This window comes from Arachis hypogaea, chromosome 11 (assembly GCF_003086295.3).
Source record: "Arachis hypogaea cultivar Tifrunner chromosome 11, arahy.Tifrunner.gnm2.J5K5, whole genome shotgun sequence".
Taxonomy (NCBI): domain Eukaryota; kingdom Viridiplantae; phylum Streptophyta; class Magnoliopsida; order Fabales; family Fabaceae; genus Arachis; species Arachis hypogaea.
This window is the reverse complement of record NC_092046.1, coordinates 44,426,129-44,498,217: the sequence shown is the minus strand read 5'-3', so window position 1 is coordinate 44,498,217 and position 72,089 is coordinate 44,426,129. Positions and strand designations below refer to the sequence as shown.

At 34.9% G+C, this 72,089-nt stretch overlaps 4 protein-coding genes and 1 long non-coding RNA gene across 11 annotated transcripts; 3 read left to right on the top strand and 2 right to left on the bottom strand.

Moving 5' to 3' along the window:
• Nucleotides 1-31,720: 31,720 nt before the first annotated feature.
• Nucleotides 31,721-35,824, top strand: LOC112720779 (phosphatidylglycerophosphate phosphatase PTPMT2). Its single transcript, XM_025771865.3, has 6 exons — nucleotides 31,721-32,604; nucleotides 33,513-33,635; nucleotides 33,960-34,053; nucleotides 34,479-34,561; nucleotides 34,636-34,725; nucleotides 35,246-35,824. The coding sequence occupies exons 1-6, from the start codon at nucleotides 32,404-32,406 to the stop codon at nucleotides 35,651-35,653; spliced, it is 999 nt and encodes a 332-aa protein (XP_025627650.1). The 5' UTR covers nucleotides 31,721-32,403; the 3' UTR covers nucleotides 35,654-35,824.
• A 3,208-nt stretch (nucleotides 35,825-39,032) lies between these two features.
• On the top strand, nucleotides 39,033-39,425 carry LOC114924665 (uncharacterized). The gene has a single exon (XM_029289920.1). The coding sequence runs from the start codon at nucleotides 39,033-39,035 to the stop codon at nucleotides 39,423-39,425; it is 393 nt and encodes a 130-aa protein (XP_029145753.1).
• A 4,123-nt stretch (nucleotides 39,426-43,548) lies between these two features.
• LOC112720777 (deSI-like protein At4g17486) lies at nucleotides 43,549-48,119 on the bottom strand. Of its 6 annotated transcripts, none has more exons than XM_072206795.1 (6): nucleotides 47,907-48,116; nucleotides 47,698-47,819; nucleotides 47,239-47,509; nucleotides 45,519-45,806; nucleotides 44,450-44,530; nucleotides 43,549-43,922 (listed from the first exon to the last, which is right to left on the bottom strand). In XM_072206795.1, exons 3-6 carry the CDS (start codon nucleotides 47,390-47,392, stop codon nucleotides 43,759-43,761), a joined length of 687 nt encoding a protein of 228 aa, XP_072062896.1. In that variant the 5' UTR covers nucleotides 47,393-47,509; nucleotides 47,698-47,819; nucleotides 47,907-48,116; the 3' UTR covers nucleotides 43,549-43,758. The 6 variants fall into 6 exon arrangements, with proteins under 6 accessions (XP_072062896.1, XP_025627642.1, XP_072062895.1 ...); XM_025771857.3 differs by having other exon boundaries at nucleotides 44,450-44,536; nucleotides 47,907-48,114; XM_072206794.1 differs by having other exon boundaries at nucleotides 44,450-44,536; nucleotides 47,698-48,119.
• Nucleotides 48,120-48,530: 411 nt separating this feature from the next.
• Nucleotides 48,531-49,107, top strand: LOC140176353 (uncharacterized). Its single transcript, XR_011867530.1, has 2 exons — nucleotides 48,531-48,688; nucleotides 48,941-49,107. It is a non-coding gene; the product is annotated as an uncharacterized lncRNA (long non-coding RNA).
• Nucleotides 49,108-68,314: 19,207 nt separating this feature from the next.
• LOC112720776 (nudix hydrolase 8) lies at nucleotides 68,315-71,717 on the bottom strand. 2 transcript variants are annotated; one of them, XM_025771853.3, is made up of 9 exons: nucleotides 71,272-71,717; nucleotides 70,740-71,023; nucleotides 70,241-70,306; nucleotides 69,859-69,996; nucleotides 69,694-69,771; nucleotides 69,529-69,579; nucleotides 69,391-69,425; nucleotides 69,102-69,210; nucleotides 68,315-68,846 (listed from the first exon to the last, which is right to left on the bottom strand). In XM_025771853.3, the coding sequence occupies exons 1-9, from the start codon at nucleotides 71,399-71,401 to the stop codon at nucleotides 68,637-68,639; spliced, it is 1,101 nt and encodes a 366-aa protein (XP_025627638.1). In that variant the 5' UTR covers nucleotides 71,402-71,717; the 3' UTR covers nucleotides 68,315-68,636. The 2 variants fall into 2 exon arrangements, with proteins under 2 accessions (XP_025627638.1, XP_025627639.1); XM_025771854.3 differs by having other exon boundaries at nucleotides 68,315-68,783; nucleotides 71,272-71,680.
• Nucleotides 71,718-72,089: the final 372 nt, after the last annotated feature.

Genomic DNA, 72,089 nt, shown 5'->3' with positions numbered 1-72,089 from the left:
TAAAGGATTCAGATTTGGAATTTAAAGATATGATTTAAATTTCAATTGAGAATCAAATTTAAAATCAGTAACAAATTTCATACTATATATGTATGTCAAGAGTAGAGGAAAGGGACAAATGAGAATAAAACACAAGGGTTTTATTCCTTTACTTCTACACATATAAACATATGTGAGCCTAATTCTTGGAGAAGAATTTTATGGCGTGCAAAGAGTTGCAAGAGGTTTCTCAATTTAGATCAGATGTCCATTGGTCAAAGAGTTGACAGCAAAGATTGGTCTGGGTGTGGATACGCATAGCGCCTTCGTACCATCGAAGGAGAAAAAGATTTTTTACTAGCGTACTCAGGTATTTAGATCTGACCAAAAACTATATATTGTTTATTGGAATAAAGTTTAAGCACAAAAATAGATCTTTAAGGATTACTTTATTTTCTTCCGCTGCGTGTGTTATGAACATATAGTAATCCTTCAATAAATTTTTAACAGCATAATTCGAATTATACCATGAATTACTGTGTGTGTAATTCGAACCAAGCTGGTTCGAATTAATGTGTGCGTGTGTTTGTATATAATTCGAACCAAGCTGATTCGAATTATGTAGAAATGGATTTCGAACCAAGCTAGTTCGAACTACATATAAACGTGCATTGGTGGATTTATGAAGCAATTTTTATTTTGGCTTATTCACGTAAATTATTTTTTCCCTTGGCTTATTTCTATTTTTTTCCCTACATATAATGACTATAAGAATAAGAGCGAGCATGGATTCAACTAGAGTAGTATTGGTCTAATTAGTGGATTTGGGTATCTTGGCTAAGTGTTTGGGCATTTGAGCTAAGGATAAGTCCAGTATACAAGCTTTTTTTTATGTTCATATCATAAGACTTAGTTTTTTTTGTAATATTTTTTTATTTTATTTTATTATCATAAACTATATTTATATTTAATATACTAATTTAATACATCTAATTTAAACTAAATACACATTTAAAATTAAAGGATATAAAATATATATTTTTAGATTAAAAAAATTAATAGTTAAAATAAAATTAAAGTGATAAATATTTTTTGTGTATGTTTATTTTTTATCATTTTATAACATGTGAGATAGAATATCATAGATTATAGATATATATATAAACAAGAAAAAATCTTTGAGCTCTTTCTATTGTTATGTAGAGTACGTGTTGAGTATTTTTATTATGCTTATTTGTTTCTATTTTTTTGGTTTGTAATAAACTCCACTCTTTCTTTCAATAAAATTAAAGAGATGTTAATTTGTGAGATTTGACTTTTTTTTTATTTTATTATTGTATTGTACTTACATAAAATTATGAGACTTTGATTGGTATTATATTTTTAGTTTGTATATCTTTAAGATTTATATTAAAAAATATTTTATATTTGTGTATATTTATTTATATTTTATATATTATTTTATTATAATTCGGTAATACTGTAGATGAAGTATAGTTGAACCAATTAAATTATTAAACTGATAAACTATTAGTAAATAAAATGGATTGATGATTGATTCTGTTTTTAGAATTATGCTAAGTACATGACATGGTAAATTAGCTAGAAAATTACGCTCAAGACAATTACTTTTTTTTTCAGCTTAGACTTGCAATGTGCTAGTTTCAACAAAAAAAAATAAAAGGGTATATGAGTCTCAAAATGACTAACTAGAAAGTGACATAAAATAATGACTATATAATTAGTGGCTTTTATAAATAAAGAAGACATCAATCATATTAAATATATACATGCAATGACATTAAAATCAAAGATTAAGATAAGTTAAAATTACAAAAATAAAAAGAGACTAAAATCACAAAAAATGAAAATATGAAAATAGTATGTGAATATATCATTTCTAACTCATAAACTCACATATATAATTTCTAAGTCAATCAAGAACTTACAAGCAACTAAATTATGCCAAACAAGTCAAACTTAATTATCAATATTTAAATATTTTTAACGTATGGGTAACACTCATTAAATTTAAAATTTTGTTAATAAAAACTTCAACCGTACAAGTGCTTTTTTAATTAAGGAAAAAAGATAAATTGATCTCTAATTTTTTTGATTGTGGATATTTAAGTCTCTAAAAATTTAAAAATATATTTAAGTCTTTAATCTCTTCAAAATCTGGACATATCAATTCTTGAGTTTAATTTGTTCAATTTTAAAAATTCTCACCGTGTGCATTCGTATTAACCAGGTCAGTATAACAGTAAATATGTTTAATTTTTTTGTTGAGTCTGATAGACCCACCCAAATAAATATAAAAGATTAATATGTCTAGATTTTGAAAAAGTCAGAAACTTAAATATATTTTTAAATCTTCAAGAACTTAAATATCTACAGATCAAAAAGTTAATGACCTATTTATTATTTTTTCTTTAATTAATACTTCGGCTAAGTTTTATTTTCCCTCGTATCTTCTTTTTCGTTTTTCTTTTACTTTTATTCTATATCTATTTTTTTATTTCTCTTCTTCTTCTACTATTAGAGGAATTATTTTTCTCTTTCTTCTTTTCTTTTTCAACTTCCATTTTTTCCGATTTTTTATCTCAATTTTATCTTTTTTTATGATCTTTTATTTCTACAAAACTTATATATTGTTTCATTATAATTTTTGTATTATTTTTCAAAATTTATGTGTTAATTTAATACATTTTATACTATTTTGATAGAATATGCATTAAATTATTAGAAAGATAAAAATAATTTTTTTAAAATTTAATTACAAAAATACTTATTTATCAATTATTTTTGTAAAAATTTTAAATAATAAGTGAATTTTAAAAACAACAAAATATTTTTCATAAATATATGTAAAATTTTGAATTTTCAGAAGTTCTATTATAAATTATTTTTGATAATTAAATCAAGTTTTGATAAATTGAGTTTAAATTAATTAGTACTCGAAGATTTTTATAATAATTGAGTAATTTTCATGGTTAAAATTTAAAATTTTAGTAGTTAAAAAATAATGAGAATTTTATATAATTTAATTTGAATAATTGAAACTTTAATTGATCTTATGAACTACAAGAAAATTAATTATATTATTTATAATTTTAAATTAGAATACTTATTTAAAAATAAATAAATAATATTCTTAAAATAATTTTAATAGATTAAATATAGTTTTCAATTACTACCCTACCCTCTAATTTTATCAAAATACCTAAGTTAAACCTCATTTCTTTACCCTTTTAATTTAAACCATGACCCTAATTTTATTTTAACACAAACATTCCCTCGTCATCTCTCACCTAGCTGCCACTTTACCCACATCAAGAGAAAGGAAAACGAGAATAAGAAGAAGAAAGATGAGATGGGAAAGAGGGAAAGAACGGTGCTGGCAGGGCTGGGAATCGCCATCGCCGTCGCTGTTGAATGGTGGAGAGAGAGAGAGATTGAATCTGAGGTGTGAGAGGGAGGTGTTAAGAGAGAAGACACAATTTGAGGTGTTGAACGGCAGAGAGAGAGAAGACACCGAAGAAGGTGGAGTTGTGTTCCATCGTCGCCTTTGTGTCTAGCGCCGCCGTCAGAACTTTGATCGTCATCACCGTCACCGTTGTTGTCACGGCTGCAAGCATGAAGGTTGAACTGAAACAGACAAATCGCGAGTGAAGGTGACAACAGAGGCCTCTGCTAGCGCTGCTACTGTTATCGTTGTTGGAGCTCGCTGCTGAGCTGCTGGAGACCTCGTCACCGAGAAATGGCGCTGCCGTCGCCGGAAGCTACCACTAGAACCTCTGCCAGTTTGCTCTAGGTTTTCCTTGTTTGCGTTGGTTCTATTCCTACTGGTGAGGGTCATCGGAGCTACTACTGCTCTATTCCCTCATTCCTCTCTAATTACAGTAAGTATTCTTATTCTGAAACTCTCGCCGGTAGTGTTCTGCTATAAGTTTGTTGAGGATTTTGCAATGTTAACATCTCAGGGTTGAGCCACTGTAGCTGCGGACTAGGATTGTTGCTGCTGCTGCCATATAGTTATGGCAAAGCTGCTGTGAATGTTGTGGCTGTTGCTGTCACCGTTGTTGCTGTGTTGTTGAGTTACTTTGAGGTAAGGGCTTTTTCTTAAATTTATTTTATTTCAAGGAATTATTATAAATTGATATCAATGTGAAAAATATATTTTTAGTGATTATATAAGTCTTATGAATAAATTAGACTATTTTAGAGAAATAAAATTGGTTAAATGAGGATGGATATTAAAATAATAAAATATATTAGAAACAATGGTTGATGCCTCTTGGTGGGTGGATTAGGATTTGTGAATATCTTGCATCTTAATTAAGAATATGAGTTGTACTTATTTGATTGCTTGGACTATTGGATGAGCTTTATAATTGATTTTCAGTGAAAATGAATATTGTGTTACAAATAGATGAATTTGGCTTTATCGCTATAATTTAGTGCTATGAAAACTTGAAAAATAAGTTGAATCCTAATTAATCATATTGTGTTTGGTTTGAAATTGAACGATTAAATATGGTTAATTCATAAGAATTGGACGAGCTATTAGTGATTTGTTTTGATTTCAATAAAAGGAATTGAGCGATTGATTATTATGTTGAGTTTATGATTTTGTGCATGAGAATGAAGGATTTAAATTGATATTTGGATTGATCGATGTTGGAAAATTTTAAAATATATGATTTGAGGTTGGTTGAATTTGAGGAAACTTTTAATAGTGGTTATGTCCATATTTTCGGGGAGGTTATATCAAAATTTTTCTAAGATTTCAAGTGAGAGTAATTAGCACAAAATTTAATAAGTTTTTAAACTTTCTATCTCTAAAAGTCATGATGATTATGTGCGGTTGATTAACATGGATAATAATTATGATTAATGAGTGATTTGTTATATATGTACATAGTCTATGCTTGAGAAAAGAGTAGCCAAGAAATGGTAAATTTTTCTTGGGTCGATTGAGGTATTATGACCCTTAAGGTTTAAGATTTCTACTCTTCAGATTAATTTAAAAGAATGAGACTTCGATTAAATCTAGAAATGTACTAAGGACCTAAAGTGAAATTTGAGTTTTAGGATGAACCTAAGCATTATTTGGGTCAGTTTGAGAAAACTTAGAACTGAATGGTATGTTTTATTATCTGATAGCAGAATATGATGTCTGATTGAGTTTTTGAAGAGTATGTGAACCCAATTGTGAATATAAGAACAAATGAGTAAGGAATGTGATTCCTGGCATAGTGTAGACCTAATATATTATTATCAAAAGTAAAGGTTAAAGTATAATTTAAAAAAAATGTTCGATATATGATTAAAGAAAGTATGTTATCTGAATTGTGATATGATTGTTTGATTAGCAAGGACGTGGGTCTTGTCCCGCTTGAGCGATTTTGAGCTGTTAAGCCTTTTCGACAAGCCTGTACCCCCAACCTTTGTATGGAGTCTAAGAACCATTCTAAGGGTTTGAAATGTGTCGGAGATAGATTTAATAACTCTAATTGAAATAATTCTCGTATAAAACTTGTTAAATGAAATAAGAGCGTTGTAGGAATGCTGGTTTCGTCCCACCCACAGTGAGGATGGTTGCTTTGTCCCATTCACGGATTGACAATGATGTTAAATGTCCTAGTAATAGAGGGAGTTATGATAAATTATAACTTACAAAATTGGTTAAGATTGTGATTATGATTGAATATGATTATAATTGTGATATAACAATTGAATTGACAAGGACGTAGGTTTTGTCCCACTTATGTGATTGTCATTGAGATATGACTACTGATTGGCAAGAACGTAAGTTTTGTCTCGCTTGCGTTACTGATGAGACACGTGCACCTGGCAAGGATGGTGGTTTTGTCTCACTTGCTCAATGTTGCAGTAGACAAGTGAGGTTGAGGATTTCCTCTCTTGTTGCATCGGAGAATTGGATAGAAGGTTGATGATTCCCTTTGATTCAATTTCCAACTATGGTGTGGATGAGTTAGGTTGAGGATTCCCTTTCTTGTTGTATCATAGTCTCTCTGATCATAAGGGTGGTCAGGCACTTTTCCGAATAGCGATGCCTCTAGTGAGAAGGTGGAAGGGCACTCTCCCTCGATTATACATACATACATACATACATACATACATACATACATATGCCATGTTCCTCCTGGAGATGCACGATAGAGAGATGATGTCCGAGTTAGCCACCGGATGTGTCGGGTATGTCAACGTAACCGACAAGTGAGCTCATGACCAATAGGACAGGCATGTATCATATTGTATTTGTTTGTATATTGCTTGAAATTGGTTATCTGTTTGTCTGTACTTATATAATTGAAATATATGTGATTGTTTACTTGTTTGTGATTAAGGTTGTTAGTTTAGAATCAAAATGAGTGATAGTAGTCTTTAATAAAAGAGATTGACAAGATGGTAAATTTGAAAAGAAATAGAAAGTGAGTATCCTATAATCGGAAGTATGAAAAGTAAACAGCGAATAAATTAAATTGATTGATTATGAGAAAATGATAGTTTAGAAAAGAAAATTGTATTGAGGAAGAGTTATGAGAGAGAAGCAGTTGAATCCTAAATGTTGGAAAGACGAAGGAAATTTGCAAGAGAAAAATTCATAAGACAAGCATTGATCAACTGCCGTAAGGGAAATTATGCTTTATATCCTTTTATGACAATTCTGAAACTCCTCTACTAAGATCGTGTGGTTTGGTTCTCACCTCCTACATTCCAATATTTTTCAGAAAACGGACGAGGAAGTTTCAAAAGAGTTTACTGGGCATTGAACGTGCATTACTTTATTTTTTTATTTGGATCCTCTAAATTTTGAATTTCACTTAAGAAGGTAAAGTGTGATCTTTCACCATTTATTTTATAGGTGGGACTAAGAGAAAATATGAGAGAGAAACCATTCAAGGGTGAGAGATCACACTTTACCCTCTAAAGTGAATATTCAAAATTTAGAGGATCTAAATTCTTATTTTTAGAGTGAATTTGTATTTAGTTATTTTAGAGTTCATTCTTTTATGAGGGGTAGGAAATTGTATTATTCGTTATATGTAATACAAATATGTATATAAATGTATACTTGATGTATTTTATTCATGACAATGAAGGTAGCTATTTGAGTTGTAGTAATTATTGAGTACCTTGTTATAACTGGAATATGAAATGTATGTTGGTATGTATAAAAAAATACACCTTCAGTTTTAAGCTTAATTCTTAAAGGTTCTTATATATGTAAGTAATACAGGATATACACGTAATACTTTTGTCATTAGTAATATCATGTCTTAAGCATGATATCTTGACAGTAAGAATGTTACAATATACATCTTAATTTTTTTTCTATCATATCATCTCCCAATTCAAGATATGATTGAATTGACCATTCGATTAACCAAGTACCTAAATATTTTTGTTGTTGTCTAACCCAGTTACTTAAATATCAAAAGTGCTATTTGTCATGATTCTAAAAATCGAAATAGACTGGTCAGTTCGATTGGGTTAACCGAGAATTAGTTATCTAATCGGTTCAATTGTGATAAAAAATTGCGTAGCAAAAAATCGGTTGAACTAACAATTCATCGATGAATTGCATGAATTGATTCGATTTTTAAGGTGTGTTCGATTTTTCTTTTTTTTTTTTCAATTTTTCATCTCCCATTTCACAAATAAGTCCATTGAATTTTTATATTGTGTTGGCCATAAATTTTTTATTGGACATAACAGAATAGATTTTTAAGGGTAGTATAACATAGACCCAGTTAAAAGGTGGTTAGTGTAAGAACCGTAACTAATCAACCGATTAATTAAGTAATTAATATTGTCCAAATTAGATTCCAAAAAGTTAGAGAGAGAATTTGAGGATTTAAAGGTGATTTTTAGACTCAGTGGATTTTTCTGAGTTAGAAAATGTGCTTTCCGCGAAAAACCGTAAAAAACTGCGAACCGGCAGTTGAACCGGTTCAAATCTGCCCGGTACCGCACGAGAAAAAGTGAAAACCGTCAAAAACCTTAGAAAAACATTAGAAATGAAAAATCGGGCGTTAATTTTAAAGGTTTGGCCCGAAGTTAGGCGAAACGGGCTAAAAACGCTAACGGGTTGGACCGGCCCAAATTGGGCCCAAGCCCAACATATAAAAGGGTTCATAAGTGAACCCATTTCAGCATAACACACAAACAAACACACTCATACAGCTGAGAAAGAGAAGAAGAGAGAAACCCCATGAGCACTATTCATTGTCAACTTCCGAAGCTCATATCTTGAGCTAGAGAGCTCCGATCACCGCACCGTTTACGGCTACGCATTCCTTGTGAAGAGCTCTACAAAACCCATATAAGAAATTGGAGAGATAACCACGAAATATTTTCTATTATTCTCTCCAAAATTTTGGTTCTTTGGGTTTATGATTAAGTGAGTTTTTGTAATTTTGGATGTTTAGGTTTGCTCTAATCCTTGCTTAGTCTTGGAATTTTGCTATTAAATCTGTTGAAAAAGATAAGAGCCATTAAACCCTTTTGAATTTATGTTTAATTAGAACCCTAGGTTGATTTGAGGTGATTTTTATGCATATAGTTTGATTATTGTGGCTTTGGGAGCTATTAGAACTTATTTGTGCTTATTGGAGTGGAATTGAAAGCTTGGATTGTGGTTGGGAGCTTGTTTGTGCTAAATTGAAGTTTTGGTGCATATAGAGAATTGGCCAAGGTATGGTTTCGGTTTCCTCTATGTAGTATATAACATTCATGGACACTTAGGCTAGTGACCCATAGGATAGGTTTGGGAATTTATATGTTGTTGATGATTATTTGGGTTGTTGATGTTGTAAATGTTGATTGAAATAATGGGGTTGGAATGTGATGTATGATGAACTTGTATGAATATGTATGTTAGTCATTAATATGGAGTATGAATGAGTTGATGAGGAAGATTGATATTGATGAAATGAGAAATTGTGAATGTGTTGGAGAGAAATTGCTTGTGTGTTGTATATTAATATTCAAGGTTGAGAATATTGAAATGCAAAGGAAAAAGTATTAAAAATGGTGCAATATGTATTAGAGTGTGGATTTTGATGAGAAATGGAGTTTTGAATGGTTTGGTATAGGTTGAAATGTGTATGGTAAGAAATGGTGGTAATTGTGAAGTTTGGTAAAATTAAATTTTTGGTGAACTTTGTTTGATCGTAATTTTTGCCTCGATTTTCAAAATTTGATGAGATTTATTTAAAATTAAAGATCTTTGAAAACCCTTTAAATTGATATAAACTTTGAAAAATTTGGAATTTTGTAGAGGAAGTTATGATCATTCAAAGTTTGTGTTAAAAATCTGAAATTCTGCTAAGTTGCAGAATTTCATGATTTCTGATATGTGCGAGCGCACACCCTTGTGCGGACGCACACCCTGCGAAAATTTTGACTTGTGCGGACGCACACAACTGTGCGCAGGCACACAAATGTGCGCACACACAGGCAGAAAAATGCGTTCTGTTTGCAGCGCTAGCACAGCTTGTGCGCGCACATATCTAAAGATGAATTACGACCTGTGTGTCCGCACACACACCTGTGCGCACGCACACGTTGGGAAGTCCAGTCTGTTGGGGGCGCTGGCACAGGTTGTGTGAGTGAACAGATTCTGTAAGTTTTTCCACCTGTGCGTACGCACACCCCTGTGTGTACACACACATTTTAAAATTTTCCGGAGCGTGCGCACACACACACCCATGTGCGGCCGCACACGCCCTATTTCTTAAAATTTTATTTGTTTTCAACTATTCTACCTTCCCAACAAGGTTGTAAGTTTTCCTAAAATTATTTTAAGACTTTTGGGCTTGGTTTTGAGTATAAGAACATGGGGTATAACCTAAGGGTGTTAGTTGATGATTATTTGGAAAACTTAGAAAACGGAGTCCTAGGTTTCTGGCGGCTGAGGATGGTTTGATGTCATGAGAAGGGTGAATGATATATGAGATGAGAAATTATGAGTTGTTGATGTCCGAAAACTGAATTGTGGATTGACGGTGGTTGAGATGAGTCAAGGACTCTGAATGAGATTGATGGATCCACTTTATACTGAAAATATTTTCTGAAAACCATTGTACCATTATTTTATATTGAGATTATGAGACGCTATGCGCCCGGCAGGGATGGCGGTTGGATCCTACCTATCGAGGTAGCGCCGGCGGCGTAAGGGCGGTGGTTTGTCTCGTTTGCGTTGAGATGTGAGGTCTGTGGCAAGAGTATCCCGCTCACATCCCATCTGATCTATAGAACGTGCAGGCGCCGGTACCTGGACAGTGATCCGAGCACTATATCTCAGGGGTTCCCATATGAGAATTCCGAAGGGCGACGTCTCTATAGAGATGTGTCGGGTTGGCAGTTGAGCCGACAATGTGATATCACAGCCAGAAGGGCAGGCATTCATCATATGCATTTGCTATCTGTTTGCATGCTTTGACTATTTGAAATGGTTTGCCTATTTGTATAACATGCCTATTTGCTATTTGAATTATTGCCAGGTTTTAAACTGTCAGGTTTCTGTATAAGCTGTTTTTAAACTATCAGGTTTCTGTATGATTTTGTATACTTGTATATGGCTAGCCGGCTTAAACTCTGTGAGCCGTGGCTAGTTTCTTATGATATTATATAATTACCTTTTGTTATATCTTATCTGTTTCTTGTGCCTTAAGCTAGTAGCTTCGTTAGTACGTTTTGCACTTTTCAAATCTAAAATTTGAGCTATATCTTTCATCGAGCTTCTAGATTATATTATTCTTTCTATATATTATATGTATGAGCTTTAGAACTGTCGTAATCTCTGGTTAACATTTGCTTTACGACGCGAGGTAAAGTTTAGGCTAATTAGGGTGTTACAGTTAGCTATACCTATGGGTTTATGGCTTTGTATAACACTAGTAGTCTTTCCTGACAAAAAAAACTGCTATTAGTCTTTGGATTTTATTTTCAAGTATGTATGTAATTTTTGAAGAGTATTATACATAGGTGATAGGTTGAGATTTCATTTCAAATAGTATATGAAAATTTACTCATCAATTGTCACTGTTGTTTTAATTAAAAGTTTTTAATAATGATGGAGAAATTGAGATGCTTAATGATGGGGCAAACTATATAATTAAATAAAATATATTTTAAAATTATCCAAATACAATAATTGGAGATTGGTTAGATTGTGTTTAGAAGAGAGACTGATATTGAAAGACAGATACTAAAAGGCAAAGACTGAAAGATAAAGACTAAATTAAGTTTATGTATTATGTTTGGTGTAAAATGTACTGTGCTGAATTATGTCTCAGTATCATGATTGGGTTAGGATAAATATGGAGACTCAGGGGTACATTTGAAATTTAAAAGAATAAATGAGAGTATTTTTTTTAGAGAAATGTTACTAAAATTAAATTCTTTGTCCCTAAAAATTTTAGTCTCCTATGTCTCTACTTCTCTTGAGGTACTGAAAGGACTAAAATTTTGTGTTTCAAAACTAAAATTTCAGTTCTGGTCTTTAGTAATCAAACACAATATTCAGTCTCAGTCTCCCAATCTCAATCCTCTAGTCTCAGTCCCCAATCTCAGTCCCAGCCCAGGAAACAAACACAACCTTACATTTCAGTCCTATACACATTCTATATAAACTACAATATGGTGTAGGATTTCTAAAATTTATTATATATAAACCGCTATGGGATATTACCTTTTATATGAAAAATAGTTACCAACATAAACTGCTAAAGACAGTGGCAGTTTACAAAGAATAAAGTATGATTACATAAAATGTAACAAGTTATAGCGTTTATGTAGAAACACTAATCCTTGAGTTGAATGGTTGATATGGCACAAATCATGAGTTGAATGGTTGATATGGCACAAATCATGAGTTAAATATACCCTCTCAAGGATTAGTGTTTCTACATAAACGCTATAACTTGTTACATTTTATGTAATCATACTTTATTCTTTGTAAACTGATGTAGAAACACTAATTGTCCCCACTGATGCCGATAGTGATGGAGGCCGATGGTGGCTACTTTGCTTTGCTGGTTTATTCTGATAGGGTAGGGTTGGTCAATTTAGGGCTTCGGGCATTTATGAGAGATTGAAGGGGAAGGGAGTGTTCTGGGCTGAGTTAGCTTTTTTTTTGGGGGGGGGGGATCAAACAGCGCTGTTTTGAAGGGGAGTAGTGAACCAAGAGTTGAAAAAATTAGGCCAATTTTGTCGGTTCACTAGTTAATTGTCAGTTCGACCAATTTTATAATCGAATTTTTGTATGACGATTCTAAACATCAACCAGACTAGCCAAAAAACTAATTCTCAGTTAACTCGGTTAAACCAATTGATTTGGTCCAATTTTCAGAACATTAGATTAAACCATAGTTAATGTGATAAAATTGGATAAAAAAAATTAACAAATTAAAAATAATTTTATTAATTAATGATAAAGACGTAATTGAAACTCAAAATTAATTTAGAATAGTTTTGACTCACAAGTTTTAATGATAGAAAATTTATTTTATCCAATATTTTAGTAAATACATTTGTCTCTAGCTGAGAAGTTATGGCATATTATGTTATTATTATCTAGAAATTGTGTGATCTAAGTATTTTAAAAATTTTATTACAAGTTAGGAAATGAGTTTAAGATGATATAAGTGTATGATATTTTAATTTAAGAATAAATTAATCCTAATTAAAATAGCCTATTAAAATTTAATAGTAGAATTCGAATTGTCTTGTATTATTTGTCCTTTATATGAAAGTTTATGTTAGTTTTGTTATAATTTTAAAAAACATATATTTAACTAAGAATTAAATATGTTCAGTCAAATTTAAAATATGTGAAAAAATTCACAAAAAAAATAAGGATTTTTATAAAGCTATACAAATAATGAAAGAATTAAAATTTTCTCATTAAAATTTTTGTCAATACCACTACCATTTTTACTTCTCCAAAAAAAGCTTCTTGAGAAAAAGACTCCCCATAAAATTATCAATTAATTTTTTATTTTTAAAAATGTTTGGCCTCCTTTAGAGAATGGTGTAACTTTGCCCCTGGAAACGCAAAAAAATAAATAAATAAAAGAATCATGATACAAAAGTTATATAACCACATTAGCCATTTATAAACTGCTATATCCACTCAAGGATTAGCGTTTCTACTAAACTACTATAACCTGTCGCATTTTTATGTAATCATGCTTTATTCTTCATAAACCGTTACTCCTTATAACAATTTATATTGGTAGTCATTTTTCACATAAAGCGCGATACGAATAATAGTTTATGTGTAAATTTTGAAAATTCTATTTCATGGCCACAGATTCCTTACTCCTTATTTTATGTGGGAGTATCATTAACCCACCTAAAAATAATTATGAATTGAACTCCATTTTTTTATTTTTAAAAAAATTAATAATTAGAAATTAAACCCTATGTTTATTAATTTTTATATTTTGTCTCTTTTTTATTTTGATCCCAGATTCAAAGTAGTGAGCCATTTGCTCTGATAGGTTTTGCCCTTCTTTCAACCACAATTGCTATTGTCTCTTCCTCTCCCTCTACCGTCTCTCTCGTCCACTCATCTTCGCCGTACAACCCGCTTCCGCCATCGCCGCTTCCCCCGCTTCCGCTGTCGCCGCCGCACAACTCGCTTCTCTCGCCGCCGTGCAATCCGCTTTTCTATTAGGTGTCGTTTTCACCTTATCTCTTGTATATGATATATTTGATTTCTTCTTTCTAAACTCATATTATATTTACTTTATTTTGTTTTATTGCTTTTTCTATGACAATTTTTTTGTGAGTTTGAATGAAGTTTAATTTTAATTTGCGTTTGGTATATGTTAGAGGAAACTTTGTTTTAATTATTTATCAGTGATTTTATTTTTCTTCTATTTTTTTGGTTCATAAGTGTTGTTTCTTCTTATAATGGAATTATAGTTATATATTAAAATAATTCTCAGTTATCACTCCAGGTGTATTGGTGTTATAAAAATATAATAGGCTAAAATGAATATAGAGAAATATAGGAACCAGAGACCTTATTAAGCCATAATTGTAGAATTGTGATGAATGTTAGTTCAGAGAAAGATATGATTGGGAATGAATGCATTAGAGAGAAAGTTGGAGTTCCATTTATTTCAGAAAGATGGTAGAATTAAATGATTAGATTATATGAGAAGATTTGTAGAATCTTTAAGAGGAACAGTAGATCAGGTGAAGGGCATCCAGATAGGTAATCATAGAAAAATAAAAATTATAGATAAAACCATAAAGAAAGCCTAGATTAAATGATTGTCTTTAGATATTGTTCATGCGTAGCTGACTCAATTTTTAGCAAAAGGTTTTGTTCTTGCTATTGTACATGTTGATTTTGAGCAGTGTGAATGTTTGTTACCAAAATGAAGAAATTAGAAACAAAAATGATGGAGCTTAAAGTTTTTCATTATCTAATAAATGATTGATCTTAAAGTTTAGCTGCATTTATTTAATATTATGTCACATGGTATGGAGATATGACTACAATGTAGCTGAATATTTATTTACTTTGTATGACTTTGATAAAAACAACCTAAGCTTGAATTATATGTATAGATTATAATGCTTGTAGGGGATGACCCTCCACAACACATTTGATATCATACATAAGGTAATTTGCAAATAAAATTAATCTTTTGGATGAACTATAATTAATGTTGATATAGTGGTATGTGAAAAGAAAATGTGTAGCCTGTGTACATAGCCCTTGGGTAGTTGAATTTTTCTTGTGTCTGAGTGCCATTGAGCTGGATTTTTAGGCAGATCTCTTTATCAGATGTGCAAAGCGATAAAGGAAATTGATTAGTAATGTTGATCAGCTTTCTCCTGGAGTTGATGGTGTAAAGCTATCTTCTCGAGATAAGGAAGGTTAGTTCACTCCATTTTTAGTGAGTATTTTATGACATTCATAGTTTAAGGAGGGTGACAAAATAGCATCAGTATTGTAGCTTGAGGTTTCTATGATAGCTTTTGATTCTAATCTAGTTCAACTGGTTGTGTTAAGTTACTTGAATTCCCTCTCCCTCTCCTTCTCTCCACCCCTTTCTCTCATTTTCGTTAAATCTGGCCACCTATGGTTCAAGAGGCACCCACCTTACCTTATTGTTTTTAGGTGAAGCATTTTTCATTTTGTTTTTTTTTTTAAATTTTAAGGGAGTTTTAAAATAACGGTTGAGTTGTTTCCACGTGAACTCAAGCTTTAGAATCAACTAACTACTGATGCTTGTATCAGATTAGGCTACCTGCATTATACCCTTTGGGGTGCTGTCCTTCTCTAGACCTTGTGTAATGTAGGATGTTTTGCAGCGGGGTGCCTTTTTTTTTTGGTTGGGAGAAGGGGGTTATCATTCTCAATGTGACCCTTGCCTATACTGTAATTATCCCTCATTAATGCATTTCTGACCCTATCTATTTGCTTTATCCAATGGCAAAAAAAATCTCAAGGTAGTGATGCTGAATATATAAGGAAACAACAGAAGTGCTTAATACTTCTATTGAAGCCGGAGATAGCACAGCTTTGTGAACTTCTTTACCAGTATGTAGCTCATTTTCCATATGTTAAGTTTTACTTGCTGTGTGTTTGTACAGCTTTCCTTTATTGCTGATAAGATCACAGTTTGTTCACCATACTATTTTGCTGTTGGTGTAATGTGATTTCTGAGATATTTTATAGAAACGTTGATAGTTAAAGTAATATTATAATGTAAAAGTATTCTATGAAACAGTTTTATAACGTAAAAATTTTTTATATGTTGAGACATAGTACTAAAACAAACCATACTTTGTTAAATATTCTGAAATCTGTGATTTGATGCTTAGTTATATAGAAAGAAATTCTATTCATTTAACTGGAATATTGAAGTCTAAGGTTGAAGGGCAGGATTCCTGTTATGTTGAAGAAAGCTCTTGAAGGAATATATTATACATGTATGAAAGCAATTCAATAATACAAATCAATTCCACTAAAACAGGTTTAATGCTATTAGATTTATAGCAGCAAAAATATCCATTTTATGGAGACGTGTGTAACCTGATGTTATGCAAAGATAGCTCTTGGCATTTTCAACCTCCCACTAATTAAATATGTTTCCAGCTGCATTCTACATTCTTTTATAATTCCAGGCCCGGACCATGAGCCAGCTAAATTATGTTAAAAAAATATGGCATGTTACTTATTTAGTAAGTAATTACTGACAATGAAATGAAGTAACATAAAGTAGAACATGTTTAGTTGTTCCTTTTGCTTAATTACCCTATCCAGATAAATGGATGATAAGTTTTTTAAAGAAATATAGACGCTTTACTATTTAATTACCTTTGGAAAATTTTATAGTGCTTATGATTTTTGCTTAAAAAGTAGAGATAGAAAATTTTTTAATTCTATTTGTAAAATTTAGATAATACAAAAGACACGTCATTTGAACGCATCTAAATAAAATTATGTTTATATATAATTAGATCATGCATTGTTCCGTTCTATTTAAGATTAGGAATAGACATAATCGGACTCGCTTTTTACTTATCTATCATATTTAGACCCTAATTACCTCTTTGGGCTTCTATTGAATTGAAAAATAAGTTTGATTGTCTATTTTTTGATAGAATATATACAAGATATCCTATTGATAATTCAAATCAAACCAAATAGATGTTCAACTTGGACCTATATGACATGACTGATCAATAAAAATACTCTAACACTCCACCTTTATCATATATTCCATACATAACACTCCTACCTATTTAACTCCTTTTAGCCATTTACACACCATATTTGAAGTTATTACATACTCTAAATATAATAATATAAGTAGCAAGGGACGACTTAATGAATGCTCAAATAGATTGTTTCAAATATATGAAGTCCCTTTCTAAAAGAAATCAACAAAGGTTGGCTAAAATAATAAAGGATGTCTATTTGAAGAGCATGATCATCAAAATAAAGGTTAGATAGCACTCCACTTGCTAGTTACACTTTAATATGAGTTCCTTAATTGCTTTTCGTTATGAACAAAGAAATATGTATTCGTTTTTGTTATTCTAGTTTCTGTTGCTATTCCCCATCACGTGGTTTTATTCTTCTTCTACAACTACACCAGATACCAATTTCCCACATGTCTAACTGCACAGGAAACAACACCTTTGAGTTAAACAGCACCTACCATACCAACCTCAAAACTCTTTTATCTTGGCTTTCTTCTAGTGCCACTAACTCTGCCGAATCCCACATCACCAAGGTTGTTTCTTCTGGTAACATCAACGTCTATGGCCTTTTCCAGTGCAATGCCGATATAAGGCCAGAGAAATTCCAAAAGTGCATCGATCAAGTAGTGTATAATATAACATCAGAGTGTACAACATCAAAGGAAGATGTGATATTTGTTAAATTCTGCTTCCTACGCTATTCTTACAGAGATTTCTTAACCATAGCAGAAGAAAGCCCTAAAAGCTTTTGGCACAACCTCTTATAAATATATAGCAAGAGACAATAGCACAACTGAAGGTTATCAACTATTCGATGAAATGAACAAATGCAATGTTAAATAAAAATGTCAAATACTTCTTTGGAATGTAAGTAAATCAGAAGAGTCATAAATTAACTCATAAATTGATAAAAAAATCCTTTCCAATAGCAAATATTTTCCATAAAAGTTAAGCGGACATATTTAAAATGAGCCAAGTCATCATACCAAATGATATGCTCGAATAACCATTAGCTCAACATACTCTCCTGCAGCTCCAGCATTTGGTTGCAAAGAGAATGAGTCAAACCCGGTGATGGTACACAGCAAGTCACCCAAATTGTTGAACATTTTCTGACACCAAATTTTATTATTTAAACACAGAAAATAAAATTAAAAAAATTCATTCCCTCCCATATTTTCAGGCCAAAGATCATTTATAAGAATCTAAAAAGAACCATTTAAACATCTAACTAGCTACCTGATAACCTTGAGCCTGTTCAGTTGGTGCAAAAGGGTGAATATCAGTGAAGCTGGGCTATGTTACTGGCATCATCTCAGTTGTTGCATTCAACTTCATAGTATAAGATCCAAGTGGAATGTGGTGTTCCCTTTGCAACTGTTGGCCCAATCATGTTAATCTTATATTTTGGACAATACCATGGTCTTTTTGGTATATGCATTTTCATAACACCAATACACCTGGAGTGATAACTGAGAATTATTTTAATATATAACTATAGTTCCATTATAAGAAGAAACAACACTTATGAACCAGAAAAATAGAAGAAAAATGGAATCATTGATAAACAATTGAAATAAATTTTCCTCTAACATATATCAAGCACAAATTGAAATTAAATTTCATTCAAATTCCCAAAAAAATTACCATAGAAAAAGTAATAAAACAAAATAAAGTAAATAGAATTTGAGTTTGGAAAGAAGAAATCAAATATACATATACAAGAGATAGGGTGAAAATGACACCTAATAGAAACGCGGGTTGCGCGGCGACGGGAGAAGCATGTTGCACGACAGCGGGAGAAGAGGGTTGCGCGGCGACAGTGGCAGCGGAAGCGGGGGAAGCGGCGGCAGTGGAAGCGGGTTGCGAGGCGGCTGCGGAAGCAGGTTATGCGGCGAAGATGAGCGGACAAGAGAGACGGCAGAAGGAGAGGAAGAGACAATGACAACAATGGTTGGAAGAAGGGCAAAATTCTATCAGAGCAAATGACTCACTACTTTGAATTTGGGATCAAAATAAAAAAGGAAAAAAAGTGTAAAAATTAATAAACATGGGGGTTAAGTTTTAATTATTATTTTTTTAAAAAAATGGGGTTCAATTCATAATTAATTTTAGGTGGGTTAATAATACTTCTACATGAAATATGGAGTAAAGAATCCGTGGCCTCTATTTCATATAGCGATTTATATAGAGTAAGTATATGACCAAAATATAACCAATCTTTAATTGTTGTATTTGGATAATATACACCTAGATAATTGCTTAAATATACATCTTATATACATTATCTTAGTGTTTCTTATTTAACAGGACTATTTTTCGAACATCATTTGTGAAATATGTAACACCCTACCACACAGAGCCTTATGCTTAAGTCATAAGACAGAGGTGGCGAGGTATTACGACCTCGAGGAATAAATTTAGTACATATAGTATTGTGAAAAATATTGATAACTAGGAGCCTTTGAAGAAAAGGGATAAAAAAAACCGTTAAATTGAAAAGCGCAACACTCCGATCGATAACGTAACGAAACAGATAAAAGATAGACTAACTCGAAACCATAAACAAAAGAGTGCCAAAGATACAAATATCAATACTTAAGATCCGATTTGCGAAGATAACCGATCCAAGCATAAAAGTATACATAATTATATGACATAAGGTAAGAACCCAAGGGAAACACCAAGGACAAACTACCAAAACCTGTTCTCCAACACAATCCTCTAAGAGGAGTCAAACAGTATATATATATACATTTATTTAGTGGAGATAATAACTATCTACATGAAACCAAAATAAAGTCCCGAGAAACAAGGATCTCCGCTAATCCAGAAGTCTCCAGCATGCCTCAGCGAGGAGCCTCATGTCCTGCATCTGAAAACCACAAAATCTGCATGGGTGAGAACCGGAGGTTCTCAGTATGGTAACAGTACCCACATATCTAACATGTAATGTCAGGGAAAAGGCGAAGGCAATCCTAGAACTTCCACCAGATAAATCAAAGCTTATAAAGAGATTAAACCATAAATGGCAACTAACTAAAGATTTTCAGTCTAACTAACATTCCCCTTTCCAAATCCTGCAAACCTCCCAACCACCAATAGTAATATAATATGGCAAACACAATTATATCAGACAAGGAGATATACAAATAGGAAGCAGATATGACATTTAGACAATTAGCAGGTAATATGCAGTCAATTAGGCAAATCCAAACAATTCACATAATATGCATATAATGAATGTCTGTCTTAATGGATGATGAGTCTTATCTGTCAGTTATAAAGCTAACCCGACAAGTCTTGGTAGCTAACCACTGGACTGTCCCTCTGTCGTGCATCCCCAACTCGAGTTATACTCAATCAGAAATCATAATTCATATCCAATACCCTCACTTGTGTATATTCACGAGGGCGAGCTCATCCGAAACTTTCACAGTGTCCGGCCACACTTACGACATAGGGTCAGCAGAGTATCGAGTCTCCACCTGGAGCACATGGTGGCTAGCCACTGCTTTCTTCCATGGAAACTCGTATCTCAGATAGTGGAAGTGCAACATTCACATTTCATTCAATACGCATATATACAATCATACTTAGCCATAATTCAATAATGGCTCAGCCATAATTTGGCAATAACTCAGCCATCCGGCTCATAATTCAATCCATAACCAGTCAATTTATTAACAAATACAGCCCTTCGGCTCATGGCATATAAAGCACTTCCACAATCATCCTCTGTATCTCATACAATGATCTTTGATCATCATTCATCATTAAATCTCCCCTTACTTCATTCACAAGTTACCACATTCCCTAGCTCCTCTCCATTGCTAGGCATATCACAAGGATTTAAGACATTAGGGGTGAGATCGGAGGCTTAGAAGTCCGAAATTTGGCTTTAAAAACTCAAAAATCAACTTTGGAATGAAAACAGGGTCACGCGTACGCGTAGCCCACGCGCACGCGTGGAAGGCAGCAAGATACAATGACGCGTACGCGTCCCCCACGCGTATGCGTGGGTGCATTTTGTGCCCCAGGCACAAAACCGGCACAACTCTTGGAAATTTTGGCCGGGCAACTGTTTTAGCTCATCGACGCGTACGCGTCAGCCTGGCGCACGCGTCGATGGTGAGTATTTGAAAACGACACGTGCACGTCGGCCACGCATACACGTGGGTGTGTGTTCTGCCAAAAATTTTACTAAGTTAAAAAGCTGCAGAATTCACAGTTTCAAACCCCAATCTTCCAACAGGTATAACTTCTCCGTTTCATTTTTCACCCGTTCTTCGAACGGCATAGACATCCCGAATCCAATTTCATTTCTAAATAAGTTTGCCACAAATCCGAAATCAAAGTTATGCTCCATCAAAGTATGCCCAAAAATTACATATTCATACAAAACCATAGAGTGCCATTTTCAAAACAACCAATTCCACCCCTTTTTAAAATCAACCAAAACATACCAAAAATTAACCTCAAGCCTCCTCACTCATACATTGACATTTCTATCAAATCATAACCCACCAATCCATCATTTTAACTAATCTCAACCAAGTAACTCAACTTCAAAGACAATATCATAATATACATATTTTCTCATCCCAATTCCCAACAATACCATTTCCAATCAACCATCAATACACACAATCAATATCACCCTCACCATTAATATGGCTTCACCCACAACTCAACCTCAATCAATCATTTAGCATATATCAAAACATGCATATTTCTCATGCATCACCCCATCAAAACATCAATATTCATTATCACATACACAACCACATAATTTATCTCAACCATTCCAACAACTTCAAACATTCAAATCCTATCTTAGGGCCTCTAGCCTAAGTTTTCACACTACATTACATTTTAGATACAGAAAACTGAGATCATACCTTAGCCGCTTTTCCGCTTAACCCGGAACACTTCCAAATCACCTTTCCACAAGCTCTCAAAGCTTCAACACCTCCAAGAACAGATTTTTAGTACACCAAAGCCCTTTTCCAAGCTTTCCAAAATCTCAATCAAGCTCCAACACACATATAAACACTTCCTTACCACAATTATCACATCCAAATACAACAACTCAATACCCAACATCATAAACCAACAAATTCTACTAGGATTGAGAGTTTTACTACACCCAAGGATCAAAGAGACAAGGTTACTCTTCTCCTTCAAGCTAGTTGGGTCCTATAACATCAAAGAGCCCAAAATCTCAACACTTTTCTCCATTAAATTCAAATTTAAGGCTGAGAAAACTGGACTAAAATCATGGCTTACCGGCAATCGGAGCTCCGGATCAAAAGTTATGGTGGTTTGAAGATCAAATGAGAGTTGGAACTTTGGAAGAGTGTTCTTCCCCTCCCATTTTCATTTTTCAGCATGAGTGAGGTTTAGAGAGGAGAGAGAGTGTTGTTTTTTAGGGTTTTAGATTTTTTTTGTTGGACCAAGGGCCCAATATGGGTTCGGTTGGCCCGGTTTGGCCCGTTCGGTCCAATCTTGGGCCGATTTCTATAAAATTGGTATCGAAATTCTCATTTTGATCTCCTCTATCATATTAAGCCATAAAAATTACATTTTTGGCTTTCTAGAATAAATTCTCATATATGAGTTAATTAGACGTTAATTAACCGGGTTTACATTCTACCCACCTAATTGGGAATTTTGCCCACAAAATTCGAATTCAATTACCTGAGAATAAGTGCGGATAGTCAGTTCGCATCTCCGACTCAAGTTCCCAAGTGTGCTCCTCAACACCGGCTCGACTCCATACCACTTTGACTAACGAAACTTCTTTTCCACACAAACGTTTGATACTTGTATCGCAATTCTGACCGGAGTCACTGGAAGCGTCAAATCTTCTTTTAACTAAACCGATTCCGATTCTAACACATGGCTAGCATCAGAAGTATACTTCCGAAGCTGCGACACGTGAAATACGTCGTGTGAGTTCGAAAGGTGGGGTGGTAGAGCCATCCGATATGCCATCGGTCCAACCCTCTCTAGGATCTGAAACGGACCGATGTATCGAGGATTCAACTTCTTCGCTTTAATTGCCCTACCTACTCCTGTGGTTGGAGTAACTTTAAGGAAAGCATGGTCTCCTTCCTCAAATTCCAAGGGCTTCCGCCTCTAATCGGCATAACTTTTCTGATGACTCTGCGTAGTGAGCATCTTATCTCGGATTTTCTTGACTTGTTCTATAGTCTCAGCTATTATCTCCGGCCCCAACAAGCTTTTCTCCCCAGCTTCATACTAACATAGCGGAGATTGGCATTTTCTCCCATATAGAGCCTCATACGGAGCTATTTCATTGCTTGCATGTTAGCTGTTATTGTATGCAAACTCTACTAACGGCATATACCGATCCCAACTCGCCGGCTGATCCAGAACACAAGCCCTCAATATATCTTCTAGTGTTTGGATCGGCCTCTCGAATTGACCATCGGTTTGAGGATGGTAAGCCGTACTCAAGCTTAATCGGGTTCCGAAAGCCTTCTGAAATGCACCCCAGAACCTTGAAGTGAAACGAGGATCTTGATTAGAAATTATAGTAGTAGGCACACCATGAAGTCTCACAATCTCTTTTATCTACAAACGTGCTAACTCTTCAAGAGTGTAGTTCATCCGAATGGGTAGAAAGTGAGCCGACTTCATCAATCGATCCACAATCACCTAGACAGCATCAAAATTGGCCCTAGTCCTTGGTAATCCAGACACAAAGTCCATCGCAATGCTCTCCCATTTCCATTGCGGAACTTCTAGAGGTTGCAATGTCCAGGAAGGTCTTTGATGTTCAATCTTCACCTTCTGACAAGTTAAGCACTTTGAGACGTATTCCGCCACATTATTCTTCATACCCGGCCACCAAAACATCGCCTTTAAATCATGGTACATCTTAGTACTCCCCTGGTGGATAGAGAATCTGCTTTTGTGTGCTTCCTTTAAGATATCTTGCCGCAAAGTGCCAACGTCCGGCACTATGATCCTATCCTTGAATCTCCATAACCCATCCTGATCCTCCGACACTCTCCACCGCTTTCCTTGCTCAATAGCTGGCAACACCTTCGGTAACACATCATCGTTTTCATGAGCCTTTAGGAGTTCGGATTTAAAGTCACTTAAGATCTGTAATCGACTCAAACACAAGGTTCCAGACACTTCTTGGACACCAATCTTTAGACTCTCGAATGCCTTGAGCAACTCCTCTTCTCGAAGCATCATCCAAGCCGCATATAATGACTTCTGACTTAACGCATCTGCCACTACATTAGTTTTCCCCGGATGGTAATTCAACTCAAAGTCGTAATCCTTCAGTAACTCCATCCACCTCCTCTGCCGCATATTAAGCTCTTTCTGATCAAAGAGGTATTTCAAGCTCTTGTGATCAAAGAAAACTCAGAACTTAACCCCATAGAGGTAATGCCTCCACACCTTTAACGCAAACACAACCGCAGCAAGCTCCAAATCATGTGTAGGATAGTTAACTTCATGAGGTCTCAACTGCCGTGAGGCAAAGGCCACCACATTACGATGCTGCATCAACACGCACCCTAGCCCCTTTAGTGAGGCATCGCAGTACACCTCAAATGGTTCGTTCGGCTCAGGTAACACCAACACAGGCGCGGTGGTCAACTTTCGCTTCAACGCTTGAAATCTCTCCTCACACTCAGGAGTCCAAACAAACGGCGCGTCCTTGCGGGTTAACCTTGTCAACGGCAAGGCTATTTACGAAAAGCCCTTGATGAATATCTGGTAGTAGCCAGCTAAGCCCAGAAAACTCCTTATCTCAGTTACTGAGGTTGGTTGCCTCCACTCCATCACTGCTTCCACCTTAGAAGGATCTACAGCTATCCCCTGTTTACTCACCACGTGACCCAGAAACTTCACCTCACTCTTCCAGAATTTACATTTAGACAGTTTCGCATAGAGTTTGTTTTTCCTTCAGTATCTGCAACACAGTCCTCAAGTGTTCTGCATGCTCCTCTTCAGTCTTGGAATAAATCAGTATGTCGTCAATGAAGACAACAACAAATTTATCCAGAAACGGACGGAAGACTCTGTTCATATAGTCCATAAACACTGCAGGAGCGTTTGTCAATCCAAAAGACATTACAGTGTACTCGTAATGACCATAACGAGTCCTGAAAGCGGTCTTAGGGATGTCCTCACCTCTCACCCTTATTTGGTGATAACCGGATCGCAAATCGATCTTGGAGAAAACCCCGGCTCCTTGTAACTGATCCATGAGATCGTCAATTCTCGGCAATGGGTACTTATTCTTTATTGTGACCTTATTCAGCTGCCTGTAATCTACACAAAGTCGCATACTCCCAGCTTTCTTCTTTACCAGTAACACTGGCGCTCCCCACGGAGAAACACTTGGTCGGATAAAGTTCTTACCCAATAGATCCTCTAGCTGAGACTTTAGCTCGGCTATCTCTAGTGGTGACATCCTATAAGGTGCACTCGAGATTGGTCCGGCACTAGGCACCCATTCAATAGCAAACTCAACCTCTCAGTTAGGTAAAAATTCATCAATATCGTCAGAAAACACCTCCGGAAACTCACACACAACCGAAATTTGCTCCAATCTTTGATTATCACCCGAAATACCCGCGGTTAACAACAAAATACCCTGACATTTGGTCCTAGAATAATTCACCATCATAGAGTTCAAGTAATAATTATTCAACATGACCGGCCCTTCCGTATCTTCTGGCATAAAGTACACGGATTTTGTAGAACAGTCGAGCAGAACATGGTTCTTAGATAACCAGTCCAAATCCAAGATAAGATCAAGACCGGTCATCGCCAAGCAGATTAAATCATGGACAAAATCATGCTGCTTGACCCTAAATGAAACTTGCGGGCATCCTAACCTAGTTATCATGGCTTCATGGGTAGCATTATACACCTTTAGGTCATAACCTAAGACTATAATCTTCAATCCTAACTCACTAGCTTTTTCAAATGCAATGAATGAATGCGTTGCCCCCGAGTCAAATAAAGCATTTAAAACTTGACCATCCATTTCATAGTTACCTTGAATAAGTGTCTCAGACCCCTCGACACCCACAGCTGAGGTGGTGAACACCCGACCAAGCTGCTGTGCTCTCCCTGTACCTTGCTTCTGCTTCTCTACACAGTTTGAGGCTCTATGCCCCGCCTTACCACAAGAATAACACAAGCCCCATCCGGCCTTGTACGAGGCTCCCGGATGGTGACTTCCGCACCTAGCACAAGCTTGCTCATTCTGAGGCTGCTTCCTAAACCTTTTCCCTTAGAAGTTGTTGTTGTTGGGCTTCTTGAAAGAGTCTCCCCGCTTGAAAGGCGGATCTCTAGGAGCAAAGTTCTTCCCTCGGTTTCGTGGGAATGGTCCCCTATGGTTTTCTCTCTCTGTAGCTGCCTTTTTCATACACTCTTCCGCAACTCTATTCTTATTCACCAACTCTGAAAAAGTTTGGATCTTCATTGGTCCCACTAAGCTAAAGATATTGCTCCAGAGTCCTCCTTCCTACTTAATGCACTTCCGTTCCTTGAAGTCTCCCGGAGCTCCCTGACACATGCGAGAAAACCTGAATAGCTCCTCAAACTTATTTGTATACTCAGATACCGACATAGCACCCTGCTTCAGCTGCAGTAACTCCAGTTCCTTGGCCGTCCTAGCATAATTTGGAAAGTACTTCTTATAGAATTCCACCTAGAAGGCATCCCAAGTGATAGGGTCATCACCCTGCTGCAAAAGACGTCGGATTTCCTGCCACCAATGAGATGCTTCCCCAGTGAGCAGATAGGTAGCAAACTCAACACACTGCTCTTCAGGTACCAACTGTGCTTGTAGTGCTCGCTCCATAGCTTGAAACTAGGTATTAGCCTCAGTCGGGTTGGTGATTCCCTTGAACTTAGGTGGATTAACCTTTAAGAAGGTTGCTAGTGTCATCGGGCCCTGAACTCCACCGTCGCCATTGCCATTATTGTTCATTTATTGTCCAAGAGCCGCAGCAGTGGCCTGCATAGCAGCAGCCATGTTCTCCAACGCCGCCATAAAGTTTACCGGGTCATTTGGGTCGACCCCTGGCACACGAGCACTAGTACGACCTCTACCATAACCTCGACCGCGTCCACGAGGCGCCATCTGGTTTCTATACACACCAAACAATCGATATCAAGTTGATTAGTCTCAATATCGGAAGTCTAGTGCTTCAAAGTCCCAAATGCATGCTCATGAACGTTTATGCCAGTTATATCAATTAGATATCCTAATAACACATAACACACATACAGAGAATCCACAGAAGCATAGTCAGTTCGTCCCTCAGGCTCTACAGGAACGAACTGCTCTGATACCAAAATGTAACACCCTACCACACAGAGCCTTATGCTTAAGTCATAAGATAGAGGTGGCGAGGTATTACGACCTCTAGGAATAAATTTAGTACATATAGTATTGTGAAAAATGTTTATAACTAGGAGCCTTTGAAGAAAAGGGATAAAACAAAACCGTTAAATTGAAAAGCGCAACACTCCGATCGATAACGTAACGAAACAGATAAAAGATAGACTAACTCGAAACCATAAACAAAAGAGTGCCAAAGATACGAATATCAATACTCAAGATCCCTTTTGCGAAGATAACTAGTCCGAGCATAAAAGTATACATAATTATATGACATGAAGTAAGAACCCAAGGGAAACACCAAGGACAAACTACCAAAACCTGTTCTCCAACACAATCCTCTAAGAGGAGTCAAACAGTATATATATATATATATATATATATATATATATATATATATATATATATATATATATATATATATATATATATATATATATAAGTCTCCAGCATGCCTCAGCGAGGAGCCTCACGTCCTGCATCTGAAAACCACAAAATCCGCATGGGTGAGAATCGGAGGTTCTCAGTATGGTAACAGTACCCACATATCTAACATGTAATGTCAGGGGAAAGCCGAAGGCAATCCTAGAACTTCCACCAGATAAATCAAAGCTTATAAATAGACTAAACCATAAATGACAACTGACTAAAGATTTTCAGTCTAACTAACATTCCCCTTTCCAAATCCTACAAACCTCCCAACTACCAACATTAATATAATATGGCAAACACAATTATATCAGACAAGGAGATATACAAATAGGAAGCAGATATGACATTTAGACAATTAGCAGGTAATATGCAGTCAATTAGGCAATTCCAAACAATTCACATAATATGCATATGATGAATGTCTGTCCTAATGGCTGATGAGTCTCATCTGTCGGTTATAAAGCCAACCCGACAAGTCTTGGAAGCTAACCATTGGACTGTCCCTCTGTCGTGCATCCCCAACTCGAGTTATACTCAATCATAAATCATATTTCATATCCAACACCCTCACTGGTGTATATTCACGGAGGCGAGCTTATCCAGAACTTTCACAGTGTCTGGCTACACTTACGACATAGGGTCAGTAGAGTATCGAGTCTCCACCTGAAGCACATGGTGGCTAGCCACTACTTTCTTCTAGGAAAACTCGTATCTCAGATAGTGGAAGTGCAACATTCACATTTCATTCAATACGCATATATGCAATCAAACTTAGCCATAATTCAATAATAGCTCAGCCATAATTTGGCAATAACCCAGCCATCCGGCTCATAATTCAATCAATAACCAGCCAATTTATTAACAAATACAGCCATTCGGCTCATGGCATATAAAGCAGTTCCACAATCATCCTCTGTATCTCATACAATGATCTTTGATCATCGTTCATCATTAAATCTTCCCTTACTTCATCCACAGGTTTCCACATTCCCTAGCTCCTCCCCGTTGCTAGGCATATCACAAGTATTTAAGACATAAGGGGTGAGATCAGAGGCTTAGAAGTCTGAAATTTGGCTTTAAAAACTCAAAAATCAACTTTGGGATGAAAACAGGGTCACGCGTGTGCGTCGCTTACGCGCACGCGTCAAAGGCAGCAAGATACAGTGACGCGTACGCCTCCTCCACGCGCACGCGTGGATGGGAGAAAAGCCAAGTGACGCCTGCGCGTCAGCCACGTGTACGTGTGGGTGCGTTTTGCTCCCCAGGCACAAAACCGGCACAACTCTCAGAAATTTTAGCTGGGACAACTGTTTTAGCTCATCGACGCATGGATGGTGAGTATTTGAAAACGACGCATGCGCGTCGGCCACGTATACGCGTGGATGTGCGTTATGCCAAAAATTTTACTAAGTTAAAAGGCTGCAGAATTCATAGTTTCAAACCCCAATCTTCCGACGGGCATAACTTCTCCGTTTCAAATCATTTTTCAACCGTTCTTTGAACGGCATAGACATCCCAAATCCAATTTCATTTCTACATAAGTTTGGCACAAATCGAAGATCTGGAATCAAAGTTATAAAGTATGCCCAACAACCACATTTTCATACAAAACCACAAAGTGCCATTTTCAAAACAACCAATTTCACCCCTTTTTAAAATCAACCAAAACATATCAAAAATTAACCTCAAGCCTCCTCACTCATACATTGATATTTCTATCAAATCATAACCCACCAATCCATTATTTTAACATATCTCAACTAAGTAACTCAACTTCAAACACAATATCATAATATACATATTTTCTCATCCCAATTCCCAACAACACCATTTCCAATCAACCATCAATACACACAATCAATATCACCCTCACCATTAATATGGCTTCACCCACAACTCAACCTCAATTAATTATTTAGCATATATCAAAGCATGCATATTTCTCATGCATCACCCCATCAAAACATCAATATTCATTAATCACATACACAACCACATAATTTATCTCAACCATTCCAGCAACATCAAACATTCAAATCCTATCTTAGGGCCTCTAGCCTAAGTTTTTACACCACATTATATTTTAGATACAGGAAACTGAGACCATACCTTAGCTGCTTTTTCGCTTAACCCGGAACACTTCTAAATCACCTTTCCACAAGCTCTCAAAGCTTCAACACCTTCAAGAAAAGATTTTTAGCATGCCAAAGCCCTTTTCAAACTTTCCAAAATCTCAATCAAGCTCTAACACACATATAAACACTTCCTAACCACAATTATCACATCCAAACACAACAACTCAATACCTAACATCATAAACCAACAAATTCTACTAGGATTGAGAGTCTTACCACACCCAAGGATCAAAGAGACAAGGTTACTCTTCTCCTTCAAGCTAGTTGGGTCCTATAACATCAAAGAGCCTAAAATTTCAACACTTTTTCCCATTAAATTTGAATTTAAGGCTAAAAAAACTGGACTAAAATTGTGGCTTACCTCAAGAACAAAGTAGTAGATTTGTAGAGCTCGTCGCGATGAACGCATGGTCACAAACGGTGCGATAATCGGAGCTCCGGATCAAAAGTTATGGTGGTTTGAAGATCAAATGAGAGTTGGAACTTTAGAAGAGTGTTCTTCCCCTCCCTTTTGCCTTTTTCAGCATGAGTGAGGTTTAGAGAGGAGAGAGAGTGCTATTTTTTAGGGTTTTAGGTTTTTTTTGGTTGGGCCAAGGGTCCAATATGGGTCCGGTTGGCTCGTTCGGTCCAATTTTGGGCCGATTTCTATAAAATTGGTATCGAAATTCTTGTTTTGATCTCCTCTATCATATTAAGCCATAAAAATTACATTTTTAGTTTTCTAGAATAAATTCTCATTTATGGGCTAATTAGTCGTTAATTAACCGGGTTTTACAAAATGACTAAAAATTTATTTAAAAAATACTCCATGTGAAATGACATAAAAGTATTTTTAAAAAAATTACTAGATTGGAAATTAATGTATTTGATAATTAAAATTTAACTACTAATTTGATATTCGAAAGATTAAAGAGTTGACAAATTTTTTTAAAAGATGTTATTAATAAAATAGTTCCTAAATAATTTAAAAATGTAAGAAAAATAATCAATAAATATTATATGTTTTATAAGTGAATAAAATGGTCGTATTTAACAAACAACTTATTTATTTGATCTGATTTTTTGTGACAATATTTAGATAAATATTTAAAAAATGTTTTAAAAAAATTCAAAATAAAATATAATCTCTAGATTTTTTCTTTTTTTTTCAAAAAAATATAATTATTCACAATATTTTTTAAAAAAATTATTTGACATAAAATTATCAAACTTTAAAAATAAATTTTTTTTTTTCTAATAATGCTTGTTTCACATACTAGGCTTAAGTAAACTCATGTAGCGAGATTACGAACTTATCTGTATAATGAATCTTGGAATATCCTGAGATAATAAATTCAGAAGTCGTTACTACGCAAAATACAAAACACTTACGGTTTACATGAAAAAATCGTAAGGAATCATTAAAACCAATAAAAACATAAGATGGTTAGCTCGAATATCAACTTTATAAAATATATCAAAATAAGAAAATTATACAAGAGGATACACAATTTTTTTATACTTTTTACATTCTAAAAAAATCATGTACTCATTTAAGTATCAGAATATTTTTACAGGTATTCATTTTGATATGAACAAATAAGATTTCGGTCCTAAAAAATATCTTAGTTAATTCATTCGAAAAATTTACAAAAAATTATATCAGAATTTTATATTTAAAATTTTTTAACAATATATATTTAATATTTATTCTTTTATCATATTTTTAAATATTTGAGAATTGAAAAATCATCTTAGTTAATTCATTCGAAAAACTTACAAAACTTAATCAAAATTTTATATCTAAATTTTTTTAAAAATATATATTTAATATTTAATTCTTTTACCATATTTTTTAATTTTTAAAAATTTATTTTATTAAACTTTCGGATATCCTTACCTTAATTGAAGAAATACTTCCCGCGAAAATTGGCCAATGGGCTGTCGGTAATGCCTGATTGGCGGATTACGTGTCATTCTTTCATCGACTTTCACCTTCCCTGTGAGTCACCATCATGTCATTCAAACCTTTCCCTCTTCCCCTCTTCTCTTTAACGTTTTCCTTCACTTTCGTGAGTTTCGTCATTTCCGAGTTTGTTTAGTGGCCCATTTTTGTTTTTTTTTTTTAAAAAAAAGAGAACACTAACTTTTCTGAACTCTCGAGTCTTGAACCGAAATCCTAAATCTAGGGTTAGGGATTCCAATCCCCAAATCCACTTTCTCCTCTGATACTTTCCCCTCCCTCTTTTCTTTCCCCTCCTAATTATTCTTTCTCTCTCTCTCTGGCGGAAATTACGACAATCTATTCACCCATCATTCTAGCCTAGTTTCCAGCGTCCCGATGGTCTCAATTTCCTGGCAAAATCTCGTAGAGTTCTGTTTTTCTCGTTCTAGCTCTTGTCCTAGTACCATTCTCTGTTCGAATTGGTGTAGATTTCGGGTTTCATAGGTTCCGTGATTCTCAATTGGCAATTTCGGACAGAATACGATTCTCTCTCTCTCTCTCTCTCTCTCTCTCTCTCTCTCTCTCTCTCTCTCATCTTTGTGTCCGTGGAGTTGGATGCAATAGATTCGTTGATATGTGTTGTCGATAACTGTGTGAATATATCTAATTTGTCAATTAGGGCTTCCATTTCTCCTTTTTGTTTTGTAAATCTGTTCATAGTACTGTATAAGTTGTTTTTACGAATTTGTAAGTGAGTTATGCGTATAGAAGAATTGAAGTGTGGTGGTGAGGTGGAAGGAAATGGAGAGGAAGAGAGGTCATCAAGCTTTAGGGGCTATGATGCAAAGAAGGTTTTGGTTGGAGCGGGGGCTCGCGCGCTTTTCTATCCCACGCTGCTTTACAATGTTGTAAGGAACAAGATTCAGGCCGAATTTCGATGGTGGGATAAGGTTGACGAGGTATGCTTAGTTTTCAGTTCTATGTCATACACTGAATGGTGTTAGCTTATTATGTAATTGTGGTTAATATTATGTTTTTGAATCTTTTATCATTTGATTAAAGGCTTGCATTAGATATTTATATTGCATTGTTGTGTTAGTAGTGGCTATTATGAACAATTGTTTTATTTCTCATTGATGTGATTGTTTTGATATAAATCCACATAAACTTGGTGAAAGAGGTGTGTGATTATTAACATGTAGAGGGATCTATATATTGAGTGAATTTGCCTCCTTTGGTTTCTTCACCTGCTTTAATAAGATACATCTGGGGTGACTGATCCAATGTTAAAGGTGCTTGAAGCGATGATAAAACCCGGATGGAAGATATATATATATATATATATATATATATATATATATATATATATTATTTTTTTTATGCCAGTGTAGCTATTAATTTTGGCCTTTGTTCTCTGTTGATCACTATAATAGATATTGTCTGACTGTCATAGTTTAATAGTTAGTTTATTCTTTGTATTGACATCCAACAATGTGTTGAAATGTCTTATACTGAGTTTAGCGTTCTGTATCGGTCAGTTCATTACTGACAATATGTAATTGGATGCTTCATGCTTGTATATATATCTCTTTAAAATGGTGGTGACTATCAATTAAACTCTACTAATTAATACCATAATATGGAAAGGGCATGTTTGCAGTTTTCAAATGTTTGTTCCCTGTTGATTTAGAGTTGGCTGCTAGACTAACTGGGTTTGAAATAGTTGGCATAGAGTTGAAAGGAACGATTTTGATTTGAAAGTTTGAGCTGAGATTGCATGTTTTTATTGGTTACATTTGAATATTGTCTTATGTTTTGAAAGTTGAACTCCTCCTAATTCTGACGTACTTAATTTCTTCTTTTTCAGTTCATATTATTAGGTGCTGTTCCATTTCCAATTGATGTTCCCCGTCTGAAGGAGCTTGGTGTTCGTGGGGTTGTCACATTGAATGAGTCATATGAGACTTTGGTTCCAACCACATTATATTATGTGAGTATATTATGCATAGCCCTTTCCCTTGAAATTGCATTTGTTCGTCTACTGAGTATTGGTATTTTTGTGGGCTAATTTTCTCAATGAGAATGAAGTTCAGTTGAAATTTTATAATCTGGGGAATGAGGGATGTAGATTTTGTGAACAATTTCTTTAATTGCAGAGAGACTGGAAACATTTGTTTTTGATGTTTACCAGTTGTCTATATTGGGTTGTGTGAGGTTATGTTTGTTGTTCTGCATTTTGCACTGGATTATAATAGAATCTAGGGTGTTTTTCGAAAGATTTCATTATTAATAATACATTGAACGAATATGACAGGCTCATGGAATTGACCATCTAGTGATTCCTACTAGAGATTACTGTTTTGCTCCATCGTTGCATGATATATGCCGTGCTGTGGACTTCATACATGGTCAGTATTATGAAAATATCTTGACTAAATTTAGGGTCATATACACTAGTGTTACTTTCCTTTGGAGGATAAATGATCATTAATATTTAATGTATTTGTAAACTGTTGCATAATGTGGCCTTATAAGATGGAAGCATCATGGATTGATGATGTCTACAGTTTGTTTCATATCCCTAATCCTTACACATTACACTCCTCATTGTCATGCATTATACTTCTCTTGATTTTATCAAAGACCTACACCTCTTTACCTGCACAAAAAGAAAAAGGGATCTGGATAAAGGTTTTACAAGTTAAGAACTTATGGAAATCTACAGATAGGCTTTGAACAACAACGGTTCTCATTTTGATAGTTATTCTACACATTTGAAATTATGTTGACTTCTTTCCCCTATTGATTTGATTATTGGGTTCTTTTGCTGAAGAAAATGCATTATCTGGACACACTACATATGTCCACTGCAAAGCTGGGCGTGGTCGCAGCACAACTGTTGTTATTTGTTATCTGGTTGGTACCTTGCCTTAAGAGTGTATAAAATGATCACAGTCCTAGTTTTTCTTACAATCCAAGCTGTTGTGTAGGTGCACCACAAACTAATGACCCCGGAGGGTGCATATGATTATGTGAAGTCAATTCGGCCAAGGGTGCTTTTGGCTTCATCTCAGTGGCAAGTAAGTATAAAATGTCATTTGGTTATTATAACATATCATGTGACTTTCTGTATGGCTTTGATTGTCCTATTTTTCTGAGTGCTTGGATATTATACTTTTATGAGTAATTACCCAAATCAGTCCCCAATGATTTTAAAAGTAGACACTTTAGTCCCCAAGAAAAATTAATACACAGGTTAATCCCCAAAGTTTTATTTTGGCGGACAAATCAGTCCCCAGTTCATTTTTTGGGCAAAGTAATTACCCAAATCAGTCCCCAAGGATATTAAAAACGGACATTTTAGTCCCCAAGAAAAATGAATTGGGGACTGATTTGTCCGCCAAAGTAAAACCTTGGGAATTAATTTGTGTATTAATTTTTCTTAGGGACTAAAGTGTCCGCTTTTAAAATCCTTGGGGACTGATTTGGATTATTTTAGAGCAATGGTAAGTTAAGCGCTACTGTTCTTATTTTAGAATGGTGTACGGAAAATGGATAATAATTATGGCTAAATTTTCCTAACTTTATTTTTGAGATCAGGCTGTTCAGGATTACTACCGCTACCTCATCGGGAGAAGATTTGTTGCACATGCACCTTTCGCAGATCTATTTGTAAAGACTAAGGCTTCCGAGGCTGCAATAGCTTCAAGAAATCATATGATGTTTGACGATAATTCTGTAGTTGTGATAACTGAGTCCGATCTTGAAGGATATGATCCAAGCATTCAATTGCAAACTATGCCTGGTGAAATTTGGGCAGATTTAAGTGTGGTTTACCGTGTAGGGGTTGCTGGACGGGCAGCACTGGCAAGAATCTCATGCCTTTGGCTGCAGTGTGGTCCTAACCAGAAGATTTCTGCGGAGAAACTTACCAGTGATGACAGTTGCTCAATCCGGAGTAATAGTAATAATTTGGGAGGAATTAGTATCAATATCCATGTGTATTGAAAAACCAACTCCTAAACCCACAAGTTTTGTGGGTCTGTCTGTATCTACAAGTATTGTTTTTCCTTTTTCTTTTTCCCTTATGTATATTCTGATGCTTGCTCACCTTAACTAAAATGATATCTTATACGGATCAATCAATTCTGAAATATAGGATAACTGCTATTTTATGAACTTAGGCATTGATGTTCTATATTATGTAGGGATAGGTTTCTAGATTCTTTGTTGATCTGAATTTCAACTACTTAAACTACATCAACCCTGATCTCTAGACGAGAGAAATTTTTTTCATAATCTATTTCATAAAATGTTACTACTCTTTTTATTTATACTTTTTCTATATTGCAGCTTTTAACCTAATAGATGCGTTTTATTTTTTTAAATTTATAACATATAAATAAATCTTTTAGTAATTTTGTAGATATCAAAAGTGATAGTTACAAAGTGTAATCATCTATATATTTTATTAATAGAAGCAAATAGATTGTTATTTGTAGTCTTTATATGTTATCATGCTACAAAAACTTACATTCAAATCTGTCGTAGTTCACCCAAGAGACTTGGGATTTACAAATCCAAAACTGTTTTTTATGGATATATAAGATATATCAATTCATGCTTATTTAATAAAAAAAAAAAAACTCAATTTGCTAAAGGATGATATTTCATTACTTCCAATGAAATTTTAACATGTGACAAATTAATAAACAAAAAATAAAAATATATATTATGTATATATTAATGAGTTATACGCTGCATATATATATTAACATTTCATAGATATTATATGTTACATATATTAATAAAAATGGAAAGAACCGTTGCATATATATTATATATAACATATATTAATAAAACATATGACCATTACTGTTATTATTAATAAATTAATATTTATTATTTTATATATACTACTTACATATACTTTTATTTTTCACAACTTTTTATACTCTTCAATTTTCTTTTAAATTTATGAAATCAACGTTTTGCTGTTATTATTTTTTGTTCAAAAAAATCGATCCAAACCAATTCAACTCTTTTCTCAATTATTTAATTTTTTTTTAAACTCCAAATACCCAACAATCTCAAACTTCAAATTCTCAAATTCCAAATCAAAACTTCAAACTACCAAATACATTTTAAAGTCTAAATGTACAAAATCTTCCTAATTTCAGTTTTCAAGCTTTTTCATAATAATCAATTTCCTATTTTCCAACCACATAATCAAAATTCACAAACACCAAATTATCCATTTTCATCCATATTTAATCCCTCTATCGGAAATGTTACTCCAACATCCTTGTCATTTCCAACTCAATTCTATGCATCGAGACATGACTCATCTGGTGTTGGTGGCTCTTTTAACCTATCTTTTCAGACTCCGATACAATCTAGTCCAAATTCCCAATATTCAGATTTTGCCAACCCTCATAGATTAGATGCTATCGACCTCAATGATGATAAAATTGAAAAGGATGAGATGTTGATCAGTATATGGTTGAATATTTTAACTAACCCTATCGTTAGTACTGACCAAAAGGATGAAACATTTTGGAATCGAATTCACGGCTATTGTGTAGAATTTAGTGCTGATATGAAAAGGATGATAGTTGCATGTAAGAAACGATGATATAAGATCAACAAAGTAGTTGCACACTTTGCTGGTTGCTACGCTCAAGCTAGTCGAAATATAAGGAGTGGTTCGAATGCTTATGATATAAGCGAGTTGGCCTATAAAATTTATTTCACAAATTATGATAAAAATTCATGTTTGAGAGGTATTGGAATATGCTTCATTTGGAACAAAAATGGAGAAGCCAACTACCAACACAAATTGAAGGATAAAAAAAATCAAGGTCAGTGCAACTGGAGCATACTCATTATCATCAAATTCAAAAATACCGTTAGCTGAAAAAATCGGGCTAAGAAAATCGGTGTGGACTCTTTCTTTCGCCCACAAGGATCAAAGAAGAGCAAGAAAAATGATAAAGAAGAAACACAAATGTCTAAAATGTCTGAAGATCTTAGTAAAAAAAACATCGATTATTAGGAAACTATTTCTCATGAAAGATATTAATAATGATAGGAAAAAGAAACTAATGGATAAGAAAAGGAAAAAGAAGAGGAGATGGAACATAGAGAAAAGATTATGGCAATTAAAGAAAAGGAGTTACAAATTCAAGCGGTAATGAAAGAACAAGAATTATAAACTCAAAGATATATTAAAGAAATAAAAATAAATGCAATAAAAAAGGAAAAGAGAAATGGATATGCAAATACTTAATACTGATACGTCTACAATGATTGAAAAACGACAAACTTTTCATGAGATTGCATGAGAGAAAATATTAATAAGTGGTTTACTTAATGGTTCCTTGGATTTATAGAGTTAAGTAGTCTTATTTATTTTTATTATATATTAATGTATGTGTGTACTTTGTTAGTTTGTTTTGTTCTATTTTGTAATATAGTATTTTTTTTTTTATTTGTGATGTAACTTTTAAAATTAGTCAATATTATTATGCATTATTGATTATGAAAGTAACTATTACAAAACTAACCGTTTTAAAATTAGATAAAAAAATAACAATTATAAAATAGACGTTGCAAAAGTAGCCATTGAAAAGTAGCTATTTGTTGCGGATATACTTATAAATATCAATTATCAAACATTTACCATCACAAACTCCATTCAAAACTAGTTTCTCACCTTACAAAAATTACTAAATATTATATTTTAAAAAATGGCTAAAAATTTTGATTATATATTTAATGAGGCTTTTTATAGTAAAAGAAGGCGAGATAATACACTCATAGATAATTGGATCGATGAGTGTTTGTTTGATGATTTAGAAGAAGAAGTCATTGAGAATAGCTCTTTTCCAACTCCTCATAGATAGATCAACAGAGATCGAGAAGCAAGACATAATCGCCTTTTGAAAGATTACTTTACAGATGAGCCAATATATAGTGCTGATATTTTTCTATGGAGGTTTCGAATGAGAATACATGTATTTTTTTGGATAGTAGATGTCTTCTCACATGCCTATTCATATTTCCAACAGAGGATCAATGCTATTGGGAGAAGAGGCTTGTCATCACTGCAAAAATGCACTGTTGCGATACGGAAGTTAGCATATGGTGTAGCAACTGATGCTGTTGATGATTATGTGCGCATAGGCAAGAGCACCACAATTGAATACTTGAAAATTTTGTTTAAGGTGTCATTTCAATGTTCTAGGATGAATACTTGCTAAAACTAAATTCAAATGATATACGACGCCTGATACAAATGGCGAAGGCTCGTGACTTTTCTGACATGTTGGATAGCATCGACTGCATGCAATGGAAATGAAAAAATTGTCCAAAGACGTGGAAACGTATGTATATGAGTGGTTATCGTAGGGTTGCAACTGTATTACTTGAGGTTGTAGCATCTTTAGACATTTGGATATGGCATGCATTCTTTGAAATTTTTGGTTCAAATAATGATATCAACGTATTTGATCTTTCACCAGTATTCAATGATAATCTAAATGATCGTACTCCGAAGGTAAATTGCACTATCAATGGTGATAATTATACTATGAGATACTATTTAACGGATAGTATTTATCCTGAATGGACCACATTTGTCACATCAATATCAAAGCCACAAAGGCAGGAACGCAAGTTATTTGTACAATGCCAAGAAAGACAAAGAAAAGATGTAGAGCGAGCATTCAGAGTATTGCAAGTACACTATGCAATTATATGTGGTCCAACCCACTTTTGAAAAAGAAGAAACTTGCAAATATAATGAGAACTTGTATTATATTGCATAATATGATTGTTGAAGATGAAAGAGACAATTATACAAAAAATTTTGCTAAGGACCTAGAATATGACGATGTCAAAAATGACTTATCACAACCACAATTGGGAGAGGAAGACTTTGCACCATATCATCAATTTCTCTCGAAAGAAATATCCAACTTCAAAATAGGCAGCAACATCGACAACTAAAAGAGGACTTGATTGAACACATATGACAATTTCATAATACGTATCGTCAACTATAAATTTTAACTATCTTTTTCTTTATATTAAGTAATGTTGCAAATTAGTTTAAGCTCGAATTAATATTGTGTATTATTGTTATTTATGAAATTATTAATTTTTTTAAATTAATTTTTATAATAGTAAATTATTTTTAATTTATAAATTATAATAATATTATTGTAAAAAAATATTTATATTAATTTTAATTACATTAATAATTAATTAAGTGAGACCATAAAAGGGACTAAACTTAATTCTTTCTAATGAAGAAGAGAAAAATGTTTTGAGTTTCTATTTACTGTTTATAAATACAAAAGCTGATGTGAATTTACTTTTTATGACAAGTGGGGCATAAATAGGAATTGAGATAAATTCTCTATTTGGAGATGGTCTTAGAGAAAAAGGTTGTCATAGTGTCATGTTCTTTTGGTTTGAGAGACTGCTATTCCTAAAAGAATTAGAATAAGGGCCAGTTTGGATAGGTCCATAAATTACTTTTTTTTACTTTTAACTTATAAAAAGTTATAACATTAATGTTTGGTAAAATTTTTAAAATCAAATTATAACTTTTTAAAAAGTTATTTAAGTACTTATAGAGAAGTTAAAAAAATGACTTTTTTTATAATAAAAATTTTTTTATCACTTTTCTTTTAAATAAAAACTTTAGGATTAAAAAACCAAATACAAAATAACTTATTTATAAACTACTTTTAATATAAATATTTATTATTTAAATTCTTTTTTTAAAAAGAACTTAATTAAGCTGTCTATTCAAATTAAACCTAAAACCCTTAGCAAAAAAGAGTAGAAAGAGAGGATTTAAGAGAAAGACCAAAAAAGCCTTTCAAAAGAAAAAAAAAGGATAAATGATCCGACTCTAATATTAAAGCTGACAAATCTTTCCACTAAAAATTAAAACAAATATTATATCCATAAAAAATAAAATTCTCTTAATAAAATTATTCAAAAATTTAAAAATTATTAAAAATTTTTAAATTATTTTCTAAACTAACCTAATTTAACCCCAATTTTAATAGTCCTTCACTCTCAATCCCCTATTCCCCGTTCTATTTGTACCTCTTACATGGATTAGATGCGCTGATATTCTTTCTATCTTGGTTTTTATTTTATTCCACAAAAAATTAATCCTTCGTGCTTATAAGTTTCTTTGAATCTAATGAGAAATGGATCCTCTCAATTTTTTTTAATAATTAAGAGAGTAAAGTGTAATCTTTCACTATTGATTTTATAAGTAAGACCAAGAATAAATATAAGAGAGAGAACAATAAAAGATTAAAAATCACACTTTACACTCTCAATTTTTTTTAACAATTGAGAGGATCCATTTCTAATCTAAAGAGTTAATTACCTCCTTCATTTGATGTCAACTAAGAGAGGTGAATTAATGTATGCACATCAGTTTTACTTTACCCCTTCATGATTTAAAAAAAAAAAATAATTGTGCAGAAATTTCAGTGTATCAAAAATAAATCTATTAAAAGTTTATTATAATTTAAACTTTTATTTTGGTCTAATTATAATTATTTAAAAGTGATTAATGACTTAATCTCATTTCTTGATGCTAATATTTGATGGACGAATTAAATTAAAAGTAACGACACAAAGATGGTCTTTTCTCTACCCATAACACACTACGTTTTTAAGTTTTTATTTTACTGAAAATTCGAGAAAATTCCAATCTTAAAGTTCAACTTTATCATAACCAAAACTCATTATAACAATTAATTCAAATATGAAAAATCATAACTTTTAAGATTTTAATTAATACTTCTGCTTAAATTAAATTCTATATATTCAACATAATTAAGCTTCTTGATATCCATCAAGTGTTCCAATAAAGTGAATAAAGTGAAATGTGACCGACCACGCAAAGAAAAAATTACAATTCAAAGAGAGACCATATCTATATCTGTGCTTCCTGTCTTGAATTCTAGCCAAGTGAGCACCAAAATCACAGCCGACGATCATACCAATGCAATGGTGGGGAAGGTGGTAACCAGCTAATAGAAGGCTCTTTTAGATAATGTTTGTTTTAAGGTATTGAGGCAAATTAAAAAATTGAAATTTAGTATCATATTTGTTGGCTTGAAGATTGGTACAAAAATTTCAGTTTATATTTTTAAAATTTCAATATTTCAGTACCTCTAAAAAGTGGAGACACAGGGGATTAAATTTTTAGGAGCAGAAACTGAAACTTTAATAATATCTTATACCTAAATACCTCCATTTCAATTAATTAATTCTAACTTTACTTTTTGTACAAATTAAATTATGGCTTCATTCTTATTTCAATCTCTTGTCTCCTAATTTATACCAAATACACTACCGAGACTTATTTCAGTCCCCATCTCCCAGTCTTTATTTCTCAGTCTCAATCTCTGTCTCTCTTTCAAACGTTACTTTAGTGCCGGATATTTGCTTAATGTGGACAGTTATGGTGGTGGTGATAGTGAATTGACAATGAAATAGGATTAGAGCTAAGATTGGATTTAGGTTAGATCAAGTTTGGTTTGAAGATAATTTTAAAATTTATAGCAATTCTTTTAAAATTTAACGTGTTTTGTCAAGAGAATTCTATCTTTATGAGTATAAAATTAGTTTTTTTTTTAATAAATTTATCAATATTTTAAACATTCATAGATAAAAGTAATCAGGATTGCTACACATTCAAGTATTTTTTTCATTTAAGTTTATTTAAGTAGGTCCAACACCAACAAAAACCACTCTCATTATTTTTAAATACACGCATACGTCCTCTCCTCCTCCTCCAACATTATTGAATTGAATTGAATGGACGCAGGTGTTCTGAATTAAATTGAATTGATAATCTCTAAATTGTAGACACATGTGTTTTGAATTTGATTTTATATAATGGATCATGTTCCGTTCATTTAGTACTATACAATTGTTTCACCTTAATAACGTGTTCGGTTCATTATGCAAAAAACTGTTTTGAATTTGATTTTATATAATGGATAATGTTCCGTTCATTTAGCACTATACAATTGTTTCACCTTAATAACGAATTGATGTTCCGTTCATTTAGTACTATACAATTGTTTCACCTTAATAACACGTTCGGTTCATTATGCAGAAAATTGTTTTGAATTTGATTTTATATAATGGATAATGTTCCGTTCATTTAGTACTATACAATTGTTTCACCTTAATAACATGTTCGGTTCATTATGAATTGAATTGAATTGTTTTGAATTGAATGAATGCGAGTATTCTGAATTGAATTGAATTGATAATCTCTAAGGAGGAGAAGAAGGAAAGAAAAAAAACCTGCGTGTACAAATTTAGAAGATAAAAAAGAAAAAGAAGAAGAAATACGAGGAAGAAAAGGAGAACAAGGAGAAAGAAATGGAGAAAGAGAAGGAGCATGTAATTTGAAAAGTTATTACAACAACTTGGATAGATTTAGATAAGAATTTTGTTTGGATGTAGAGTTTTATTCAAAAATAATAGTTTATCCAAAAAAAAAAAAAAAAAAGGCTAGAAAGTGGCGCCTATAAACCAGGCCCCAGTGTGGCTGAGATAGTGTAAGAATGGCAAACCTGTTTGCCTCATAGTAGCCACACCAAGGTTCGATTCCCAGCCATAGCTAGATGGTGGTAGAAAAGAGCCTTTGGTCTGTGTGAGTGGATGTGCGTGTGTATAACCAAATAAATAAAAAATAAAAAACAGGCCCCTAATTAGGGAAATGGTAAGTGACGCGTGTAAGTGTGTAGAAGGAGAGGCTGCATTGCCAATCTTTAAGGAAAGCACAACCTCTCCTAAGACAAAATGCTGCGGGGAGGGCTGCTAAGAAGAAAAAACAAGGCAAACCTACAAGGCCCTAACTGGAACATCTGATAAATTGTTTGTTTGTAGTTCAATAGAATCTACATTACATTTTGAAGGAACGTGGCATCATTAACATATACAACAGACAGACTAACGTGCTTATATAATACAAAACACTTCTTTTGGGATATCTGAAGTGGTACAAGCTAAGAGATGGAAGAAAGAATAACAATAATCAGACAAGAAACAAATATTGGTTATCGTAGGGCATCCCGAGCTAGAGTCATGGGTGCTTCCTGTATCAAGGAGATATCACCATTTGGCGAGTTTAGCAGCTGGCGATTGGAACGCTCATCATCATCATCGTCGTTATCATCATCACTAGATCCTGAAAGCCAATCAGAGTCTGATCTCTCATCATCTGCAGTCACAGACATTTTTTATCCTTATCCGCACGGTTTCATCAAATAGCATCATCAAATATATTGCGAAATATAGAATCATGCTTTCCATAACCCATCATAAATCTAGAAATAAAAGCTTTCCAAGATCTAGCATTAATTCATAAGCAAACAATCAATATTATCTGTAGAGGATACAATGTGAATGCGAATCATATTACTTCATTATTGTCATGTCTTAATGCTGTGAATATTATCAATCATATTACTTTTTATAATGTCAACGTGAATGTCTTAATGCTGTGAATATTACACTGTCGGCTAATAAAAATTTCAGAGAATCGCCATGTCCTGGTAGGCAACTGCCGACTACTATAAAAACTCGGCATAATTAGCAATTTCTAGAAATTCTATTGGCTGAAGCTGAAAGTACAACGGTCAATGCACAGACAAATTTGAAACACATCATTTTATTGGTTTCAAAGACAAATGCGCAAGACTATGCAACAATTGGCAAAAATCAAATATGATTGTCTCAACATCTTACCGGAACATGCTAGATGTTCGGGAAGATGTCTAACAGCAGCAACCTGAAGGCTTTCTGGCAGAAGACAATTGCAGAATGAACCTGAAACTTCAAACATAATATTAAACACTAGTAAATGCAAATATGCAATCATTAAATACACAAAATCAAAGATTCAAAGTGCAATTGTAATGTGGGTTGCTAATGCACAATCAAAGTTTTACCAACTTTGCCCCTAATGCTTCTACATCTCATCATCTTCATCATAGCACCACCCCACCCCATCGATGCCACCACACAGCCACCACCCCCACCCGACCCAGTCACCCCCTTACACTCACCACTTCCAGTTCCCCTCACCCCTACCACCACCATCTCTGCCCCCTCTTCCCTCACCTTGCACCACCCTCGTCCTGTTTCATCCTCCCTCTCTTATCCATCTCCAACAGCTCCCCATCCCACCTCCACCACCCCTTGCCACTGCCCACCCACCTCTCACTGCCGCCACTGTCACTATGTGACAAACAGAGAAGTACGCCGCGTGAGAGTTCGACCCCTGCTGCAGATCATGTTGCGTTGTTCATTGCAGATTGTCCTCTGGCTTTGCTTCAGCCGCAATCTTCTCTTTCGCAGCTTCGCATCCAACTTTGCTAGTTCGAACCTTAACAGATCCATGTCCTCTTCATATTGGTGTTCCCAATTTGGCATGAGAGTGATTCTAGAATATTTGTTAAATGTATTGTTGAGCTGTGTTTAATCTATTGTTGTTATTGTTGTTTGTGGTGGTGGTGATGATGAGCTGGGTTAAAGGTGAGATGGTGATGGTGGATGATGATGCTATTAGGGGCAAAATTGGTATAAATATAATTGACCAGATGTTGACTGTAAAAAAATTAACGTCCAGGGTAGAACTGAAACTTATTTGAAACATTAGGGACAAAATTGAATCAAAATAAACATTAAGCATACTTTTGAAACTTTCCAAAAAATTCAGAAACAAAAAGTATATTTTAATCTAAAATTTATAATACATATAATGAAAAGGCAAATTACACCTGCTAAGAAATCAGTATTAGCAAGCAATTCTCACCTACACGGGCCAGCCGATTTACCCATGCGGGAATAGGCTTTCCAGTTAGTTGTTGGCAAACTTCGTCCGTAAAATGGTTGCAATTCTTGGCAATCAGATGGTAAGTGTCTCCATGATACTTTGAAGATAAGTGCTCAATGAAAGTGCGAAATTCTAACTGAGACATGTCAGTGGTACCTAATAACACTGATCTTCTGAAAATGAAGCCGGGACAGCTTCTAGGTTCCACCTCAAATACGCCACTTGTTGAGTAATCATGTGCACCAAAGCCATATTCCATGCCATGTACTGTTCACCGAAACAATAAGCTATAAGTTGGTTTAGGAGGATATTAAAAAAAAAAACATCAAAGCCCCCTGTACAATAATTTATACTATTCATTTAGATGTTATAACTTAATGATATTTGAAGTTGTTGGATTAAGAATATGAAGAACACATTCCAAGAAGTGTCATAGGAGATATATGGAGTGGAATTCCATTTGTTATCTGAACACTACCACTATATCAAATGTGATCTTGTTGTGGAATGACAAACAACAAGCCAATGATGACCCACTAGAAACAAGATAGTAACAAGAAGAGGTAAATGCACTAAATGCAGAAAACAACTCTATACTAAATGGAAACCCCTAACATCAGTTGGATGAGGTTATTCTGAATCGCAACAACTGAATTCAGAATTTGGAAGCGCCAAAACCAACACCAATGAGCAATCATAAGATCACAGTGAAGTGATGCGAATTCTAGAATGTCAGTTGTGGAGAATAGAAATGAAGATCTCCATATATTCAAGTAGTTGAGTTAGTTTAGATTCACATAAAAAGGCTTAAAGTGACAGAAACTACGATGAAATATGAGGCAATAATACCAAAACGTTGTGAAGTTGCAACTCATTGATTATGTAAAGACACAAAGTGAGAGGATGAAGGATGATATTGATATTTGGTTAAAATAAGTTGGACACAGAGCATTATAAGAGATATTTTTACAAAGAACATCAAGTGTAAAGAGAGGAGAGTTTCTTCTAGTGTATTAAACCTTAGATTAGATCCAACAGGTACAAATTTATTAACCACAATTTCGAAACAATGAAAAGCAACACCTTGAATAAAATTTAAAATTCTCAAATCTGTACCTTTGAGATCACTGAAAAGTCTATAGGTAACTGTCTTCCTCACCCTAATTCACAAGCTTCCATAGTTTAATACATTACTTAAATTAAGTCCGATAAAATTTTAAAGAATCATAAGTTCCCAGGACCTACTAGCCTAAAAAAAAAAATTACCAACCACTGCAAGCAGCATTAACTATTTTCATCATGATGCACTATTCTCCAGTGGTACGTCTTATTGGGAAAGCCAGATCAAGGAGCAACATAACATACAACAACGAAAAATCTACCTTCTAACAATACAATAATTTTCACACAGTCACACGTATCTCCTTACCAAACAAAACAGACACTTCATTTCACATTATATATACTGACAATATGCATTCAAGTACCACCTCAATTTTTTCCTTTTCCTTTTCCTCTATTCTTCGACCAACAACAAAGCACTATGACATAATATCACTTGGCAATTCTATAACATATACAAAATCTAATTGTCTCATAATTCATCCTAGCTAATCCTCGCAATATGATGAAACAACACAAGCTCAAAATTAAAACCTTGCAGTAATCTAAGAGCATAAAAGGGGTTATGCAGACAAACCTTCGATACCCGAGTGATAGATTCCAACACCAAAGGCATAAAGGTAATTGTTCACAGGCGTGAGATCATATACATTGAGATACACCATAGTGTTTCTCCTCTCATTGTTGTCCTGCACCCTTTCTGAGCTCATGCTCAAAGGGAACATAGGCATTGTGTATGGTTTTCCACCTTTCTATTTTTCTTCTGCCCCAATTCTCCAAATTATATATCATATATCCCCATGACACTCAGGATCACAACCTCATCTTCTTCGTGTCGCAACAGAAGCCTAAAAATTCATCCCAAAGAGATAAAACAACAAAATTAAAAGAACCCCATTTACAGATACATGGTATACAACAAAAAGAAGCTGAAAAATTCAGCATTTTCATACGGAGTTGGTGAACAGAGACTCTTTTCTTTCCACCTTGAAAAATAACCCCCAAAAGAAGAAGCTTGAGATCTTGAAATTGTTACCTAAATTATGGTGGGTGCTACTTAACAAAATGCAGGTGAAGCTCGAATTTTCTTAATAGCACAGATTTAAATGTAAATGCCGCTTACAATGAAGATATGAAGGTAGACCGCATGAAGAAGCCCTAGCAAAACCCCTAATAAGAAGAAGGGGGGAAAACAATGGAAAAAGACGCAATAGCAATGGCGAAAGAAAGAATAAAGAAACTTACAAAACGAGAAGAGGGTTGGATTAGCGTTATGGAAGAAGGGTAAAGCTTGAAAATTGAGGAAGAATTGAAGGTGCAATTTGGTGAAGGCAATGTGAGGTGCGTTGCCCGCAATTCACAAAAAGGCTAAAATCAGAGACTCCTCTCTTTGCCTAAAAGCCGCCATGGCCGATACTTCGTTAAAAAGGCAACTCGAGTTTTTATTTTAACTAAGGTGTTTCTTTCGGTAAGATGATAATTTTATAAGTACCACAAAAACGTGAATAAATTAAAATAACGATACGTGAAATGTATTTTTTACGTTAATAAATAATTTTTTTAAAATTTATATTATATCAATATTTTATTAAAATATTTTTTTGTACTTTAATAAAAATAAAAAATATTTTTTATTTAATTTTATGAAAAATATTTAAATTTTTTAATTTTATAAAAAATATTTAAATAAAAATTATTCTAATTTTTTTAATTTAGTTAAAATTCAAAATTCAATTTATAATTTTATCTTTTGAAATTTAAAAATCAAAACAAAAATATATATAAAAAAATAATAAAATTATTCATTTTCTCTAAAATTTAGTGTTTTCATCTCTTCTTTTCTCTTTTTTTTTATGGCAAAGAAAAAGAAGCTCTCTTTGTTTCTTCTTTATTTTTTGTCTCATTTCTACTCTATTCTTTTTTTTTTTTGAAGTTTTTTTAGTTTTGTCTCTACTTTTTCTTCTTTCTTTCTCTAAACTCTCTTCCTATCGTCTTTGACAAAGAAGAAGCTCGGCAATTTTTAAAAGGTACTCCATTCATTTGTAATCTAAAATCTCTCTCTTTCTCTCTCATTTAAAACTTCCAATAGCTTTCTATGTATATAATTCTTCACAAAATTTTAGATTATTCTGAGAGGCATGCGACAACTGTGTCATCTGTTCTAGTTACAAACTTCAAATAAAAAAAAAAAGAAAATAGGGTCCAAGATTTACTCTCTCTCTCTGATTTTGTGCTTTCGAATCCAAATTATAGTTCTATATGGCTGCGTTTGTTTACAGAGACAGGACACTGAGACAGGGACACAGAGACACAAAATCGTGTTTGGCAGAGGAGACATGGACAGAGACAATGTGTCCAGAGACACTGAATTAGTGTATTTTGTGTCCATCCTGACAAGAAGGACACAGAGACACTAACAAGAGACACAATTTATTTTTTATTTTTTCTTTCATTATTCTTGTTAATTTTTCATAATTATATTTTTTATTATTATATTTTTCATCTCAAATTTTTTGAATGAAAAAAAATGAGAATAAATTGAATTTTCATAATTTGTTCTAGTTTATCGCCAAACAGAATACAAAAACACAAAATTGTATGTCTCTATCCATCAGTGTCTTGTCCTGTCCTGTTTTCGAAAACAAACGCAGCCTATGTGTATGAAACATATGTCTATTTGAGGTGTTTTTATTTATTATCAAGATTTCTCCAAAATAATTTTTGTAAGTGTTTGAATGTTACATCTACTGCTTTAAAAGTTTTGTTACAGAGAAACATATAATTTGGTGATAATAATAATAATGCAAGAAAATAATTGCAGGACACTCTTTTAAATTCTAGTTTATATGCACTGATATGAATTATTTTATATATGCAATTTTAACCACATCTAATTTGGATGATTGAATAAAGCAAAGTATAAATGGATGTGCTAAAGAATTTTGCACATATTCTTTGCCCCTACGAATTCGTTTAAAACAAATATTTTACTAAAGACTAAATTTGCTTATATGAAAACACTAAAATTTTTAATGTTCTTTGTATTAAAAAACTGTAAAAGCAAATTAAATAGAACTTTTTAACAATTAAAAAAAACTAAGAAATTATAAGTTTTCATTTTGGCTGAAATATGTGCAGGAGTACGTGATAGCTTCTTGAAAAATATATATATGTAGAATTGAGTGACTAAGTAGAGGTCAAATTCTATAAAATTCTCAAATTAAAGTACTTAATAATTAATTGATGCCTATGATTTAGTTGACAATTTAAATTGTTAAAGTTAAATTTTTGCTTAATTATATGCTAATTTTTTTTCTTTTTTAATGTTTATCTCAGGTGCAAGATTTACACTTTATTATTCTTGATTATTTCGTTTAAGTGTGGTAGTGATACACTCTCTATTTTATCAGCAGGTTAGTATTATATACATTAACATTACACATTTATGTATATTTTGATGTACTGAAAATCATGAGAGTAGATTGTTAATTATTTTTTATTAGGCATATATACAATTTTTATAGATAAAGATGATGCTCCTAGCTAATAAGTCAAATCATTTTTATCTGAATGTGTTATATTCTAGTTTTTAAAAGAAAGAACATAGAAAGCTAATAAGTTAGAGAATTTTTTTTTCGTAATTTTTGGTTGTCATAATAATAACATTCTTATGCACTAATAACTCTTAGCTTTTATAGAATTTGATTGACCAATAATTTTAGTCATAAAAAACTGAGTTCATTTTGTTTATTCTATTCTTCTGGCATTTATTTAGTAGCTTACATGTTTAAATTGTAAGTTTAGTCATAGAGGATGATGGTAAAGAGTTGTATAAGGATGATGATCACTTTGAGGATTTAAGTTTTGAGTATGAGTGCAGTTTTGATGAAAGTGATGATATGGTGGATGTAACTATAGATAAGATAGAGGCAGATACAATTAATATTGATGGTTTTGAAAAGTTGATAACTAATTTGACTATAAAAGACATATGGCGATTGGTGTTTGATACAAAATCTCAAGTTTGTGAATTTCATGCCCAATATGCAAAAGGATATGGATTTGTGTCTCGAAAAGACTTGAAGATGGTAGATGCTAATGGCAACATTAATACAAGACAATTGATTTGTAATAAAGCAGGAGAAAGACATTGGAAGAACTTTAAAAGAGACAACCAACAAAAGGAACATAGAGCAATTACTCGTATCAATTGCAAGACTCAAATTTATTTCATTCATTACTATAGGTCGGGAAAGTGAAAAGTCGGTGTCTTTGAGAGTGAACATAATCAATCACTGTGTCCATCTAAGTACAAACATCTTATTGCTACGAATCGTAAGCTTAATGATACCGATAAAACACAAGCAGACAGCTTATGAGTATGTGTTAAAAGCTGTCACATAATGGGTTACATGGTTTCCCAAAAATGTGGATATGATAAAGTGAGTTTTACCAGCAAATACCAACATAACCACATTAGTAAGACTAGACGTGGCAAAGTAAAAGATGGTGATGCATTTATTGCATTGCCTATCTATTGTCCAAAGCAAACAATGACCCGTTATTTTTAGGAAAGTTCACCTTAAAATATGGTAAGTTAGATAATTTCGTATGAGCTGATGGAGCAAGAGTTGCTGATTACGAATGTTTTAACGATGTACTGCCTTTTGACACCACTTACAAAACAATGTCTACAATAAGCCCTTACTCATATTTTCAAGGACCAACCACCATGGGCAAACAACTATCTTTGGATGCACCTTGCTTTCGAATGAAAGGTTCGAAACTTTCAAGTGGCCACTGCAGGAATTTTTGGAAATCATGTCAGGCAAAATATCCGAAGGCATTGTGACAGATGAGGACCGCGCCATGAGATAGGCTATCTTAAAAGTATTTTCTGGTATACCACACCACCTTTGTGCATGGAATCTACATCGTAATGCAGTATAGAATATAAAAAATAAACATTTTTGGGATGACTTTAATGTATTATTGTATGGATAGTTTACTGCAGAAGTATTTAAAAAGAGATAGAGCGAGATCATATCGAAATATGGACTTGCTGAGAATAAATGGGTTCAGGGCATTTATAATAAAATGAAGTGGGCTACTGCATATTTGAAGGAGGACTTCTTTGGCCACATAAGAACTACATCCCAGTGTGAGAAAATTCGTTTATTATTGAAGAACTATGTTAACAATAAAATCAGTCTCCTTGAATTTATGCATAAATCTAGTGAAGTACTAAGGCATTATGATAAACCCCAATTTTAGGGTTTATCTTGTGTTGAATTTAGTGAATTTTATCAACTTATCCCACATTTATTCAATGAAATAGCATGGTTTTGTGAATTTTTTCTAAATTGCATGTAAGAGTAAAAACATGCTTTTTAGACTCTTAAATTGCTAAATTTAATTTTCTTTAATTCCATTTGATGCCTTGATGTGTTTGTTAAGTGATTTCAGCCTTAGAAGGCAAATATTAGATTGAAGAAGTGAAGAAAAAAGCATGCAAAGTGGAGAATTCATGAAGAAATGAGGATTTGGTGGAATTCATGGCCACGCGTACGCGTGAGTGGAGATTTGGTCAGGCCACGCGTACGCGTGACACTTGTCATGTGACCAACTTAAAGAAAATGTGGCTAGCAATTTATGAGCTCATCCAAACTCAAATTCAACTCATTTATGAAGTATTTGAGGCCAAATTCAAGAAGGAACAAGGGGGGGAGCAATTAGTGTAGCTTAGGATCCATACTTTAGGTCATTTTCTAGAGAGAGAAGCTCCCTATTCTCTCTAGAATTTAGGGTTTTTAGTTTAATTCACTCTTAAATTTATGTTTTAATTCTTATTTTCATCTAGTTTCTTTTACCTTTCCTTGTTCTATTGCCTTAATTTTCTTAGTTTATCTTGTTAATTTCTCATTTTGGTTATTTTTATGTTTATGAACTATTGTTGATTTTGATTTCCGTTTAATACAATTTGATGTTTCTATATTTATTGTTGCTTAATTAAGTTGTTATTATTATTTTCTTGCATTTGGTAGCTTTAGATTTTATTATTCATGCAATTTATTATGCTTTTATTTTTATTCACACCAAGTGTTTGATAAAATGCTTGGCTTAGCTTTAGAGTAGATTTTTAGCATTCTTAGCTTGGAAAGAGAAGTTTGGTAGTCTTGAGTCATTGATACCCAATTTGGATTGGTGATCTAGAGTTGTTAGTTAATCTTGTTTCTATTGATGCTACTTATGGATTGAGATTAACTAAGCCTACTTGATCTTCTCTTGATGTTAGAGATAACATAATAGGCTTAACTCTTGGTAATGATTGTGTTATAATTAATGACTAGGATAGAAAACCTTGACTCTTAATCCTTGTCATGAATGCCTTTTTAGTATTTGTTATCTTTAGTTGTTTGATTTATTTTCTTGTCATTTAAATTCTTATCTTCTCATATGCAAACCCCCTTGAACCTCATAACCGATAACACGCATACCTTACTGCTATTCCTTTGAGAGACGACTCGAGATCTAATACTCTCGATATTTTTATTGGTTTGCACTTGTGACAAACAAAATTAAACTCTGATGTGGGCTAATTGTTGGTTTGAAACTATACTTACAACGAATTGATTCTTTTATTGAGAAGAAATTCTGAACCAACATTTGGCCTGCCATCAAGTTTTTGGCGCCGTTACTGAGGAAGTTGCAATATGTGCTTGTTATTGGTTATTGTTCATATGTGAATATTGTGAATAGTTGCTTTTTTTTTTTATTTGTTAGTTTTGGTTTAGGAGTTTGTTTTCTTTATCTCTTAATAATCTTTGTTTTTGTTTTCCCTTTTCACTATGAATTCTCATCCCTTTAGGTATGAGTTTGGTTACAATTATGTTGTAGGGAATGAAAGCTTCAATGAGAGATCACAATATGGGAATGGAAATCAAGTTAAGGAGGAGCCACATGTTTATAGGCAACCTTCATGGCAACAACCTCCTCCGGTCTCTTATGGTTACAATTCACCCTATAATGTACACAATTATGAACCAACTCCTAACATTATTGGCAATCTTACTTACAATCCCCATTCCACCATTCACCTCCATATTATCCTAAACCATATCCACCATACCAACAACCATATGAACCATATTTAGAGCTACCACTATTCTAACATCAATACTCCCAAGGACCACCAATTCCATATACACTACCTCAAGACTCTCACCAATATGAACCACCTTCTAACTATGATACATTTCTCTATAATAGTGAACCCTCTCTTCCACCACCTCCTTCATTGGACGAAGTTCTCAAACCTTTAAGACATGAACAAAGTGAGCTTCTTTCCTTTCTTTAAAGGCAAGAAGACCTCTAAAAGATGGCTACCATAGCTGAAGTGGTGAAGCACTTAATCTCATTGCGCTCATGCAATCAAGACACTCACATTGACGAATGAGGAGGATTAACTGAGGAGCAATAAGAAGGAGAACTTAGAGCTTTTTCAAAGGTGTTATATAGCGAGATGTACCCTAGGGGTCGGATCGGGGTATCTTCAAGTTTGAATAAGCTATCTGGATACGCTTTTAGGTCTTTTAATTCTAGCCCGAGCTTGCCGAAAGCAGGTTTGAACAAGATGTCTGCCGAGCTTCCTTGATTTATTAAGGTACGGTGGAGGTGTACGTTTGCTAGGATTATGGTTATTACCATGGGATTGTCATGTTTGGGGAACAGGCCCTGTGCATCCTCCCTTGTGAAGGAGATGGTTGGTAGGTCGGTCAACAGGCTACTTTTCCCAATTTGATATACCTCTTTAAGGTGTCTTTTTCGTGAGGATTTCATTATTTCTCTCTGTGCAAATTCTCTGTTGATCATGTGGACGTGACGCTCTGGGGTGTGAGGAGGGTGTTGTGGTCGTCCTTCCCCTTCTTCCTTTCCCTCGGGTCGTCCGACCTGTCAGCTAAGTATCTGTCAAGCTGGCCCTCCCTGGCTATCTTTTCTATGACTTTCCTTAGGTCGTAACACTCGTTGGTGGAGTGTCCGTAGAGTCTATGGTATTCACATTACTTTGTCCGGCTTCTTCCATTTTGTGTTTGATCAGGCGGGGTGGTGGGATCTTCTCTGTGTGGCATATTTCTCTGTAGACGTCTACTACGGAGACCCTTAGAGGAGTGTAGTTGTGGTATCTTCAGGATTTCTCTGAGCTTGGCTCTTCTTTTTTCTTGGGTTCTCGCTCTCTATCCCAAGGTGAATATGGCAGGTTGGATTTTGAAGAGGTTTCCCTTAACCGGGAGTTCTCTTCCATGTTGATGTACTTTTTCGCCCTCTCCTGTACTTCATTTAGAGAGGATGGGTGTCACTTGGATATGGACTGGCTAAACAGTCCTTCTTTCAGGTCGTTGACCAACCCCATAATCACTGCCTCTGTTGGCAGACTTTGGATTTCCATGCAAGCTTTGTTGAATCTTTTCATGTAATCCCGGAGACTTTCCTTATCTCCTTATTTTATTCCTAGCAAGCTCGGGGCGTGCTTTGTCTTGTCCTTTTGGATGAAAAATCTTGTTAGGAATTTTTTGGCCAGGTCGTCGAAGCTAGTGACTGATCAAGGTGGTAGTCTGTCGAACCACTTCATGGTGGCCTTTGTTAAGGTCGTAGGAAAGGCTTTGCAGCGAGTCGCGTCAGAGGCGTCAGCCGGGTAAATCCGACTCCTAAAGTTGCTAAGGTGGTGGTTTGGGTCAAATGTCCCGTCGTAAAGGTTCATGTTGGGTGGCTTGAAATTTCTGGAGACCTTGACTTTCATGATTTCTTCAGTGAACGGGTCTTGCCCTCCTAAGGGACTTTCGTCCCAACTTGGACGCGTAATCCGAGTTCATAGGTCAATTTCAATTCTCTGGCATTTCTCTTCTAGTTCTCTGCGCAGTCGGGCCTCTCTCCTTAGCTCCCTTTCAGCCTCTCACTGTCGTTCTGCTTCGCGTTCGAGTTTTCTCAAGCAGTCTTGCTGTTCGTAGACTATGTTCAGTATTTCCATCACCTGGGGGTGTCCTTCCCCCTCAGGATGGCGTGCGTCAGACTGAGTCTTCTTTGGGTGAGGTTTCTACAGGGGATTTTTCCCGTGGTGTGGTGGCGGAGGGGGAGAGCATGACGTTGTAGTCCTCCATTTGTGCCTCTTCATCAGGTTCAAATACTACATGACCGTCGTCGGGTTGTCTGTCCGCCATGATTGTGAGATGATTTCTAAGTTCCCCGACAACGGCGCCAATGTTTCGAGAGTTACCTGAAGCATTGAGTCGGGTCTGAACGTGGAGTCCAGATCCCTTCAAGTAGCAGCGTTCGACTTGTTGGTATCGAGGTGCCGCCTATTCCGAGTTCTTCGTGAGGAGGTTGGGAGTGGTACCTACAAGAGACTCTGATGCTTAAGTTAGCAAGGGATTTAGGCAGGTTTTTAGTAGAGTAGAACGTGAGTTATACCTAGGGGCTGCAGTGTATTTATAGTAGAGAGTGGTGACTTCCCTTAGGGTGATAATCTTATCTTATCTTATATCTTTGGAAGTCGGTTGAGATCTTATCCTCTTGGTTACCGCCTTTCTAGAAGTAGTGACCTTGCCTTGGTCTTTTCTGGATCGTGTCTAACCTCTTAGAAGAGCTCGGCTAGAGGTTTGGAGGGCCTTCCCTAGAGGTCGGCCCTTTCGCCATACTGGGTCCCGGGTAAAAGCTCGGGAGAGGGTATGAACAGTTTCCTTTATGGCATCGGCCTTGAGTGGAACCAAATAATAATATAATAACGATAATATGGTCGTAAAATTTGAGAATATCCACAACTGAACCGGTAAGTGCATCGAGTCATCCAAGTAATACATCAGGTAAGTGAGGGTTTATCCCACGAGGACTGAGGAACTGAGCAACAATGGTCAACTGATTGGCTTAGTTAGGCGAACAAAAAAGTTGGTTGTGTGGGTTTTAAGAGCATTAAACAATAAATAAAAAGTAAAGAAAGCAAACAATGCGTTTGGTGTAGAAATCAATGAGAGAAACAGTTAAGGTATCGGAGATGTTTACTTTTTTGGATTAATGTTTCTTACCAACTATTTTAATCATGCAAGATTTATTTCATGGCAAACTGTATTTGATTAAACCCTAATCTCTTAGTGATTTAGTCTCCTCTAACCTTCATCAACTGCCAATCTCTTGGTCACTTGACTCTGATTAGAGGGTTAAGTTCAAATCTAGTTTAAGGCAAAAAAAACCCTAATTACCCAAAGCTAAACGGATTATATGTCACGTATCTAGATTAGTTTAAGTAATTAGCAATTTAGGAGGAATCTACTTTCAAGTTATGTTCAAGTGAGAGACCTCTCCCAAGGGTCACAAGAACGTATTTAGAATAAGGGTCATACTCTCGTTCTACCTAAATTCATAAAATTAAGAACGAAAGTAATCCTTGAAACTAAATCAGTACATTAATTAAAATAGAAAAATAATAGTCTTAATCCATAGAAATAAATAGAGCTCCTAACCTTAACCAAGAAGGTTTAGTGGCTCATGACTTACAGAGAAAACAAGGGTTCTGAAAAGTGCGGAAGAGAGAGGTTTCCCTAAAGGGTAAATCTTTTTCCTTTTATATCTAACCTAATTTTGATTTTAAAATGAAATAAAATAATAAATTCTGAAATTAAAAGATATTGTTTGTAAATAAAAATTACAAAAATAAAAGATAAGATAACTAATAAAAGCTAAATCCACTAGAAGTGCTCCAAAAGTGTGGGCTTGGCTCGGATTGCCTGGCGCTAAACGCTAGTTGGGCGTTTAGCGCCCATAGGAGGCAGAGACATTGCTGTTTGTTGGGCTTGCTGGCGCTAAACGCCAGCTTGGCGTTTAACGCCCAAATGGGTAGCTCAAACTCTTCTCCTTTTTGCTCCAAACTTTGCCAAATTGCTCCGAATTTCAACTGAAATTATAAAAACACTAAAATAACTCAAAGTAGCATCCAAAGAGTATTTTTGCACTAAAATATAATAAAACTTAATAAATTCTAACTGAAAATGACTAGAAAACAAAGGGAAAAAGGGTACAAGATGCTCACGCATCACAACACCAAACTTAAATTGTGGCTTGTCCTCAAGCAACTAAAACAATATAGGACATAGAAAAGAAGAGAAAAATGCCCAAGACTTGAGTGTTCCTTTAAGCTCATGTCTAAGTACTAAGTGGGGCTAATGACACACAAACTCTGAATAGGTTTGGCATCTCACTATCCTTTGAAGCTCAAAAATATTGGTGTCTCTCAGCACTAGAACTCGGATGATATTATGGATTCTATTCTTTAGGTTCTAATTAATCCTTGAACACAGATTTTTCCTTTTCATTTCCTTTGGTGCTTTGTACCTTGAGCCTAGACGTGATTCTAAGTGTTTGTCCTCAAGCTTAACTTAATACAAAAACCCCACAAGCACTTAACTGAGTAACTCCTTGAGTTCTAATTTTGCTTTTAATTTCTCTCAGTCAGTAGTGCTCAAAGCCTTTGGCATACTCTGTAATTGCATTTGGTCATAACTTTTAGTGTTTTGTCTCAAGGATTATTTGACACATTCCACCACATGCATATGGTTAGGGAAAAATCACTCTTTTGAGCTTTAGATCAATTTTGACCCTCCTAACCATTGATGCACAGAGCCTTGGACCTTCATTTTTATTTTATTTCTTATTATTTTCTTTTTTTTTTGCTATTTGTTTTGCTTCAAGGATCAATGTCTTACTTAGTTAGAGAATCCATAATACTTTTCTAAGTTTCCATGCCTCAAAAACCAACGTTCTTATCTTCAAAATCAAATATGCACTGTTTATTCATACATTCAAAATTAAAGATAATGCTACCACATTAAAGTAACTAGAAAAATTCATAATATATAACTCAAGCCTCATGTATTTTACTATTTCTTTTCTTTTTCTTTTGATTTTTCAAGTTCGGTGAGCAATACATGAGACAACTTTTCAAAATAAACATAAATAACTAAATAAACAACTAAACTAGAAATCAATGAAAGACTTTGAGGATCATGCAAAGACTCAAACAAGCAAATGGCAGGAAACAAGATAAAAGTACTAAAAAATAGAAAATAAAGAAAGCAGAAGATAAAGAAACTCAAACATCTCAGTCATGGCGGCTGCTACACCCTCTTGGAAATTCTCTCTGGCGCTTTAGCTCATCTATGTCACACCCCTGCCTCTGTTGCTCCTCCACTAGCTAGAGGAGGATGGCTAAGTGGTCCTAGTGCTCAATCCTCAGCTGGTCAACAGATGATGTCAGCTCCCCGATGGATGTGGTCAACTGGTCCCAGTAGTCACGGGGAGGGAGATAGAATCCCTGAGGCATCTCCGAAAGCTCTTGCTGAGGAGGAGAAACTGGCTCCTGTGGTGGTGCATGCCTATGCTCTCTAGCATACTCCATACCCCTCCTAGTGATCAGTCTGTCAGCATCAATTGGGGTATCTCTATCAGTATGAACTCCGTCTACTCCACACAGATGGAAGATGAGATGAGGGAAGGTCAGTCTAGCAGAGGTGGAAACTTTCTCAGCTATCTTCTACAACTCTTGAGGTATCACCTAATGCACCTCTATCTCATTACCGAGCATGATACAGTGAATCATCACTCCTCAGTCGACTGTAACCTTAGACCGATTACTGGTAGGGATGATGGAGCATTGGATGAACTCCAACCATCCTCGAGCAACTGGTTTTAGGTCATGCCTACCCAGTTGGTACGAATGATCTCGAAAATTCCTCCTCTACTGAGCTACAAGGAGGCATATATCAGCAAGGACCTAGTTTAGCCTCTGGTCAGTGTTGGCCCTCTGAGTGTACGAATGAGGGTCCTCTTTGGATGGTGGTAGCTGTAGTGCTTCCCTCACACTCTCGGGACTGAACTCCATGATCACCCATCGAACTGTAGTGAGCCAGTTCTTTGGGTCTGGGTTCACGCCTTGTGCATCCTTGAAAGTCACCCAAGCAATGGCGTAAAACTCCCTGACCATGAGTACGTCCACCTCGGTCACAGGGTTGGTCAGAGCTTCCCAACCCTGTCTCAGAATCTGGTACTGGATCTCTGAATACCCATCTGACTTTAGGTCGAAGCGGACCTCGAAGATCACTTTCTTTTTGCTTACTATCTCATTAAAATGATCCTTGTGGGTCTTGGAAAAGAACATGGTGAAATCATACAGACCAGAGGCGGGTGCCTTCTCTTTCCTCTTTCTTGAGGAAGATTCACCAGTTTTGGGTGCCATAGAAATAGTAAAAATAAAGGGAAAAGCAGAGTGCCCAACACCAAACTTAAAAGGTTTGCTCATTCCCGAGTAAAATAAAAGCGAAAATAGAAAAGAAAAGATAGAAGAAAGTAATATGGCAATAAGAAAGCGAAAAAAAAAGATGGCGGAAGGAGGGAGGGGGCTCAGGGTTATGTGGCTTGAAGGAAGGTGGAAAAAGGATAGTGTATGAAGGGAAGAAAGAATGATGATGGAAGATGGTAATATGATATTTGGGGAGAAAAGGTGAAGAAGTGGGTATTTATAGGGAATGGGAGAGAGGGGTTTGGTTATATGGGAAGGGGTAGGAGGGAAAAAAAATTTGAATGTGGTTAATGGGTGATGAGCGGATATTTTATACGCTTTTTGGCATAATTTTCATATAGTTTTTAGCATGTTTTGTTTATTTTTTATTAAGTTTTCATAGGTTTTAGTGTTAAATTCACATTTTTTGATTCTACTATGAGTTTTTGTATTTTTGTGCAATTTCAGGTAATTTCTGGCTGAAATTGAGGAGCTGGAGCAGAAGTCTAATTCAGAGATAGAGAAAGCATTGCAGATGCTGTTCGGATCTGACCTCCTTGCATTCAGAAGGGATTTTCTGGAGCTACAGAAGTCCAAATGGAGAGTTCTAAATGGTTATGAAAATCTGACTTCCAGAGCTTTCCAGCAATATATAATAGTCTATACTTTGCTTCAGATTAGAAGGCCCAAAACTGGCGTCCAACACCAGCTTCCTACCCCCTTCCAGGCGTCCAGCGCCCACAAAGTAGAGACCAGCGTCCAAACGCCCAGAGAGGACCCCCTAGCCAGCGTTCAACATCCTAGAGGCCTCATAGCACGTGGATCCAATCAAAGCTCAGCCTAAACACTCACCAAGTGGGCCCCATAAGTGGATTTTAGCATTAAAAAGACTGTTTTACCCTTACTAGTCATTGTTTAGTATTTAAGGGATTAGATTTATGTTATTTGGACACCTTTACAATACCTTTTATGATATTTTTGAATTTACCATTGTATTTTCTTTCAGTATGAGTTTCTAAACCTCCTAGGTTGAGGGGAGGAGCCCTGCTGAGTCCTATGAATTAATAAAAGTATTACTATTTCTTCTTCGATCCATGTTTGATTTATTTATAAGATGTATACTCGTTCTTCAACATGGTGAATAGGATGACTAGTGACAATTAGCTCTGTTCATCATACTAGGACCGCGTGCCTGACAATCACCCGTGTCTATTTGGGTTCGTGTGAATACGTGGCTGGAAAGCGCGAACCGCCAGTTTGATTATGCATCTTTCATATGGTTAATCCATGACTTCGTTGGGGACTTCTTGAGACACCAGCCAATTTCTGGGGAGATTAGGGCCTTTGTGATATAGGCTAAAACTCAAAGAAGCAGCATTCTCTGATCCAGAAGATTTGACCTTTTTTGTGGCATTTTGAGTAGGATCGCTAGGAGAATGAACTGCTAGAGATTCACCCTCCGTCAGATTGGATGACCACAGCCAATGGCGTTTGATCTGGAGCAGAAGAGATTGATGACCACATCCCATGGCATTGATCACATACAGCCTGCCATAGAAGAAATCACTCACAAGCAAAGAAGACAGTAATGCCAGAGTTAATTCAGAAAGACAAAGCAACTCCAATCCTTAGCCATATTCCTATTACTGATTCCCTTTAATTTAAAAAGTAATTTTATACATTATTCCTCTTACAACTTCAAACCAATGACTTCTTGATTTTGCCTGACTAAGACCTGCAAGGTATCCATAGCTTCCTTCAAACCACAATCCTCGTGGGATCGACCCTGACTCGCTTAGGTATTACTTAGATGACCCAGTGCACTTGCTGGTACAGCTGTACAAAGGTGTGGGGATTCGTGCACCAATGGAGAAGAGAGATTGATGGAAAAGATGAGCGGTGATTGGGTGGAGTGGGGGGTGAGTTGAGAGATTAATGGGATTGGATAGGTTGATGTGATGTGATCTTGGGGAATGGGGTAGATGAATGTGGATGGAAGAGTGGTTAAGGGGGGAGGGGGGAGAAAAAGGAGGTGGTTGACTGGTCAAAGTGGGTGGGGGTTGGGGTTTTAACCATGGGCTAAACCCCCTCCTTCAAATTTGAAACTAGTATACTGGGCGCTAAACGCCAGTCTTAGTGTTTAGCGCCAGCAATGGGACTTTTTTTTTAAATAAACCATGTATGGCACTAAACGCCCAGCTGGCGTTTAGCACCCTTGGTGGGGTGAAAAAGCTCCAACATAATGTCCTAGCTGGGCTTTAAACTCCCACCTGGCATTTAACGCCAGCCTTTGCTTTCCCTTCATGGCATTAAACGCCAATTTTCCATGCCCCCTTCCTGGCGCTAAATGCCCAGCCTGACGTTTAGCGCCAGAACACTCCTTTCTCCAAGGTGTTCTGCTCTTCCTTCTGAGTTCTTCTGCTCCTGTTCTAAGCACTGTGCATGATCACAAACAAGATTAAACCTAGAAAAACTTATGAAAATCAATGAAAATAAAAATAAAAATCAAACTAAATTAAAACTAAAGGATACTCATGGTTGGGTTGCCTCCCAACAAGCGCTTCTTTACCGTCACTAGCTTGACGGTTAGCTCCTCTAAGAAGGAGGGTCAAAGGGGCTCAGATCCTCTTCCTTCACTGCTAACCTCTTTCCTACGCTCTCATGGATTAACTCAACATGTTCCAGAGATAGGATTCTGCTTACTGTATGAGGTAGGACTAAACTTCTAGTGAACACCACTTTCATCCCAAGTGAGAAGTCTTCAGTGAAAATCTTCTTGTGCCTCTAGCCCTTGGGTACCTTCTTCTTGGGACCTCCTCCCTCCTTGGTAGGTGGTGGATGCCCAACACCAAACTTAGGTTTGATGTCAGGGGAAACTGTATGGGTTTCCACCAAGGGGAAATGCTTAAGTAATGAGTTATGCATTCAAGTATCTCCTACTCCAAAGAATGGTGAAGGTTTAAAAACCCTGAATACCAAATAGTCTTCCCATAATCTCAGGACTAATTCACCTCTCTCAATATCAATTAAAGCTCTTCCAATGGCCAGGAATGGTCTTCTTAGTATGATAGAGTCATTTGCATCCTCTTCCATATCAGGTATGACAAAATCTGCAAGGAGGAATAGCTCTCCAACCTTGACTAAGATATTTTTCATTAGCCCATGTGCCTGCCTCAGAGACTTGTCAGTCATCTGCAATGCTATTCTTGTAGGCTGTGCCTCTTGAATTTGTAGCTTTCTCATTACAGACAAGGGCATCAGATTGATTACTGGAGCCAAGATCACAAAGAGCCTTGTCAAAAGTGACATTCCCAATAGTACAAGGAATCTGAAAGCTCCCTGAATCTAACATCTTCTTTGGTAGCTTACCCTGAATGAGTGCACTACATTCCTTGGTTAGCACCACTATTTGATCTCCCTTTAAGGCTTTCTTTTCAGAGAGTAGGCCTTTCATAAATGCCACATAGGGAGGCATTTTCTCCAAAATCTTACCAAAGGAATATTAATTTGTAACTTTTTAAAGATTTCCAAGAACTGAGAGAACTACTTGTCCTTGGTCTCCTCTTGAAGCTTCTGAGGTTGTGGTGTTGTAGGCTCTTGAATAGGCACCTTAGGTGGGGTGTGTAACAGTGTAACATCAGCCTTTTCTTGAGCTTCTTTCTCCTCTGACCCCTTAGTAACTTGCACCTCCTTCTTCAGTATGGATTCTTTAGCCATTGTGAGGGCTTTACACTATTCTCTTGGGTTTATCTCTGTGTCAACAGGAAGAGTATTAGGGGGTCTCTCAGGTATTCTCTTGCTCAACTGACCTACTTGTACTTCCAAGTTCCGAATGAAAGCTCTAATCTCCTATATAAACGATGATTACTCTTGGAGACTTCTGCAACTAAAGAGGCTAAGTCAAGAGTATTCTAAGGCTAAGTGGACGTCTGTTGTGGTTCGGAAGTTTGAAATTGACAATTACTGAAATTATTGAACTTGTTCTTATTGAAACCACGCTGAGAGTTGTTGTTGAAATTTGGCTGGGGCCTGTGGGGTTGCTCTTTCCACCCAAAGTTAGGGTGATTCCTCCATCCCTGATTGAATGTATTTGAATAGGGATCATTATTGGAATTTCTAGAGAAATTTTTCATATAATTAACTTGCTCAGAAGTGGTTTGAGCATAATCATAGTTCTCCCCTTGGTTGAAGCCTCCATTCATATCATAAAATGCATCTTGAGTATTAATAGCTGAGACTTGCATCCCACTCAAGTGCTGAGAAATCATACTAATCTGCTGTGATATAATCTTGTTCTGAGCGAGAATGGCATCCAGGGTGTGCACCTTCGTTACTCCTTCTTCACAGGAGTACAGGATTCCTCTCAGAAGAGTAAAGATATTGGTTGTTAACAACCATCTCAATGAGCTCATTAACCTCTTCAGGCGTCTTCTTCATGTGCAAGGAACCTCCTGCGGAGTTGTCCAGAGATATCTTAGCCATCTCAGAGAGGTCATCATAAAAGATTTGTAACTTGGTCTAGTCCAAAAATATGTCTGAGGGACACTTTCTAATCATCTGCTTGTATCTTTCTCAGGCTTCGTAGGGGGATTCACCGTCTCTCTACCTAAAATTCTGAACATCCACCCTCAGCTTGGTCAGTTTCTGAGGTGGGAAGAACTTGGTTAGAAATCTATTGACCACTTTGTTCCAAGAGTCCAAGCTCTCCATGGGCTGAGTATCTAGCCACTGCTTGGCTCTGTCCCTCACAGCAAAAGGGAAGAGTATAAGCTTATAAACATAAGAATTCACTCTATTAGTCTTTACAGTGTCACAGATCTGCAGAAAATTAGAGATAAACAAATTCGGGTCTTCTTGCCGGAGTCCATGAAACTGACAGTTTTATTGCTCCAGAGTGATCAACTGTGGCTTTAGCTCAAAATTGTTAGCACCTATAGGAGGTACTGAGATACTACGCCCATAAAAGTCAGGAGTATGAGCAGTGTAGGAGCTCATAAATGGATTATATGTCACATATCTAGATTAGTTTGAGTAATTAGTAATTTAGGAGGAATTTATTTTCAAGCTGTGTTCAGGTGCGAGACCTCTCCCAAGGGTCACAAGAACGCATCTAGAATAAGGATCATACTCTCGTTCCACCCAGATTCATAAAATTAAGAACGAAAGTAATCCTTGAAACTGACTCAGTACATTAATCAAAATAGAAGAATAATAGTCTTAATCCATAGAAATAAATAGAACTCCTAACATTAACGAAGAAGGTTTAGTGGCTCATGACTTACAGAGAAAACAAGGATTTTGAAAAGTGCGAAAGAGAGAGGTTTCCCTAAAGGGTGAATCTTTTTCCTTTTATATCTAACCTGATTTTTATTTGAAAATAAAATAAAATAAAATAATAAATCCTAAAACTAAAAGATATTGTTTGTAAATAAAAATTACAAAAATAAAAGATAGGATAACTAATAAAAGCTAAATCCACTAGAGATGCTCCAAAAGTATGGGCTTGGCTCGGATTGCCTAGCGCTAAACGCCAGTTGGGCGTTTAGCGCCCATAGGAGGCAGAGACGTTGTTGTTTGTTGGGCTTGCTGGCGCTAAACACCAGCTTGGTGTTTAGTTCCCAAATGGGTAGCTCCAACTCTTCTCCTTTTTACTCCAAATTCTGCCAAATTGCTCTGAATTTTAATTGAAATTATAAAAATACTAAAACAACTCAAAATAGCATCTAAAGAGGATTTTTGCACTAAAATATAATAAAACTTAATAAATTCTAACTGAAAATGACTAGAAAACAAAGGAAAAAAGGGTACAAGATGCTCACGCATAATAATAATAATAATAATAATAATAATAATAATAATAATAATAATAATAATAATAATAATAATAATAATAATAATAATAATTTTTTATCTTTTTCAAAATATCTCATTATAATAAAAATTATTTTAAAAATTCTAATAGATTTTAAACTCAAAGTATCATTAAATTTAATTTAATTACTTTTAAGAAAATAATTTTTTTAAATAAAATAATAAATCATGAATAACTCATTATTTAATTTTTCAAAAAGTCGGGTTGTTATAGAAGTTTGTTGTTTGATTGTCCTTCTATTAAAGTGTGTGCTACCACATTGGAACTCTTGTTGCTTGCCATCAGGATCTTTTCTCCAAGACGCAAAGCTTGATCTCAAACTCTGACACTAATTGATGATTGCTAGTGTCTAAGAGAAGGGGTTGAATCTTTACCTCCTTTTTCTTTAGCTTTTAACCTTGAGTTTAGTAGATATTATTTGAGTAGAAAACGGAACAACTTAAGGTTTTGTCTCTTAATGCGGTAGGAGATAATTCTGTTTTGTCTCCAATAACGCAATACCAAAAATAGAGAAGAGATTAGAGAATGACACGATGTATCCTGGTTCGGCTACCTAGTGTAATGTAGCCTACATCCAGTCTCCATCACAACAGTGATAGAATTTCACTATCTTTTCAACAGATTACAATGACCAATTTTTCCTAGGAGATACCCCAATCTTATCTCGGACAAGTCCAGATTTTAACCCAGTCTGAACTTGACTAGGACTCAACCTAGCTTTCAACAGTAAAGTGCTAACCCAACTTGCAAGGGAATCCACTCAGGATCATGACACAAAATAGAAATACTAACAAAGGATTTCTGAAATAATTTAGGCTTTTTCTCCAAGTTTAACTCTCTGCCTTTTACCACTCATTGGCTTTTTCTTACAAATCTCATCATGTTTGCCTTTTTTCCAATGATACTCAAATAGACTAAACTGAAAAAGAATTACAAAATGAGAACCATGAAGGAGAAGAACAAGAACAACTCAGAGAGCTATAGAAACCTAAACAAGTGCTCTTTCTCTCTTGCCCAATCCTTGGTCGTTCACCCCTATTATACAGGAGTGAAGCTTCCAAAGTTTGAACCAAGTTCAACACTTGGGTTGTCTTCTTCTCCAACATCAGAACTAGCAGCGGTGTGTTTAGAGGAGAGAGAATGTCGAATCTGTGACATACAACATACCCATTCTCTTTCAACATTTTTGTTCAAGCTCCTTTGATCTTGGTCGTGTATCTTTTCTTTGGCCCCAAGTTTGATTCTTGATCATTGATGAGCTTCTGAGCATATTTGACTTCACTTTCTCCATAGTTGCTTGATTTATGCTTGAAACTCAGCAGATTTCTTCACGGTTTCTTGGTGAAGCACAGATGGAGAAATCAACTTTTGAGATACTTTGTCCAGATGAGATTTACCCCTTTGTTGTAGCCCTTCTTCTATTTCGTCTTGCTTGGATTCGAAAACCACCTTTTTGTTCTTGACCGTGTCCTAGTTTCGGATCTTTCCTTTTCTTTCTTCTTGCTTCAGAGTGATTTGACGTGAGGAGAATAGGAGAGAGAAGAGAGAGTTTGTATACAGTGAAAGTGAAAGAAGTTTTAAATGGAATTAATTTGTTTGCCCGGTTAGTGAGAAGAGAAATAGGTTTAAGTGTGGTCACTGAATTTGGGCTTGGATTAGGCCAATTTTATCTTTGTTTCTTTCATTTGATTCACCCGTCCAGCTTTCTTAGATCAAGTTTGGAATGAGTGAAGTGGTACATCTGAAATTAGTATAGGGCCAGATTGTGTGTGTATATGGGCTTTGATTATTTACTTCTTGGGCCTGTTTTATTTTCTGCACACTAAAATAAACACATCTCACAACCAATTGATAATTAATCTAATAATGTTTGGTCATCATTTTTAATCATGTTTTAGTTTTTCAAACTCAACATGCTGCTTTTTCTTGATCCTTATACCTTTCTGACGTCGATTAACTTGAGCGTCACCGTTTTTGCAAGTATCTTTCCTATTTTACTTGTAGATAGTCGCTAACTAGAAAGTTTTGTCCTTTTTTGAAGGCTAACCCTCTACCAGACCTAGTTACTATTGAACAAATCTAATAAATTAAATTTTAATTGTTATACGAAACACTTTTTTAAAATATATTACATGAATAAAATTAAATTATATTTTTATATTAATTTTTATTTCAATATAATACATAAATAAGCTTAAATTTTATTTTTATATATTGAATTACTTAATTTTGATATAATTATTCAACAAAATATGCGTTGTAAATTTTAATTTTATATATTTTTAATTATGATTGGGTCAAAGGTTAAACCAATAATATACTAATTGAAGTAATGATTCAACAATAATCTAATATTTTGAATAGATTTATTACCGGTTATTCTTAGAACTATGTTGAAACAGAAAATAACTTGAATGCTACCATAATTGGTCTAAATAAAAAGTAGCTATACACATAGCATTGCTGAAGAAAAAAGTTCTGCAACTTCAGTTTAATATGTTAACCTTCAAATATACAATGATGTTTTAATTCCAGGGATGATTATATTGAAGGCCCATAAATATCGTGGCTCTTCTATTTACAATATAGTAGGATACATTATTATTTAAGATATCTATATACATTCGAAATAACATTGCACTTATATTATTACATCGGGCATATATCGGAGATATCTGATGAAAGGTGCAATAATTAGCTCAACTTTCAGGCTGTTGCTGTTATTTGAGAACTTGTTGAACGGTTCTTGCTTTCTTCCTTTGAAGTTTTTGAGATCCTTGGCTTAATTTCCTACACAGTTGATATCTTCATCATTGTCTATAACATTATAGTACAGGGAAGAGACCCTGCCATCAAACTTTGAAACTACTTGGTGAGTCGAAAGGCCGCAATAACGCTTCCCGAGACGGGCGACCAAGATGTCTATGATCTGTTTGAACATGGAATCTTCTTGGATTAGTGGTTGCTTCACAAAATCTACCAGGGGCATCCACTGCACACATATATCACATCAAAGTTGTGGAAATCCTCAACTCAAATAGGAACTTAAAAGAAGCAGCCACCTCCAATTTAAGTTACTGTGGCATGCACCAATATTGTACTCCTAATAGGTCATATCTAATAAATATTTCAGAAGAAAAAGATTAGCATTATGAGATTTCATTGATTGAACTAACTTTATGCTATAGTTAAATGTGCGTGCAGCATATAGTTTTCTTTAACTGTCTCTAATGAGTAAATATCAAACCTTTGCAGCTTCAATTTCATGATCATCGACAACAATCTTGGACGATAGGGCTCTTAGCATGCAGATGAAGAACAGATCTGATTTATCGAAAGCCACATTATGCGCATGCCTGCGGTTGATGATTAAATTTATCAGTCACAAAGAAAATTGCAACCGTAATGGATCAAAAGCACTAAATTCAGCACCAATCTATAAACATATATCCTAATTCCTTGCAATTTACACAATTTTATAAAAAAATATTTCAACTTCTTGATTGCATAATTGCAAGTATGAATGTTGTTGTTACCTGAATGCTATGACTTCTATAAACTCTGTATCAATCTGTAGTTTAAAGCACCAGTATCAAAGGTAAGCCCTCGGTTTTTGCAGTTGATAAATAGTACACGACACGAGTTAATGAATATTTGGAAGTTCATGAACTTACGCCGGTTTCTTCCTTCACTTCTCTTATGGCTCCTGTGTATATCTCCTCTGCCTGGTATTTCAGACAAGTGGTAAAGAATTCAAGTTTCAGTATAACTCAATACCATCTCAATTGGTTCATTATCTCTTTCTTCTTAAATGAGTGCGGCTATAAAATTATGTATACCTCGAGAATGAATCCGGTTGGAATCTTCCAAAGACCAAGGATTTCAGGAGAGCAATGTTTTTCTTGCACTACAAGCACCTTTACAAATTTATGAATCGATATAGAAATTTCAGAACATGTAATAACTTTTCAAATGAGCTTGATTGGTAATAGGAGCAATCATACCTCGTTGTTTTCGTTGATGACAAATCCCCCAACTCCTACTAGATGCGACGCATTGGCCGGAAGCATGCAAGGTCCTTCAGGAATCCAGTAAGTTAACATCACATATCCCGGCTCTGCGTGGTGGTATTGAAATCCTTCCTGAGACCAAAGTTAGTTACTCATAGGTTCATTTCATTCAACACTCCTGTGACTAAAATTCCACCAAATGTGTTTGGTAACTATCTCGCGACAGAAATGCAAAGAGAGGGAAAGGTTTTAAAACTTGTTGATTTTCTGTCCATCCAATAATTAGGGACAAGCAGAGAATTTACACGATTTTTCTGTCTAGTCACTAGTAATCTTTAATTCTTCATTCATATTAACATGTGAAAAGTTAAATTACCTTGATAGAAACTGGAACAAGGTCAGATTTCTCAATAGGCAACTTAAGCCAAATCCCCTTCTTTCCCTGCAAATCCTCATAAGTCAGGTGTGGTTTGTGCAGAGCATGAACATTCACACATGATGCTAAAGTGAGATTTTCCATGGTAACTACTTTTCTAATCAGATATAGCAAACTCTGACACGAGAAATCAACTTGTTGGTCCATCTACTTATTTTAAGACCATGAGATATGTTTACTTATTTTACAAGTTTAAGAAGAATCTCCACCCTAGGATTGAACTCACACCCTATTCCAAAGGGGTGTCTGCGAGTTTTGGTGTTCCAGAAAATGGAAGAAAGGGACAGGTTTGAAGAATAAAGCAAAGTCATTTTACTCTTCAGACCTTTCCCTCTGAAACTCTAACTCGCAAATACACCCTAAAGTTCTAGGTTGCTTGTCTCCTCAACTTGCATACAGTTCTTGTAACTGAGGATCAGAAATTGAGCAGAGGATTTACCATCTTTTTCCAATGTGAAAGAGACAAATTCAGGGAACGAGCAAAAACAGACGGATTGGTTGGCAACCTATCTGGATCAATGACAACTCCACCATACTCATCATCATAGGCTTCAAGTACTTTCAGATTTCTTGTGAAAAGGCTCCAAGTTGAACCGTTTAATCCATTAGAACTGTGAAAACTTGTTTCTGCTGCAACATTATTTGCACCACCAGCTAAGCTTATGATAGCTTTATTTGCCAAGTAATGGTTCTCAGGACCACCATAAGTCCTAACAATTATCCCTGAAATCCAAGATGAGAGAACACAGTTATTAAACCCAAGAAAATAATAACTTCTTCGGTTTCTTTTTTTTTTTTTTTTTAATTCGGTATTTGGTAACATCTTTTATAGTTAGGCAGTAAAAAAGAAACAAAAGAAAGGGCACACATTATTTAGCAAAAAATTAAGAACAAGTCAAATAGCAGTTCATCAGTAGAAGAAAAGCTCACACTACCATTCAATGCAGTGAGAAAAAAAAGATTGGGGTTACCTCTTGGAGACTTGGAAAATCTAACACCAAATTTTTGCATAAAAGCATTGTAAGAATAGGAAGACGATCTTGCAAGAAGAGCAACTTCAGAAGAGGACAGGGAATTGGAAGAGAAGGATTTGAGGTCCATCAAAATCACTAACTTCACTTGTCGCCACAGTTTCAGTGTCCAATGAAATCAAGTTTGCAAATGCGTAGTAAACACGTATATTCACAGAAATCTAGGATTCAATTGCACATATCGAGGACAGATTCATAGGAATAATCTACAAGGTTTTCTATAACAATAATTGATTATGAGAAGCAACAAGCGAAAGCAGATAAATGGTGTGACATTTGGACAAGTGATGCATATATAATGAATCCGAGTCTTGGCGCAACTCTTTTGGAACTGGTGGTCGAAATCAAACCGTTGTGTTACGCATCACATCACTAAAATAGAAGGTGCTTTGTCGTGTTTCTACTTTTGTTTAAAACGATAAATGAATAACTAAAAATATTAGTTAATTTTTTTAAAAATTAATTTTTATTTTGAATGTTAAATTTTAAGTTTTTATTTTTAAATTTAAATTCCAATTTTTTAAAAATAAAGGTTAAAAAATTAGAATTTTTTCACTTGAATGAAATTTAATAAAAAATTATTTAATTATGCATTTTTCTAAACTGAATTCGTTACATTTTTTTAACATGTAAGTCGAACTTTTGAACAACGATTTAAGAATTTAATTATGTAATTTATTTTTACATTTTTATTTTTTGTGTGTTTATTAGTGTCGGATTTATCCCATGATAAATTCGACGAAAATATATAATTTAAA

Excerpts from the sequence above, each read along its gene's own strand:
- LOC112720777 (XM_072206794.1), bottom strand. The coding sequence starts at position 47,392 with ATGCCTATGTTCCCTTTGAGCATGAGCTCAGAAAGGGTGCAGGACAAC. Across the intron at positions 45,807-47,238 it reads CTATCACTCGGGTATCGAAG|TACATGGCATGGAATATGGC; the intron begins GTTTGTCTGCAT and ends TTCGGTGAACAG. Across the intron at positions 43,923-44,449 it reads CGAACATCTAGCATGTTCCG|ATGATGAGAGATCAGACTCT; the intron begins GTAAGATGTTGA and ends CTGTGACTGCAG.
- LOC112720776 (XM_025771853.3), bottom strand. The coding sequence starts at position 71,401 with ATGGACCTCAAATCCTTCTCTTCCAATTCCCTGTCCTCTTCTGAAGTT. Across the intron at positions 71,024-71,271 it reads ATTTTCCAAGTCTCCAAGAG|GGATAATTGTTAGGACTTAT; the intron begins GTAACCCCAATC and ends CTTGGATTTCAG. Across the intron at positions 68,847-69,101 it reads ATGAAATTGAAGCTGCAAAG|TGGATGCCCCTGGTAGATTT; the intron begins GTTTGATATTTA and ends ATATGTGTGCAG.
- LOC112720779 (XM_025771865.3), top strand. The coding sequence starts at position 32,404 with ATGCGTATAGAAGAATTGAAGTGTGGTGGTGAGGTGGAAGGAAATGGA. Across the intron at positions 33,636-33,959 it reads TTCCAACCACATTATATTAT|GCTCATGGAATTGACCATCT; the intron begins GTGAGTATATTA and ends CGAATATGACAG. Across the intron at positions 34,054-34,478 it reads TGCTGTGGACTTCATACATG|AAAATGCATTATCTGGACAC; the intron begins GTCAGTATTATG and ends CTTTTGCTGAAG.
- LOC114924665 (XM_029289920.1), top strand. The coding sequence starts at position 39,033 with ATGTATATGAGTGGTTATCGTAGGGTTGCAACTGTATTACTTGAGGTT.